This window comes from Trachemys scripta, chromosome 2 (genome assembly GCF_013100865.1).
Source record: "Trachemys scripta elegans isolate TJP31775 chromosome 2, CAS_Tse_1.0, whole genome shotgun sequence".
In the NCBI taxonomy this organism is placed as follows: domain Eukaryota; kingdom Metazoa; phylum Chordata; order Testudines; family Emydidae; genus Trachemys; species Trachemys scripta.
This window is the reverse complement of record NC_048299.1, coordinates 38,295,970-38,368,058: the sequence shown is the minus strand read 5'-3', so window position 1 is coordinate 38,368,058 and position 72,089 is coordinate 38,295,970. Positions and strand designations below refer to the sequence as shown.

General features: G+C 39.9%; 1 protein-coding gene across 2 annotated transcripts; it reads left to right on the top strand.

Annotated features, from left to right (window-relative positions):
* The first annotated feature begins 22,472 nt into the window (after nucleotides 1-22,472).
* On the top strand, nucleotides 22,473-60,792 carry SLC39A12 (solute carrier family 39 member 12). 2 transcript variants are annotated; one of them, XM_034760332.1, is made up of 13 exons: nucleotides 22,473-22,589; nucleotides 23,732-24,081; nucleotides 28,766-29,047; nucleotides 31,717-31,924; nucleotides 37,611-37,813; nucleotides 42,543-42,714; nucleotides 45,174-45,346; nucleotides 47,072-47,224; nucleotides 48,489-48,599; nucleotides 50,899-50,959; nucleotides 54,997-55,155; nucleotides 57,192-57,379; nucleotides 58,644-60,792. In XM_034760332.1, the coding sequence occupies exons 2-13, from the start codon at nucleotides 23,809-23,811 to the stop codon at nucleotides 58,770-58,772; spliced, it is 2,112 nt and encodes a 703-aa protein (XP_034616223.1). In that variant the 5' UTR covers nucleotides 22,473-22,589; nucleotides 23,732-23,808; the 3' UTR covers nucleotides 58,773-60,792. The 2 variants fall into 2 exon arrangements, with proteins under 2 accessions (XP_034616223.1, XP_034616222.1); XM_034760331.1 differs by lacking the exon at nucleotides 48,489-48,599.
* The last annotated feature ends 11,297 nt before the right edge of the window (nucleotides 60,793-72,089 follow it).

The following is a 72,089-nucleotide window of genomic DNA, read 5'->3' as shown; positions in this document are numbered from 1 at the left end:
GAGAATAGCAAGACTATTAAAGCATTTGTTTGGACGAGAGAGAGCTTCCTTAGCTGGCAGCAGCCCCAAGCAACTCCCACGATGAAGTGGGAACTTTGGAAATGTAATACTGTCTCAAGCTGTATTCCTTCTTCTCCAGTAAGCTTTGCTGTGTATAGGGAAGGGATTGTTGTGCATCTCCCCCAGCTTGTCCAAAGATTACCCATTTCCCTTGTGTGGATTTTTAAATGCAAGCGGCACCCTGTGCAAGGTCTGGGTGACATGGGGAACACTATCACAGAGGCCACTGCCCTCTTTCCAATTCATGGCACTATCAGGCCCAAAATTAGGACAACCAGGAATGAAATCAAGTATCAGAGGGGTAGCTGTGTTAGTCTGGATCTGTAAAAAGTGACAGAGTCCTGTGGCACCTTATAGACTAACAGACGTATTGGAGCATAAGTTTTCATGGGTGAATACAAAGTGGGTATTCACCCACGAAAGCTTATGCTCCAATACGCCTGTTAGTCTATAAGGTGCCACCGGACTCTGTCACTTTTTACAGGAATGAAATGTAATGATTCAATGAGCTACATATATTAAGGATGCCAGCTAAACTATACACCCAGAACATCACAAATGGAATGCACTACCTCCTGCTTAAAAATACACAAGGAGAAGATAGGTATCTGCTAGTTCTAATAACACAGAAGAGCTTATCTAGAAATATACGAAATGCTGCAGTTTCCAGGTGTCTCTTTTGTTGTTGTCATTCACCTGGGAATTCACTGCCCATGGCACCCCAGAGGTCACTTGGCACTTGATGTATGAGCTAGTCAAAAATTCAGCGAAAAGCACCAAGCTTCATTCCTTTTTGGGGTAAAATTAGGCAAAGCCACCACATTGTGCATGGTTTCAAACAAAACCATACATTCTTTCTGCAGATGCATGGGAAGAGATGGGTTTTACTTAAAATTTGCAAACAATAAGTAAACTTTAGATAAACCTGGGACCAATTTTGGATTTCAAATCCAGAAAACATGCAAGTTTTCACATGGTGTAAGACTTCTTAACAGAAAGTCCATACAGTTGTTTATAGCCTGTTTATAGGCAGGACACCAAAGAATGCCAATCACAAGCACCTTAGTAGGTCTGATTCATACCCAGTAGAGGGCAGTGGTACACATGCAAGCAGTAGTACATTACATTACATCACCACTATATCATCACACTTAACCTACAATGCAAGTTAAGTCTTTCCAGAAGATAGGTTTTGATTATTATTGCTATTATATATTATAGTATGAATATAACCCCTGCTCACAGCATATAAAATCTAAAGAATGGATATAATGGAGACAAAATGCACTTGGAGATCCAGAGAAGGATATTGATTCACAGTAGTGTTTTGTTTGGTTTTTCTTCTGATTTTACTCTCTCCTCATTTATGATATTGGATTAGGGAGGACATTTAACTTCGATTAGAGACTGTCGGCATTGCAACATGTTCAAGTGAGTTAAGATACCCGCTGAATATTCATTTAACTAAAAAGTCATTTTACCTTATAAAATAAATACATGAGAGTATTTTATCTTTCTTCTTCTATTTATCAAAACAAATACTTCCCTTTGGCAACTATTTTAATAACTGGTAGCCAAAAACATAGACAGCTTGGTTGTTAATTAAACCTCATGCATGAGTCATGGGAATGAAGGCATGACTTACATAGGTAACTACTCTAGAGAAAATAATAAATCTCCTCTAGCTGTCAGTTGTATTAGACTTTCTTTTTTTTAAATATCAAACCAGCTATAGCTAAAGAATGAGACTGTCACAAGCATTTGAACAAGTCTGATTCTACACAGCAGAGGCCAGTGGTGCCGCATATTATAGTATATGAATAATATAAAAATCTACTTTCCTTTTTTTTTAAAGATGATCAAAATAGAAAAATAAAACATAAAAATGTATCCCAAATTAGAACGTTTTCTCCCAGCTTTCACTCCAACAGTCATGGTGGTTCTCATCAAATTGGACTCCAGGTGCAAACTACTTTGTTTTAGCTTTCATTTCACAAAATCAAAATTTCATTGCTGAGGTTTTAGAGGAACCAGAACTATTCTGATTTTCACCTTAGGTTGCTGGGATGAGATTCAATTCTGGACCCCTGACATATGCGTGCGTGCGTGTGGACGCACACACACATACCCTATCTCTCTTCTCCCTTCTTAACTAACTCATTACCCAGTGAACACCTTGCCAGACTAATCCTCTCATACACCATTTTATGAAGACTCCTGAAGAGCTTTTGAAAAATCCTAATCTGAAGATTCTGTGCCAAGGTGTTTGGGAGCTATGATGTGGCAAAAATAAAAAAGCATAAAGATTGCACCAAATGAGATTTGGACTTTTTAGATGCCCATAACTTAGAAGTAGCTTGCCGAAATCACCACAGACTTGGCCAAAATGTCCTGTTCTAGTCACATTGTAAGCTTACAAATTTTGAAGTGGAAAGAACAGTACTTATGTTTGATGTGGCTTGGGTGGGAAAATAGGCTTATAATGAAGAACCAATCGCATCTTTTAACTAATGAGAAGTTATTACCTTTTCATAATCATTTAAAGTTGTCAGACGCTGGTCCTGCCAATAACACGTGTTTCTAAGAAGCACATAAGCATGTACTTAACTTTTAAGAATGTGCTTTGGTCACATTGCTTTCATACAAGTTTAAAGTTAAAGCAAGGGTTTTTGCTAGATTAGGGCCAGAGTGCTCAGCACCTTGCCGGATTTGAGCCCTTAATTTTTGGCCAATATGTTTCAGCTAAAGCAAAAGCGGAGAAGGTCATTTCTGGTTTACTGTAAAATTTGAAGCTTGTTTTAACTTTAATCAACCTTTTTTCTCTTGAAAGAGAGCCACTACGCACTTTATCTCAAAGATCGAATTTAGATTAATAGAAACATGAAGAAGAAATTACATATGTCACTCTCCATGAGAGTGTATATCTCCCTATTACATGCTGCATGCATTCTGCCTCTCAAAATGACAGAAAAATGTACACCGGCTACAAGAAAATGACTTTATCTTTTAATTCTTTCTGCAGTAAAATATCAAATGGGAATAAATCTGTAAGTGGTTTCTGTAGTTTTGATGCAGTTGGTCTGCTGTGAAATTAGTCTTGGTATGTATTACATTTGCATGTGGATCTGGAACTGGGCCTGGACTCAACTCTCTGTCCAAAGTTAATATGTCTCAGCTGTATCCCTATTTTTCAAAGATTAACATTCAATTTTTAATAAAAAAAAAAATCGGAGTCAAAAGTAATGTAACGTCCTGATACAGATTTAAAAAAAAAAGTTTAACCTCCAGATACTAAGGCAATTAATCCACTACTATGCTTTTCCTTTTAAGCTAATGGGTGCCAATTGGTTTGTCCTGCTTTGTGTGGTTATTTTCTGTTTTTCATTTGGGCTATAGGTTGCATTCAAGTGCATCTATTTGCTTTTAAAATAAAAAAGAATGGTCATTGGAATAGGCAGTGAAAGCTATTAACGTTGATGTTTATAGCACTCTAACACAGGCTTTGCAGGCCTCTGAGCACAGTGCTGACTCCCATACAAGGGGGCCCAGGGATGGCTGGTAGCGAGAGGCTAATAGAGCTACACCTCACAAATTTAATCTCCTCCCCTTTATTTCTTTAAAGCAAAAAAAACCTTTTGTTGCAGCTGCCTTTCTTTCCCTGTTCTTCCCAGCAGCACAATGGAGAGAGTAGCAGGGAGAGTGGAGGAGAGGCTGGTAGATTCTAGCCCCTTCGGTATTGCACAGAAAGTGTAGTCACAGTGAGTTCTTGGCACCATCCTTACATCAGAACCATAGAGAGCAATCTGGTAGCTGTACTGCAGATGGTGACTTCTAGGCCCAGCTCCACAAATATTCTCCTAAATACCTCTGGGACTCTGAGCCCTAGTTCCTAAGGCCCAGCTATAGAAAGAATGCGCTGATTCAACTAAGTCCATTTCTAAATTGATTTTGTTAAATTGGTACAGCTCCTTTGTGTGGATCGTCGCATGGTGGACTGGGCCCTTTAAGTGGGACTGGGTTGAGCCGCCCTGTGCCTTATTAACAGCCTCTCAGTCAGGGCCGGATTTAGGAAGTGCGGGGCCCGATTCAAATAGTTTCAATGGGATCCCAGCAGGGATGACTCACCCGGCGGCACTCCGGGTCTTCGCTCTGGGTCTTCCGCGGCACTGAAGGACCCGCCGCCGAAGTGCCGCTGAAAACCCGGAGCTGTCGGGTGAGTAAAAATTAAAAAGGCACCTAAGTTAGCATGGGGCCCTCTTAGGCGCGGGGCCCAATTTGGGGGAATCAGCCTAAAGCCGGCCCTGCTCTCAGTGGGGCCTCATAGAGCACAGCTGGTCCCTATAAGAGATAACAGGCAGCTGCAGAGAGTATAGTGATACTCAGGGAGAGACAACCAGAGGAAGTTGTGGAGAGGCTGCAGAAGAGCTGCAGTGAGTAGGAGGATCTTGACTAGGGGAAAGAGTTTAGGCTGGAAGCCAGAGCCAGAAGGCTGACAAGGCTGAGAGCCAATTTCATGGGATTAGAAAAAAAAGACACCAGCCAGGTGGGCCTGGGCCTGGAAAGGAAAATTTTCGTTTGTGTGGACTTTTGCTGGATTTTAATTTGGGATTTGAAGTTGCATTTTGAGTTTAATAAACTTAGGCCCCAAAGAAGGGTAATTTTGACCATAAAAAGCCTGTGTGGAGTTTGAGGAGAAAAGTGAAGGTGAAACTGAGGCAGGCTGCCCACAAAGCCACCCCTAGCAATGAGTGGGTGTTTGGAAGGTGGTTGGTCCTGTTACATGGACACATAAGTCAGTTTAAGAGTGGCTAATATCACTTTAGATTAAGCTAAAGTGCCAACTTCAAACTAAAGGTAGAATAAGAGTAAAGAATCAAGGAATGTAAACAGACAAAATTCTTCAGTTTCCTATTACCAATGCTAGAAGTCTGAGTAATAGACAAGGAATTTGAAAAACTCATGTATTGAAAAAATGTGATCTAAGTGGCATTACTGAAACCTGATAAGATGATTCACTTATGGGAATGTTAAAGTCACAGGATACACCCTATTTAGGAAAGATAAAGTGGTAAGAAGGGGAGTAGAAGGGCCTTCTACATTCAGAAGGACAGGAGTTGCCATGCTTATAGATCAATGAAGCAACTGATAAATCACAAAACAAGATATTGGTGGGATCTGCTATAGATGAAATCAGAAAAGGGAACAGCTTCCTAAACATATATCTATAATATGTGGGGGAAATGTGTTACCGTAGTATGGGGAATTAAAATCTATGGGCACATGCTGCTACTATTAAAACATTCCATTTAAATAGATGATAACTTTCTAACACAAAAATTATTGCAACCAACTTGGGATACATCTATATTAGCCCAAATTCTGATGGATAAAGACGAATTGATGACTGAACCAAAAATTGACAGTAGCCTACGTGCAAATGATCACGTCCTAATTTAATTTTTTATGTGCAAACAGAATACAGTCGCAACCAGTAATATATATACACCGGTGCTTTTCAAAGGACAGTTTCCCAGAGCTGAAAACAATCATGAGCAAAACTAAATGTGAGTAAAAAGTTAAACATAGCTTATGAATGACAATTTGGAATTGTTTGTTTTGTTAAATGCCCCAAACCTCCACAATTCTGCAATCACAAAAGAAGACTTGTTTGGTTAAAAATCAACCTGGGTAAGAGGGTCAGTGAAAGCAGCATTAAAAAAAATTATATATACAACATCTAAAAAGGAGGAATCGGGTAGCATTGAACACAAATCAGTAGTTATGAAATGCATAGCATGGGTAAGGGAAGCTAAATATATCAAAGCGAAAACTATGGTCAGTATGGTTACGGACAACAATAAGGAATTCTTTAAATATACCAAGAACAAAGAAATCCTAGCCATAGCATAGGTCCTGTTGTAAAAATTGAGGGCTAACAGGCCTATTTTAAAAGTATTTAGAAAAGATTTCAGAGACAGAAAGGCTAAGTTAATTTAAATAGAGAAGGTCTAATGATATCACCAAGGACTGTATTAAGATTATGACTAGTAAATAGGATTGCCAACTTTCTAATTGCAGAAAACCGAACACACTAGCCCCACCCCTTCCTTGAGGCCCCGCCCCTGCCATGCCCCTTCCCTGAGGCCCCGCCCCCTTCACTAATTCCCCCTCCCTCGGTGGCTCGCTCACTTTCACTGGGCTGGGGATAGGGGAGGGGGGGAGGGTTCTAACTGGGGGTGCAGGCTCCGGGGTGGGGCCAGAAATGAGGGGTTCAGGGTGTGGGATCCAGGCTGAGGCAGGGAGTTGGGGTGCAGGAGGGGATGAGGGCTCCAGCTGGGGGTGGAGATAAGCCACTCGAGATAAGCCAACGCCCCAACCCCCTGCCCCAGCGGTGCTGACCGGAGCCTCCAGGGTCCCTTTTTGACTGGATGTTCCAGTCGAAAACTGGACACCTGGTCACCCTACTAATAAACAGGGAAAGAAGGAGACCAGAAATTAATGGACCAAAATTGGTGCTTCAGAAACTAGGCTTTGCTGGTGAACAAACTAGAGGATGGATTATTCTGCCCAATACCCCTTTCTGGGGTCCTTAAAAAGAGACTTTGATAGGGGATTACTATCACTCCTGCAGCTGTGGTGGTCGGATATTCATTGCGATATCCAGATCTTGGCACACCAGTGGGGATGCTTGACCAGCGAGGACCCCCAGGCTGCTAGATGTGACATCATGCTCTGTCTTCCTCACCATCATGTCCCCTTTTCTATCCCCCTCTATTTTTCTCCTGTCCTATCTCTCAACCTGAGAGGCCTGACCAGACCAACCACATGATGTCCCTGACCAGCAAGGCGAACTGGCATCCAGAGCCAAACCGGTATATGTGGCAGATTTTGCCTTTTTGCACAATTCAGGTGAAGGTTGTACCTAATGACACTTAAGGTGGGAAAAGATACTGATTTTTGTACTTGGTATAACACAAAGGTATTCCTCACCACTATTGCCTCTTCATACAGATTGGGATCAGGTTGCTGGGTAAGAGGATTTTTTCCCAATGAACTTCTCATGTCAGTTATTATTTTCCCTACTGTGCTGAATATAAGAATTGCTGTGGAGGATTAAACATATGGATTTTACAAGTTTTGAAAGCACAGACAATCTTGCCTGGCCACTGGGTCAGTCATATGAGATATTTTATGCCAAAATTAATCAATTTTCATAGTGCTCTCATATTCAGGAAGTGCATCACGGATTTGATCATTGCTAAATTCAGAAAGCAGAGAATCCATTTGTTGCACACTAGTCACATCAGGAAATTGATCAATTTCACTTATATATCATGGAAAGATGCTGATAAATGACTTAGCAGAAGCCAGGTTCTTAAGTACAGGGTCTTGTAAAGGTGTTGCCTCTTTCATGTAATCCAGTGTTTTGCAAAAAAAATGGCACAGCTTCAATCAAGAACGTTTTATATGCTCCTTGTATTGCTCATGTTTTTCCTTGCTGCGTAGTTACATGTCTCAAAGCCCACAAGCACTTCAGATGTCAGTAACTGCACAGAAGAGTGTAATTTAGTCCCATAGCATTTTGACTTGCAGCTATCAAAGAGGGTTGCACAGATTTCAAAAGAATATCTTTGTATAGCGTCATCATTGCTGGGTGCAAAACGTTTGGAGGAGTAAGTAGAAATTTTTAAACATGGGCAACACTGCATTCAAAAGCTATAAATAAATACACCTTTGTCAAAGGATTCTTGAAGCTCAGATGTATTATTAGTTCCCATGGTCCAGCAGTACCTCTTTGCTCTTCCTCATCCAAGATACTGACAAAGTAGGAATTTATCCATCCCAAGTAGCCAAGGTACATTCAGTAGTTCTCTCCAAAGACATCCAGTGCGTTTTCTCATGCTTCACAATTTTCTTCACACTGGTATTGCAAAATGCCATGTACTCATTCAGTGATGCCACTCCTTTGACAGTTCTCTGAAAGTCGTAGTAAATGTCAGTGATCAAATCCTCATCTGCAGTATTTCAATGAATGTTCTGCCATTAAGTACACAGAGGTAGAGGCATCTCACTGCATAGACTCCCTGGTTTGTTGTTTGGTTGGTTTTAATTCAAGACAATATACTGTTGTGCTTACTCTGCCTGTTTGCAGCATTGTCCCCAAAGTATGTAGCACATTTATTCCAGCTAACATTGTGTTTTGATAACACATTATTAGTTGCATCAAACAATTTCTGAGATGTATTCAATAAAGAAGAAGAAATTGTATCTAAAAAGTCAGTAACTGTAAGGCCAGTTTCTGGATAGTCATATGTAACCAAGATTGGAAAATACTTCTCGATCTCATCTGAACTAGCATCCAGTGCCAAACTAAAATATTGTTCATGGCCTTCAGTCACATTCTGTATGTTTTCAAGTACTTTAGGTGTGACTGCCCCTTTATAATATGTGTTGTTTTTGTGGAGGCACACGCATAGCTCTCAGTAATTTGGAGCCTGGGAACATTTCTTTGAATAAAGGTCTAACATGATCACTGCTACCAAGAGGAATGTTATTCTCCAAAATAAATCCTGTAAATAAAACTTCAGCTTTGATTATACTATCACTCATTTTGCTCCAGCGGAGGTGGAGGGGAAGCTGCCAATGATTTTGACTGTGTCACAGCCTTGGCACAGCTTGCCTGTTTCTCCATAACAATGTGTCTTGAAATATCATTGTATCCACCATGACTAACAGAAAAATCAGCTCCACATTACAGAAATCAAATGTTTGTCCTCGCCTTGACTTTTGTAGAAAACGATGCTCATGCTGTGCTCCCCAGAGCCCTTAAACTGACGGTCTTTTCCGTTTTTTCCTTGGTGAAGCCTCAGTTGACTTATCAGTCGTTGCTCCTGTGGAGCCTTATCCAGGGCTAGATTAAGACATAGGCATGTGCCTGGGGCCTAACTTGAGCTCCAGCTGGTCTGGTTCAGATGCTGATGTAGGAGTCTCTGTATCTGGCACTGGTGTGACCACTGCTGGACTACTGTGATCACAATTCAAGAAGGATGTTGATAAATTGGCAAGGGCTCAAAGAAATCCACAAGAATGATTAAAGGATTAGAAAACATGCCTTATAGTGATAGATTCAAGGAGCTCAGTCTATTCAGCTTAACAAAGAACAGGTTAAGGGGTGACAGTCTATAATTACCTACATAGGGAGCAAATATATAATAATGATCTCTTCAGTCTAGCAAAACAAGGTATAACATGATCCAATGGCTGGAAGTTGAAGCCAGACTAATTCAGACCGGAAATAAGGCGTACATTTTTAATGGTGTGAGTAATTAACCATTTGAACAATTTAACAAATTTTGTAGTGGATCCTCCATCACTGACAATTTTGAAATCAAGATTAGATGTTTTTCTAAAGGATACATTCTAGGAATATTTGGGGAAAATTCTATGGCCTGTGTTACAAAGGAGGCCAATATCCTTTCTGAGATGGAGTGACCAGTGCAGTGCAAAGTACTCAAGATGAGGCCACACCATCAATTTATATAAAGTCACTACAGTATTATCCATATTATTCTCCATCCTATTCCCTATGCAGTCTAGCATTTTGTTTGTTCGTTTGTTTTAAATACAGCTGCCCATTGGGTCAAGGTCATCACTGAGCTATCTACAGTGATGTATAGGTCTCTTTCCTGAGTTGATATAGTTAATTTAGAACCCTGTACTCTGTATGGGTAGTTTCAGTTTTTCCCTCCATTGGGCATTACTTCACATTTATCAATACTGACTTTTATTTGTCCCCACACTTCCCTTTCACCTAGCTTCATTAGGTCCCTCGGAAGTTGGCTAACTTAAATAACTTTGTCACATCCACCACATGCTCTTCTCACTGCTAATCTGGCTTCCATTCTGGAATTTTAAATACTTTTAAGTCTTTGAACATTGTGTTTCATTCTCTACGGATAAATCATCATCTAATCTTCTATTATTCATATAGTTCCCTTTAACACTAGGCAAGTGATGATGGATAGACAACACTGCAATGGATTTTGTCAACTGGAATAAAGGAGAGCCTTTTAAGCAGTGGGATGAACTCTGTGCCCAAATGTATGCATCATCTGGATACTGGAATAATGCTTAGTATTCTCACAGTACAGGCTATATTTGGTTTAAAACAAAATTGATTACTATATACTGGATATATGATTATCAATGCCTATATAGGTATGCTATGAAATGTATGCTGTACAGTGTATATTGTGTATGTACCTATGTATTATTGATATTGTGTGTGAAGACAGAGTATATTTGACCATTATACTGTGTGTGTGTGTGTGTGTGCATGCATGTGTGTGTAAAAGCATACAAAATGTAGTATCTAAGACATTAAATGTTCTATTCTCAAACTAGGTCATCTAAGGCCAGCTTTTACCCATGTTAAACACAAAATATCCGAAGAACACATTGCAACCCTTAGGTGTTCCTTTAAGTTAAATAACTATCAGCTGCAGTTATACGGAGGACTGGAAATGTTTGGCTCACTTTCTTTTTTAAAATATTTCTGTGCATCTTTACATTAAGTGATGCTACTAGGAAACTGAGAAACCATAATACTGTGAGCAATGACATGCTTGTGGTAATTCTGACCTAATCGATACAAGAGATGAAAATCCTCCTGATTTCTTGCCCAACATCTCAACCAAAGAGGTTCAGGTACTCAGGAGAAAGAGACATCCAAACATTTGAAGTTCACAAGATCTTAGCCTCATCTCTCAAGGGAGGGCAGTGACAAGAGCAGACCATGCAAAGGTTTCTGCTTTTCAGGCTTCAGTAGTGGCCACATCAGCACCATTCACATGAGTGCTCCATTCACCCACACAGCAACAGTTTCTGACTATTATGCAACACAGAAGGCTTCATTTTAGTTTCTGAATAGGTGGAAACACCCAGACAGTGATGAAATAGGTTTATCTCCTTAATATGTATGAAAGGGGAAGGAATCCCTCTGTTCACATTTGAAATCTGCATTCAAGCAGACAGCCATCCAGTTGTCTCCCACATGTTGGGGAGTGATGCTAGTCATTGTCCAGGCTAAGCAAATTGGGAAAAAAAGTAGAAACCAGTGAAAGTCATGCATTTGAGAATACCGCCCTGAAGGTCTAATTGCTGTTGGCTTCAAATATTGGAGGACATTTAAATTAAAAATCTGCTATTTCTTGAAGAGGCAGCAGTATATAATGAGCTGGGATTGATGTTTTGTATGAAATTAACATTTATATCTTGTGTCATCTGCTTGGATTGGAATTACTTTCAGATTTGACTGATGTTGCATGTGTTTTTAGTAATTTCCATTTAAACTTGCCAGACAAACGTCAAAATATTTCTATATCTAGAAAAATAATTGTCTAAATATTATATAATTGGATTAGTTAAAAATGAAGGGGGGGTTCTCTTTGGTGTTTTGGCCCACTTTCACTGCCTATTAAGTTCAAGTTTTTGTCACATTGTTCATCTTCATTGGTTTCAGTTCATAAATGCACCTACACTCTGAACAAATGATTAATTCTGTATTTGTTGTTGTAGAGTTTTCTGTACAATGAAAATATTTATAAACTCAGTATAAATGTATTTTTTTCCTTTTGAAAGTTAATGAAGTGGAACCAACTGAGAGCCACCACAGGAGAAAGGTTGGGGTTATTTTATTCTAAATAAATTAAAGAGAAGTCTACCTAGAGTAAGTGTGATATGCATCCCTATTTGGAGGCCCAGAACACAAGCTATGCAACACCTAAGTCTTACTAAAGTCCTATTTTTGTGGCTGAGTTTCACTCTCGATGCACATATCTGAAGAATTAAGTGAGATTCAAGTGGAGTATAGGTCTCCCTTCAGGGTGACTTCCTTACATGGGTAAATTTCATCCTTCAAACAAAATCTTTTGATATTAAAATTATAAAAATCCTACAACATCTTTATGCCTCATTTGTTTCTGAATGCAGGAAATTAGATTTCATTTTTAATTAAGTTTAGTTTTATTTACATTTCATATTTCCCTTTATATGTTGCCTTATTTTAAAATGTTTCCATGGACTGGAAAAATACAAGCATACTAAACTGCTTTTATGTTAAGATGAGAGGTATTGCTTTCCATTGTCACTGTCAACATGCCTCCATGTGTCACAACTGAGTCTACCAAATTCAGGACAAACTGCTGAGAAATAGGGCAGACACACCCCGAAGCTGGTGGTTATTCTTCCATGAGATATACCAAACCAGCAACAAAAGTAAACTTCTGTCTCACCACACTGGCTAACAAGAAGACAGAAATGCAGCTTCCTTAGGTATTCCAGTCCTGGATTCAACACCTAGACACTAGATTTAAAGATGAGAAGTTATTTAAAACCAATTTCATCAAACAAAAGGGTTCTGATCCCAAAGGACCAGCCACATACCCAGGTCAATATACAACTAAGTTCTTCCCCAATAATCGTGTTGTTGCCAATCCTTTAGTATCTAAAATCTAGAGGTTTATTTATAGAAAGAGAGAGAGAGAGAGAGAGAGAGAGAGAGATGAGAGTTAAAATTGGCTAAAGGAATCAAATACATACAACAATTGCAAAGTTCTTGGATCAGGCTTGGAGCAATGATGGAATAAACTGCTGGCTTGTTAAGTCTCTGGTGGCTTCCAAATCATTGGAAGGTTCTCAGTCCCTTGGTTAGAATGCTCTCATTAGTATAAGTTCATAGTCCAGAGGTTTGAACAGGAAAGAGGCAAAATAGAGCTATTTCCAGGGCCTTTTATAGCTTCTGCCATGTGGAGGGAAATCCATTGTTTCAGACAAAACCCTCAGCACAGCTAGTGGAAAATTACAGGTAGCAAAATGGTGTTTGGAGTCCCATGGACAAGTCACATGTCCACGCATGATTTCACTTAGTCACAGTAGAAGCCATTACCTATACTCCAGATTAGGGGTCGGCACCTTTGGCACGCGGCCCAGCATTGACTGTTCGCAGGCACGGCCTCCCGCAGCTCCCAGTGGCCGCAGTTTGCCATTCCCGGGCAATGGGAGCTGCAGGAAGCAGCAGCCAGCACATCCCTGCAGTCCGCGCCACTTCCCGCAGCTCCCATTGGCCGGGAATGGCAAACTGTGGCCACTGGGAGCTGCAAGGGGCTGTGCCTGTGAACGGTCAATGTAAACAAAATGTCATGTGGCCTGCCAGCAGATTACCCTGATGGGCCGTGTGCCAAAGATTGCTGACCCATGCTCCAGATGGAACATTCACAGAAAAGTCCATTAAGTGTAGATAGGCATCCCCCATGGTCCATTGTGAGTTAAGTGTTTCCTTATGAGCCACTTAACTTGAATAGCCCCTTCAAGCTGTGCAGACTAAATACCTTGTGGGTGCTACCCAGAAGCAAATATATTAGAAATACTGGTATAGAGCCAATACTCATAACTTCAAATACAAAAATGATACATGCATGTAAACAGCATAATCATATTCAGCAAATCATAACTTTTCTATTGACACCTTACTTGATACACTTTGTATAAGATCTGTTGCAATTACATAACAGTGGTAGCAACAATGAGCTACGTGGCCATATTTTAATCAGATAACGTCACAGTCACATTCCTAAAATCTCCCATATTCTTTAGCAACTGCTTTGCACTGATTTACAGGAGGGAAAAAGCATGAAGAGGCTCCTGAACCTACTCATAGTATGATTTGGTCTGTAGATATTCTGGTCCTTTTTATTCTAGTAAGAGCTGGATTCAGTCTATTTCTTCTACAGAAAAAAAAAGGACACAGCCATCTACAAACAGATGATAGATTCTCTGGCACACTGGTAAAATATGGCTTTGTTGTTCCAGGAGGTAGAAATGCAAAGAATTCTGTGTCCAACACTGAGTGGAATGGACAGTCTGTCCTCTAGTGTGATAAAATAAGAATTGTTCCTGAGCTTGATAAAATTATGCAACTACAATACAATACAATAAATTGTATTTCATCAGTTAAAATAGTAGCTGGTTTTGTGCCTTCTGTATATTTTTTTTAAAAATTTCAGCATAAACAGTTATTCTTTTTACAGTCATACTTATGAGGGGATATTTTATGGAACATTACATTCAGTCTGTCAAGTAGAGCAAATATATAAACAAGACTTAAAAACTAAAATGTAACCCAGTAATTCTCAAACTTTTTCATATTGTGGGACCATTTCGTAAAATTAATCAACTCCTCCTTGGCTTCCTCCTCTCCCAAATCTTCCAGCAGCAGCTATAATGTTTGGCTACATGAATAAGAAATATTAGCATAATATTGTGGAGAAAAAGTGTGTGTGTGCGGGGGGGAAACCTTGCTTTAATGCAATGAGTTTGGCTGCTTGCAGTGCTTAATTTGTGCCCAGGGCTTGCCAAATTACAAATTAAGCACTGGCTGCTTGGTTACATTTCCTTCACGTATAGGTGTTGTTTCTGTCATCTCCCTGACTGTAGGACTTTGCATTTATTATTTAATCTCTATTCATTGCCTGTAGCCCTATTGCTCTAAGCTTTTCAGGTCACTGTAATTTGGTTCTGTATGCTAAGTATCCAATTTAATATTATTTACAAAGTTGATCACGGGTAAAAGCCCTTGAGAAATGTAAGTCCTGCCTTGGGCAACAACTAGCAGCACACATCACTGTATAAAGACAGACTCCTTCCTGTTGTGATAGAGGTATCTTCTTAAATCACCGATAAGTGCTTCATGAGTCAGACTTTGAGAACAAGTGCTGTAAGGCAGAGCATTATGGATATCCTCAGTTTTTATTAGAGCTGATTATTTAGTACAAAAGTGATTTATGAATGTTTTTGTGAAGTAGCATAGGCTGCACAAAGGAACTTTTGATTTGCTCTCAAACACATTATGATGGTTATCCCACAGCACTGACTTTCTGAAAATGTTGTGCACATTGCTTAAGTGGATTCCCTTTCAGGTGCGAGGGTGAATCATCGAAATATAGGGTTAACCATGGATTTTTCAAATGATATGTGATTTATTTTTCATTCAAAATACAACTCAAAGCTCTATAATGATATGCTAGATGGTATAATTTTGTATTTGGTATATTAAAACTCCCCTTTTCTGGAAATGTGCCATTAAGGTATAAATAACTTATGCTAGATAAAACATTGTTAATTAAATCAACTTTCTTTATTTGCTCATTAGAAATAAACTTGTTTGGAAACCTAAGGGAGCAGACACTTGTTTGATATTACCAATCAATCAAAACTATGGGACCAAAGTAAACCAAAACCGAGAAGGAGTATAAACTCATTTTGTACATCTATTTAACTTAAATGGCTTTGAGATGGTGCAACCAGCTGGCATGGTTGCTTAATGACCATAGTATAATATTTGGATCCCTTTCAAATAATTAACTAACTGTGCTGCCAAAGATGAGGCAATGAAGAGCATTAGAACATAATTACCCTAAAAAATGTTGTGTGAACTGAAAAATAAAAATGAGCAGCAACATCCACTTGCAAATGCATGATATGTCCCCTGCTGGTATAAAAGGCTTTTCAAATAGATATGTGTATATATATATTGTGATGAATTCATTACAGCTATAACAAAGGTAACTGAACAGTAGTCTCCACAGATAGATTGGGCCATGTTAACACTGGATTTATACCAGTTTTCACCAACATAAATCCTGATGCAAATGCTCATCAGTGGAAAGGCCATCAGAGAGGAAATTTCAGTGGCATCAATATGTCACAATGTATGTAACTGTAGATGATCTCACTATCCGTATACATGTTCAGTCCCTTTATTAGTCCCTTCTAGATTCTTGTTCCAATGATATCTTGTGGCAATGAGTTCTACAAGTTATTTTTTCTTAAAAAAAAAAGTAATTGTGCCTACCCTTTCTGGGCATGAATCTCCCAGAGCATCAGAGGCCGTGCTTACCTATGAAGGTATAATAAGGCTCTCTTCAGCAAGTTTAATGAATATGGTCTCTTGGCTTTATTTTCAGCAGGTCTTCCTCTTTGCCCTTGTTGTTTTGGAGGATATAGGTGACATCTATTCCTCTCCTCCCTTCTTGTTGTTCTGGCTGTGGGGAAATGTTAATGTTAATTACTTTGTAGTGAAGCCTGTAATAGTGGGATTTGAGAGGAAGAAAGGTCCATTCACTCTGGAAATTCGGGTCTAGTTCCCTGCTCTGTCACAGACTTACTGTTTGGCCTTGGGCAAATCATTCCTTCTCACTGTTCCTCAGTCTGAACAATGGAGATAATAATACTTCCCTTAAAAAGAAGAACAGGAGTACTTGTGGCACCTTAGAGACTAACAAATTTATTAGAGCATAAGCTTTCGTGGACTACAGCCCACTTCTTCGGATGCAACCTGTCAATACTTCCCTTCTCTTCCTTGTTTATTTAGTTTGTAAGCTGCTTGGGACAGAGACTGTTTTGTACTATCTCTGTGTACAGTTACCTAGAGCAATAGGACTTTGATCTCAGTTAGGAACAACTGTAATACAAATAAATAACAACTTGCCTATTGATGAAAAGAAACTTCACTACAAGTGCAAAGTTAGTCACCTGAAGTTCACTGCAGTAAACATATTTCTTTTCCACTTCAATATAAGTAGAGATTCCCTATACCTGGTCTGAAAAGCTCATCACCTGCTGACCAGAGGGGTAGCTCAAGAGTCCTGGACTAATACAGGGTATGCTCCAGAACCATCCATACATATGTACTTCCGATAAAATGCATGTCAATAGTATTAATTCATTTTAACTCACTGACAAACCTTAAAATATAACTAGGCTTGGTAAACTCTATGCACACAAACCAATGAAAAATATTTCAATTTATAATCATCTTAATTTACAAACAGGCACAGTAAGAAAAATGGTGTTTGAGAACTTATTGGAGTTTGATGTTAGGATATTTACTTTGTGAATTTTGACATGGGATGTTGACAATTTGTGTTTTAATGATAATAAAGCATTAACTTTTTGAATCTCCATATCTGCTACCATTAAATAATTGTCTGACATGCACACACCCTGCATAACTTCCTGCAACTGTAAATGTTTAATAAAACCTGGAAACAATGTTTACAAATAAACATTGATATTATCTGTCGAAATTATAAAAAAAATAAAACTGGAATTCTGCGGAGCCTAAGTAAAACATATTGGTAGGACTGACTAAACAGGCCAATGAAGTGAATAGCCTAGGGTGATGTTAAAGCGCTGAAATCATTTATGGGAGCACTTCCAGATTAATTTATTGAAAAAGATGTGATTTGCATTGAAACACAACTTGTATTGTGCAGAGAATGAAATCCTTTCATATTACAATACACTCCCTATGGATCTAATTACAGCAGACGTTCACACATCACACTGATAACATGGAGGAAATCTGCAGTTCCACAGGGTTCTCTCTTCATTTGATGTAATTGCTGTGATTAGTAAGGGGGCTCATTTGCGTAGTCCATCAAAATACATTATTCAGTATTTAAGGAACAAGAGTTCAATATCAATAGCAGTTTTCATCAGTAAGCTGCAAGGTTTTTTTTTTGCTAAGATGTTGCATAGATCCTCTCCCACTTTGCCATATAAATAAAATTAAGCTGTTTGCTAGGTTGGTGGCACTTACAGGAATGTTTCGGTTGTCTAAGAGCACAGTTCTATAAAGAGTTTTAATATTCCTACATTGTGCAATCATTGATCTTTTGACAACCATAAAATTGCAGAGTGCAGCTGTAAATGGCATTTAGAAATGGCTAACCTGCTTTTGTTCTGACAACAGGTGTGTAGGTGGGAGAAATCTTACTAGTTCACTTTTGCAAAAATGAGTTACAAAAAATAATTCTTTAGGAGAAGAGGGTAGCTGCAGGAGCTTGTCATGCCCCCTATCTGGTTATATTACTTTACATAACTATCCTCTCTCACATTCACTAAAAATAGAAGTTTTGATCATCTTATACAAACTCTTTGGGCCAAAAGGATGTGAGAGCAGAATTTAGCCCTTTACGCCTGAAACTGGATCTAAATTTCAAGGTTTTTGTCACATGTTTCTGTTTGTGAACATCTATTAGATTAGTAAACTCCTGCACTTTCCAGACATTTTTCCATGATACCTGTCCAACACTGACTGTATTTTTCCAAGATAGAATATCCCACCTGCCTCATTCTCAACCCTGGTCCTTACCATGGCCTTGCTACCTAGAAAGATCTCTAGCTAAGTGTGGATCAACAGAATTAGAATAATATATCATTTATTCATAACTTGTCTATCTTAGATCAGATATGATGATAACAATTCTTTATAAGAAGCGGCAAACACAACAATCTGATGCACACAGTCAACATCACATGCTGTTGAAAGTTTCTTTGATTCAGAACATCTCAGTTCTCTAACATCAAAGTATTTAATACTTAAACATTTTAAATATAAAATACTATGTACAATGGAGCAGCAATTTACCCATTACCCAGAGGCTAATGGATAAATTAGGAAACCATTTAAGAAACTAAAAGAGTTTGGAAGGCTGCAGGGTTAGCTATTACTACCAAAAAAAAAAAAGGGGGGGGGGGGAAACGTCCATTGCAGTTCTGAATTACAGAACTAATTTAAGAACAATTGTGCTAAAGTACAATCAATTAGGCAACAAAATTTCCTTCTCTAAAGTAAATTATAAACGTGACCTGTGACAAAAACAAGCGAAGTTCGGTGGGTGTTTAATGGGGGAGGAGGGGAAAGGAATGGGATGCAACGGGCTGTGATTTAAAGCCAAGTGGCTGCTTTATTACTGTTAATATGGGACTGTTTACAACTTGGATTGGCAGGGGACAAGTGGGAAAGATAATTCATCAATTAAAAATGGTATCTAACTTAAAACTTTTACAACTCTACTCGGGGAAGGGGGTAAAACATCAACTAGAAACAGTACTAGAACTTAAAACATACGTACCGCACTCCAGACGCAACTGACCAGCAGTATGGATACCGAGTACATAATAGAGATGTGGGACATAGTTTAAAAAAAAAAAAAGTACAAAAGAAGAGAAGAAACACACGACACGAGCCGGCAAAATCCGGAGGAGATCCTGGCCGATAGGGTGATCAGTCCATACGGCTAACACGCAGGCACTCCTCCCGATTTAGGTGCGGGCTTCTGGTTTTGTATGGGGACACTTAGCTCATATTGGTGTCGGATTGGTTCCTTGCTCCTTCACCTTCCAGGTTCCAGACTGGTGCCCTGTACGCAAAGCTAGGGACTGCACCCAGCACCTCTTTTTCCCCCGGCAGGCTTGTATCTTTGCACATGGTACACTTGTGACCGACAAGCAGCCAGAACTTGAACTCCGGGCTCAGGGTTGCGACAACCTGAAAGCTCTCTGCCATCCATAGCGCTATCCTACAGTAGCTACAGATTCACTAATTTATATGTGTTTGCCATAGTGCCCAGAGTCCCTATCAAATTGGATTTAAAACACACACAAGAGGTGGTTCCTGCCCATTGTTATCAGTTGGCACTTTCCAGTAGGCGTGATGTTGGTAGTGGGCCTTGATGAGGGATTTGAAGGAAGAGACAGTAGTGGTTTTAGAGTCTAGTTCACAGAGGACATTGTATGTGCACAGGGTGGGATGGTAGAAGACACAAAGAAACTGTGGGGAGAAATAAGCGATTGAGTGGCAGAGACTGGCATCAAAGCAGAAAGGGAAGCTCAGTATAATATTAATTTGATCCATAAGTGACATTGCCGCAACACTAGGGCAAAATTCATTTAATAAGCAGTATGACTTGTGATAGGAGTTGACTGTTCCTTTGAAAATCCCAGTCTCCATTGCCTATAACATTTATTATCCATTATTCTTTAACATATAGTAAATTTAATCTTAGTAGCCCAATGCAAATGTTAATATAACATATTACCAATATCTTTCTCCACATCTCCTTTCAACACCTCTCTGCTGTTATAATTTGTCAGATCTATACCTCTAAAAATACTGGTTTCTCTGAAAGAGTTAAAAAAATCACCCTTTGTGTGTATACTCTTATCTGGACAAAACACATTCTCAATTTTAGTTTTTAAAATATGTTCAGAACATCTGAGATCACTGAGATTTCTATGGACAAATTTGACACCTTTTCGATGTTTACTCTCCATGTGAGACTTTCCTAATATTACATTATGCAGGCTATTTACTTGTTAGCTTGTTATAGGATAGAATCATAGAACTGGAAGGGACCTTGAGAGGTCATCTAGTCCAGTCCCCTGCACTCAAGGCAGGACTAATTATCTAGACCATTCCTGACAGGTGTTTGCCTATCCTGCTCTTAAAAATCTCCAATGATGGAGATTCCACAGCCTCCCTAGGCAATTTAGTCCATTGCTTAATCACCCTGACAGTTAGGAAGTTTTTCCTAATGTCCAAACTAAACTTCCCTTGCTGCAATTTAAGCCCATTGCTTCTTGTCCTATCCTCAGTGGTTAAGAAAAACAATTTTTCTTCCTCCTCCTTGTAACAACCTTTTATATACTTGAAGACTGTTATCATGTCCCCTCTCAGTCTTCTCTTTTCCAGACTAAACAAACCCAATTTTTTCAATCTTCCCTCATAGGCCATGTTTTCTAGACCTTTAATCATTTTTGTTGATCTTCTTGGACTCTCTCCAATTTGTCCACATCCTTCCTGAAATGTGGTGCCCAGAATTAGACACTATACTCCAGTTGAGGCCTAATCAGAGTTGAGTAGAGCAGAAAAAATACTTCTTGTGTCTTGCTTACAACACTCCTGCTAATACATCCCAGAATGATGTTCGCTTTTTTTGCAACAGCGTTACACTGTTGACTCATATTTAGCTTGTGGTCCACTATGACTCCAAGATCCCTTTCTGCCGTACTCCTTCCTAGGCAGTCATTTCCCATTTTGTACGTGTGCAACTGATGGTTCCTTCCTAAATGGAGTATTTTCCTAAATGGAGCATCATAGTGATGATGCTGTAGGAAAGCACTGAAGGTAGAGGAAGCACTTAAAATTGTGAGTTCTTGTTTTCAGTTACTTATAAATTTCTGGAAAAAAATCTCTTTGGGTTGAAATTTCAGTTTGTTCTGAGCACACAGATGAATGTTTGTGGGTGTATGGTATAAATCTGTTCATTCATTTGTGATTTATCAAGCTTAAAATAAAATGTACTTTAATAAAAATGTCAGATATCTTTGCATTTGAATAACTAAAATTAGGTCTGTTTTTAAAATATTAAAATGTCTAGTGAGCACACAAGTATTTGTGCATGCTCTTGTTTGCCATTACTTTATCTTATTGAAGTGGTTTGTTTGTATTTTGCTTTTTTACTCAGGTTCAACTGGCCAGTTTCGCTTTTGTTTATAGTTGATTTCACTTGCAGGTTCTCAGGAACTATCACAGTGCTGTTGTTAGCTGCTTAGATCCTATAGTGATAAGCACAGTATAAGAACCAATATAGAGTAGAATAGAATTGTCTTTGTGTAGGAGAGGGTTTTCATTTAAAAACACATGCTTATCATTATTTAGGGTAACATTTCTGTTCATATTAAGTTAAATCCATCCTCCTTCTCCAAAGGTTTTGGGGACCCTACTCAGGGAGTATGACTCAATCTGCATCCCCACACAGCAGGTTTGGGAGATAGGACAAGGATGAGCTTGGTAGCTCTGCCCCTATGAAGATCCATTAGTCACTGACTTCTCCTACCCCTTTCTAGTGCAGGGACCTAGGAATGACTTGGGCTACTGAAACTGGAAGATTGCAGTTTCAGCCACAGAGCACTGTAAGAAGGCAGGGAGGGTTTCTTTTGCCTTTTTTTCCAGTTCACCATCTGCACCAAGCGCAGCTGTTCAAGTTTGGTGCAGGTGAGAGTTTTGATGCTCTTTGATTTTGTTTGTTTATTTTACCACAGACTCTGTTTGGGGCCCATTCTCCATGGAGAGAGTCCCTTTAAGAAAAAATGTGAGTTTCTACAGAGGTGCCAGAAAATATTTCTACTCTGATTTCACATTTCTGACCAGAACAAAGATTTCAGTTAAAACAGAAATTCAGGTTTTCTTCAGATGTTATAAAACTGCTTACGTATTTTAATATTGTAGAGAAAATGTTGTTTTCATGTGTATTATCTACCATAATGAATATTGTTAAGCAGATACCATACATCCTGCCATCTGCTGATGTTAATTAGGGAATGTTTACATAAAATGATAACTACCAAAATAATTAGCTAAATACACTCAATAATGTGGTGCCTAAAACCTGCCAAGAAGAACATGTACTAATTCCTATCCACCTCCATTGTTACCTTAAGAACAGCTCTCTCCATAGCAACTGAAAACTTTTCAAGGCAGCAATAAACTAATCCTCTCCAGCTTCCAGAGCACCATCAAGGAATTTTAAAAACATCGGACTTTCCAGCAGCTAAATACTTTTGGGGATTCAAAAGGCCACAAAGCTAGAGATACACAATCATTCATTTTTTTTCTGCTGAAGGTAAGAACACGGTGTTAGAAATGGTTGTGTCCCTATAACTGTGATGCTTTTAAATGCTAACCTATTTCTAAATGTTAACTTAAAGCTAAAATAAATTTTGAAACATCAAAACCTTTCAGAGTGTGCTATCCCACGCTAACTTTTATCTGAATGCATGCCAAGTTATAACTCAGCAAAAGTTTTTAGTTTACTCTACTTTAGCAATCTGTTAGCACAGCATTTTTAAAAAGGAAATCAGATCTGTATTATTTTACAGTGAAAAGAAGCAGATGTTGCGTGTGGCTATTTAACATATGTATGTATATTTCCAAAGGCCTGCTCCTCAGTAAAGGGAGAACTCTTTAGTGGAAAACTAAAGTTAAACTCCTTTACAACTGGCATGCTCCTATATCAAGATAGATTACAGTAAGGACAGATCCTAAAGTACGTTAGGAAAGATATGTCTAGGATAGTTTGGAACACTATCTTTGCATCTAGGATTATTAAAAGTGAGAACTAGTTACTTTTGAGACATTTCTACATTTTTCAAGCTGTATGAATGACATAATTACAGCAATTTTGCAGCTCTTTCCTCTGACCATAAAGCAGCATTAATTTCCTGTTAAAATGTTTTGGGTTTGTTTTTCCCCCTGCTTTAGAGCTAATGTTAATTAATTAAGATGAAAACTACTGTAAGTCATTGCTAGGCATCAGTACTACTGAACATGTATGTCAGAATTCCTGCACAATGCTTTATTTGCTCCTCATATACAAGTACATCTACTAGCCCTTGGGAATCTGTTTCCTAATGGAGTAAAAGAGAAAGCAATTATATTTGTTCCTGTACTTACTAAAGGAGATTATAATCAAATATAGTAACATAATAGGGAAATGAAAAATGTGTATTATACTCAAAACTTTTAATGTGAAGGAAGGGCAGTCCGATTTAACCACTTACCAGTAATTCTACAGAATTTTTAAGGCCACTGTCATTTTAGTTTCCTGCTGTTTCAGGCTGTAAAGTCCCTACAAACCCCCTGTTGTTCAGAAACAGCTTGTCACTGCAAATCAGCTTAGCCAACCAATTAATAAATCCTTTCAAACATATTGCAGTCACTCTAATTAAATGGTTTTTGTTTTTCTTTACCATACAAATTCCTCAGGGTTCAACTTTAAGCTGTGAACTACGAACCACCATTCAACTCTCAACACGGACACGCACTTACAGTAAGAAGAGGAAATGTGTTTTCTGACCAAGCATCCAGCTTTTTGGGTGGCATTTTCAGCTTTCATATTTGGTGTGGTCACTGCAGAAGCACAGTCTGGGAAAGAGCACAAGCAGGAAAGCGGCTACGCTCCCAGCCAAGGCTATCTGACGGAAGTTTTACGCATTCTCTCAGCTGACAACTACACTGAGCTCCACAAGAATCACTCAAGAAAACTTATCAAAATGTTATTGGAGAGAGCTGAATGTCCACAGTGGATTTATGGGATGCAGGAGGATTGTAATCTGGTTAGTGTATCAATTAATGAAGGGTACATTTAAAAGATGTGTTCAGAAATCATTTATTCGGGTGAAGCCATCCTATTGCATATCATGGGCACACACGACATTCATTCTTTCAAACAAAAATGAACTGCTACAATTATTTAATTGCTAATGATTTATATTGCTTATTTATTTTTGTAAAGAGGGCCCCCAAGTACTTCAAGTACACCTTAAAAACTTAGATCAATTTATCTTTCACTTATTGCCAGATATTTCAGATATTTATTTTCAAACTAATGTTTTCCTCTTTACTTCTTCCTACAGTTATATTGTTAGCTTGAATTTAAAACACAAAAAGAAATTTCCATTGTAGTTAGAGATGTATGGGGAGAAATAGGAATGGTTTTGTGAAACATCATCATTCTGGTTGTTATTTTGCAAAACTCAAACCCAATCCATGGTTTGTTCAGATCCATATGCCATTTCCCCCAAGCCTGCAAGGTTTTAGGGGTGGTTTTGGGAAAAAAATGTTCTGGTCAAGATAGCTCAAGAGCAGATAAAGGATTCTGCAAATCCAGACTCTGGGATTGGAAGAATTCCAGGGTATTAAAATGTTTGGAATCACAGCTCCATGCGGGGGCTCAGTCCCCTAGTAAATTCAGACTACTGACTGGGCTATTTCTTCCCACTGGTTTGACCATGGAAGGAAAAGGGGAATAGGATGCCAGATTCAGGTACGAGGGAGACTATGCTGTGGTCGAGGGCCCAGATGGAAGGAAATGTAGATTTGGAAGATGCTCCAGGTTTGGATTGGGACCCCAGAAAATTGATGGATTCTGGCTCCAATTAAGATTAATCCAGCTTGTTCTAGGTCTGGCTTATCTCTAACAGCAGGGAATTATACAGAGAGTATTGTGGCTTCATGTCAGAATCAAGAAGCAGCAGGTGGTGAAGGCTAATGATGGGGAAAGCTGACGTTTACTGTGAAAGTAAAATGCTCCCTGTATTCAACAGGACCAATGTGTTGGAGAGGAGATTTCAGTCCTCTGCCGTAGAGTACCTACTCATTTAAATAGCCATAGTAACAAATGCTGACATTTTTCATAACTGCCCCAGGGTGAATGAGCACTGGTAAATAATGTAGGGCTCCATGCTCTCCTACAGGGGTTATTCCTGCATAGAGGAGTGGAAACTTCCTGGGAATTCTTCCATCATAGGCCAAGGTTTTCCTTGTGTTTTGTGACCTATTTATAGAAAGCACAGGGATGATGGCAAAGGAAAGATTTTCTGAACCCTTCTCACAGTTTCAGCTAGGCTAGCCTGGGCAAATAGTAAGTCCATGCAGTACAGTGGCTTTTTTATAAGCTTGAAATCCTGCAAGAGCTAACAAACACCCAAAATGGAGAAAAACTCATGACAGCAATTGTTCTTGAAACATCTGCAGTCTTTAGAATCAGAAATTAGCCCTCCTGGAAATTGGCACTGGAGATAACTTCCCAAACAGTGGGGATAGGGAAGCCCCAGATCCCTCCTTCCCACCCACAAAACCAAAAAAAATGGATCAATCAGACTCACATTTCCCTTCTGAATCTGGGATCCCAGCCATCACAAACCATTGCTTTTTCAGATTATTTAATTTGCAAACAAGACTCCATCCTGCATTTAAATCATTGCCCTGAAGTTCTATACCTTTATTAGACCCTTTCTTTTTTCTTTACTAATTGACCCTCCAAATCCATGGCCATGTGCTTGATGCTCCTTAAGCAGTATCTGGCATTACTCTATCTCCCAAGTGCACAAAAAAGGCATACCTTCTTCTGTATTGATGGAATCCTTACTAATAATCATTAAAAAATAGGGAGTTCAGTAAAAAACATTCTGCTCCCATATTCAGAAAGGGACTTGTTTGTTTTAGAAAATAAGCATTCTGAAAGTAAGGTCATGCAGGTGTTTGTGACTCTAACATGTTGATAACAGCAAAATAACTAGTGATGAATCAATCTATATTCCCCTGACACCTTCTTTAAGTACTCCCAGTGGAGGATCCCACATATTCTCCAATAACGGCAACTCTTTCAGTGCACCTGCTGCCCTCCCAGTAGCAATTTCCTTTTCAAACATCTTGCTTGCCAGCACCAACAACCTTAGTGATTTGAAGTTATCCTTACTAGACCTTGAGGTGTAATTATAGAAATCTCTGAAAAGCCTCCACCCCATATAGTATGTTTGTCTTATCACGCACTGGGTAAATTTAAAAAGATAGATTGGCTTAACATGAGGCCTTTAGGGAAATGAGCTAGAAGAGTTAAATGTATTCCTCCTAGTCCAAAACAATAATACACAAAGACAGTCATGTTAATACATGTTATCAATTCTTTGTACCCTTGGGAGATAGAGTAATGCCAGATGCTGCTTAAGGAGCATCAAGTACATGGCCCTGGATTCTGAGGGTCAATTAGTAAAGGCTAGTATTGTAGATGTTGAGAGCCATATTAGACAGGAGACAGGGACCAGATCCTAATCTAATTTACTCACCAGTGTGAATGTTTAATTTGGCTATTGGCACCCACAGTGCATAACCTTTTCCAACATTCCTCTTGGTGTAGATTTAGGTTGGGAATATTTCTATTAAAATGTCTATGAAACGTCAACTCACTCACTTGCTTATAGTTGAGGGAGTATATGTAACCTGAGCTCCATAATCTGCATTTGATTCAAGTTTTTTGGGGGGTAAACATTCAAGGAATGGGTTTTGACATATATGGTGTACCAGATACACCAGTACACAATGTCTGTAGCCATAAACATAGTTTAACCCAGTAAACTAGGTTTTTTGGCTGCTTTGAATCATTGGAATGTGGCAAAATAGCTGAAGTGTGTTGGTGTGTCTTGCCTAGTGACTATGATTTAGGTGCTTTTTTCTATTTTAGAGTCATAGGTACTGGAACTAGGGGCGCTGCCGCACCCCCTGGCTTAAAGTGGTTTCCATTACATACAGGGTTTAATGGCTCTCAGTACCCCCATTATGAAAATTGTTCCAGCACCCCTATTTATAGTCCTTATGATCTGCCAGGATAGTGGAGATCAACTCAAGTGCTCAAGATATGATTGGATTTAAACAGGAGGGAGCTATTAGCATCCTTCCAATGGGACCAGCTGATATGGCCTACAAATCACAACAGGAACAGGATATTTTCAGGAAGGGGCTTTCTGTTCTGGAACTTGCTCACCCACTTACCCTAGTCTGAGAGCACTTGCTGGTTTTCTAGGCCTATCTGCTCATAAAGCCTTTTGCCTGAGATGACATTGGAAAGGGTCTGAGTGTGAGGAGAGATGGTGCCTTATTGGCATTGAGCTATTTTGTTTTTAAAATATTATACCTGCCCTTAGGGGGGGAATTCACCCCTCTGTAGAGAGCAACACAGACCCATGCATGACTTCTGTCTCTCTTGAGTCCCATTCTGACGACTTAATTGATGCAGAGGCTTTGTGCTGACCAAATGTTCTGATAGCACAATTAATAAATATAAGATACAGGGCCCAATTCTGCTCTGTTAGCCTGTAAATGTGGAGTAACTCTAGTGTTTCCTTTGACTGGGAGATGATCTAGATTACTTCTTGCAGTTCCTTCCAGCCCTACGTTTCTATGCTTTGTATGATTCTATTACTTACACTGGGACTTTTCAACCTGTGGTTCATGACCCAAAGTTGGGTCACCAGAATGTTTCAAAGGATCATGTGGCAGCTCCTGTGGCTCTGGTCCCATGGGGCTTGCTAGGCTCAGTGCCCAGCTCCAGACATTGTGACCTCTGGGGTTGCAGTGCCAATCAGGTTTATTCCAAGTGCCTCTCCATCATGATGATGGGGGAACTGACCAGGCTCAATTTGAGTAAGTGAACAAGGTCGCAATGCTACTCAGACAGATTTGGCCCAGCTGGCTCCTCATCGGGGGCTGCAGCACCACAGGATGAAACGTCTGGAGTAGGGAGCCAAGCTGACCCCAGCCAGCCCCACAGGACCTAGCCTCTTCCAGGACTTCCCACTACCACCCCACACAACCTAGGTTGCAATAGGCCATCACCCACCGCCCCACAACCCTCTGGAGCAGGACCCAACCCTGACCCTGGGCCTATTTACTGGGTCGTGACAGGCCATCAGTGTTTACAAATGGATCCTGACCAACCACTGCCTCACACTGATATAACTCAGGTCCAAATTTGGATTTTTCTGGTCTTCATTCTGCAAACCCACACAAATGCAAGTGGAAGCCTTGCAGCAGTTAAGGTAAGGTAAAGCACTAACTGTAGTCCTTTGAACTGAGGGCCAGAATTAATGCCTAGTGATGTCAATGGGGGTCTGTAAATGGACTACAACAGTCCCGAGTGGGAGTAAGTCTTAACTCCTTTGGGCATCTGCCCCCTTGCTCACAAGCAGGCACGGTTTATGAAAGGCAGCATGGAGAGTGATTTGTCAGCCATGCAGCAGCCCTCGTTACTGCAAGATTGGATTTCCATGTGCTTCCCTTGCTGTCCCTATTGCTCATCACATTTTACCGTATACACACCCCACTCTGCATCTGTGTAGCCTCAAGACCAATCTCTTCAACATAAAGTTGAATTCTCCTACTCTGTTCTCTAATCCTATTTTCAGTAGAATAATAGTGACATGTAATTTGAAACTAATTTCCATTTGTTTTAATTATTTGCAGTGCCTTGAACCAGATGCTTTATTATTAATAGCTGGTGGAGATTTTGAAGACCATCTCAGTGAAGAAGTATTCCAGAGAATTTCCCTCATTCTTCTCTATTATATTATTCATCAAAGAGACATCTGTTCTTCAGAGCTCAGTCTGAGTAACAAGGATTATAAATTTTACCTACACAGTATGCTCAGTTTAAGGCGTGATGAAGACTGCTATTATTTCTCAAGGAATGAAACTGAAGACATTTTGGCTGCAATAAGGCAACATTTTAAAACTCCTGAAAGCCAGGTAAACACATACCCCCAGCACTCCAAAACACTTACCAAAGATCTAAAGGCTAAAACCTAGTTCTGCCATCAAATTGCAGTCAAATAATATGGTCCCTAGGAGACCATACCCACTTGGGACAAATAAGAGCAGCCCCTTGGCTGATCTAACCTGCCCTGGAGCTGAAGCTGGAGAAGAGAATCAAGTTTCTGTAACCAGTTCCCTGATGGTCTTTCACTGTGCTACATCCATCAGATACTGGATGTAGCAGGGAATCTGCCAAAAGATGTGGCTGTTTCTTTGACATGCCAGATACATCTGAAGCTAATCTACCTACCATAGTCAGTTCCTCCAGCAGAAAGAGTCATCCAAAGAAGACTAAACTTACGTTAGGAATGGCAAATAATGTATTCATTATATTTAGCTGTAAAGACCCTTTTAAAATCAGGAAATCCATGGCAGGTATAACTCACCTAGTATTTATTGTTATTTATCTATGTCAGTGCCTAGGGACCAAGCAAGAATGGGGCTCCATTGTGCCAGGCACTGTACAAACACAGAATGATAGACAGTCCCTGCCCCAAAATGTTTACAATCTAAATACATCTATTATCCTTACAATGTACAGTAGCCAAAACCACTTACCAGATTTTCAAAGTTAGAGACTTGTTATAATATATATATTGACCTGCTGTGAAAAGTTCATCAGCCCTTTGGATGCTACAGGATCAGACTCTGTCCTGGTCTGATGTTGACTCTCCAATTCTTCTTTTCTTTTCCATCTCACTGCTCTTTAATTTACACCACACAGTAGTAGCAGCAATCAAGGCAAATGGAAGATTGCTAGAAGCCACTAGCTATGCAGCATAAAGCAGAAGGCCTGCAATTCCTTTCTCTTCATGTGCTTTGTGTAATCTTTTCCCGTCATAAATTATTCATTGACTAGTACAGTTGGTTCTAAATCTCACTGAAAGTGCCGATTTCCAGGAACTCAAACAGTATCTCGGCAGCTATAAAGAGGCATCGGTGGGTATTTGGCTTGTCAACATGGAGTAACAATCCATACAGCGCTTTACAGTGTTGTCTATTTGTTTATACTGGCAGTGCACTCAGTATGTCTGTTTAGAGTCTGTGATTTCATCGTTCACAGAAAGGAGAGTGGGGAGACTCTTTGTCATAGGTAGTGAAATCATTACAGCCTATATAATGCTTTGAATCACAACATCTGTGGCTAGGAGAAAGGGTAGTGATCCAGGGGAAGAAAACCATTTTGGTCAGTTTTTAAATGTTATGATTGTTTAAAACTTGTTTCCTTCTCACCATAGCAACTAATATATTCAATTTGGTAGGAAAGAAAAGTCTTCAGCTTGTATGGAGATATATTGGCAGTGAATTTGACATTAGAAATACTTGCTTTTCTTCATGGTGCACAGTGGCGTCCTGGTTCGGGATTGGGGCTCCTAGGTGCTATGATGATACAAACAAATAATAATAATAATAATTAATAATTAATAATAATACATGAATAATTAACCAGCTAGCCATTAGCCAAGGCGGGGTTACATGTGTATGTGTCTATGGCTGCTGTCTATGTAAAATGGACACGCCACTCAGAATGGTGCGCTTATGAGGCTGCAGCACATTTAAGGCAAAATGAAAAACTGGCCTTAAAGGTCTCTCATTCACAGCTGGACATGAAGACCTGAGCTTCATGCACAAATATGCTCACACATTTACAGAACTATGTCTGTGCACATCTTTACTGCAATGACACATGCAATTACTAGGATATTTTGATGGCTAAGTACACTTTTACTCATGCAACTGTGATAATTACATGTGCAGCTGAACTAAATGGACATGGAAACATAGGCACACAAGTAGACACTGGAAATCAATTTCTTAAAATTGATCTCATACATTTCTTCCTTCTTCATCTTCTTTGATTACAGTAACTTAGAGGTCCCAGGCCAAGATCAGGGCCTCACTGTGCAAGGCACCATATACATATGCTGTAAGAAACAGTCTCCGCCCCCCAAGAGACTGCAGTGTAACTAGATAAAAGAAACAAAATGTCAGAGAAAGTGAATGTTATCACCCCCATTCTACAGATGGGGAGCTGAAACACAAAGGTATTCGGGGAATTGCCCAAGGCTATACCTGAAAGCTGTGGCAGAGCTGGGAATTAAATCTAGATCTGCAGTGTTGCAGTCCAGTGCCTTAACCACAACATCCACTTCTCTTCTTCCTCTTCTGCCACTTTTTGGGATTGTACTGGCTACACTCTAGGCAGCAAAAATCTTGAAGAAAAAAATTAAGCAGAAATTGCATGAAAACAAAAATAAATAAAAATAACTTAAAGTAGCTAATTGAATGTGGTGTTTTTAACTGTTGCCTCAAGTTCCTTCCCTTCCTTCCCAAACTGGCTTCCTCCCCATTACATGACTGAAACTGATCACATGTTGGTCTCTAACCACCTCTTCATAGCATAATCTCAGGTCCTGCATTCCATTCTCATTCCCTTTGAGTCTCTTCTGCTTTTCATGCTGTTGATTATACACTCTGTCCTAACAATCTGTCCACCCTGAGCTTCTGCAATACTGTGTTCTCTTGCTTCTTTTCCTGCCTATCTGATGATTTACACTAATGTGACCAAGAACTGCTTAACTAAATTTTTATTCTGTTTGCAGTGTGTTGATGTAACCGTTCTGGAGAAAGAAGCTGCCATATTGGACAGTGCCGGTGCTGATGAAAATACACTTCCTCGCCTGGCTGCTACAATCATTACTTTGGCTCTCCAAGGAGTCTGCCTCGGGAGAGCAAGTTTACCCACCCCAGAATTCTTTATAAAATATATTTTCAGTTCTCTAAACAGCACTAATGAACTCCAAGTAACAGGTAGGGCTCTGTATTTCAGGTTTGCCTTTTGTGTCAGTACATTTTAGGTACTTCTGAAATCAGGGTTTGAATCACTATTTCATCATTTGTATTTGATAGGTAGAACTCTTCTAAATGTAAAAAGAAGGCTGGGAGACAAGCTCCTTCTTTATTTTGAAAATCATTTTGGGCACTATAAAATAAATAATAATAATCATATATAAAGTGACCTCAGTTTGCCTTCGACAGCCATTTTCTGGAGATTGTATCAGTAGATGTAGACTGGGACACGGGGAGCTTCTCAGGGCAGATGAAGTTTGTTCACCCTGTCTTGACTGGATGATTTCTGATCTTTACTCATAGCTCCTTTATGTATTATTTTTCCCTACCCACTTTCTGAAGTCACCACCCTCCAGTGAGACTGGGACATGTAAAGTCCATTTGGTATAGAAATTTCACTTCAGTTCTAAAAGATCTTTTGCCAGATGCAACTCAACTTAACTACAAATAAGTAGGCCCAAGATTTTTTTAACTGGGCCTAAAATTAAATAATCTAAACAAGTAGCCTCATTTTCAACAGTGTTTCACATCCATCTCCCATTACGTTCACTGGGGAGCTGCAGGATGCTCATCCCCTTTGAAAATCAAACCACTTATTTAAGTGCCTACCAGGGCTTTAGGAACTTAACTTTAGGCCCCCACTTTTCCTTGTTTGTGGTTCATTGACTAATGGTAGCTCTTTACAAGGATCTCAAAGTGCTTGAAAACATTAATTAATCTGTGTGATGTACCAGTGAGCTAAGTAAGAATTAATATCCCTATGATGTGTATATTGAATCACAAGGGGCCAAGCGATCCCAGGTATGGTAACACAAAAAACAAGCTGCGTGCATAAAAGAATTCAAGCATCTTGACTCTTAGACCTGTTCTCTAATTCATAGATCACACTCACTCCCATTAACCCTGGTTATGTAACAAACACTTTCCCTTAAAAAATGTCAGTGTAGAACTCATAAAATAATTGACTCATGACAATGAACAGAGCCAGTTAGAATGCAGAGAGGCACTGTGCTATTTAAGTAGCTATCAAGAGTGAAATCCAGATCGGGGCCACGGATGTCAATCACAAAACTCCTGTTGACTTCAATGGAGTCAAAATTTCAACCACAGAATCCAGAGGATATATTTAACCAGATTGGAACAATGCCAGCATATTTTAAACCAAAACTCATTGGCATCCCTCTTTTAAATATATTTACATTTCAAATATAAACTGGAGAAAAGGGCTAGAATTGGCAGCATATAGGAAAAAATGAAAATAAAGTTGATTACAGTGACAACTTTTAGAAAGAAGCTTTAGCTGACTTCAAAAGTATTTTTGCTCAAGAGAAAGGAAGTAAATAGAAATCTTAGCATACATTTTTCTTTAGGAAAAAGTTCTAAATTTCTTTTTTCAAGCACTGATGGGGACAATTGTTCTAAATAACAATTTTCAGAGTAGCAGCCATGTTAGTCTGTATCCACACAAAGAACAGGAGTACTTATGGCACCTTAGAGACTAACAAATTTATTAGAGCATAAGCTTCGGATGCATCCGAAGAAGTGGGCAGTAGCCCACGAAAGCTTATGCTCTAATAAATTTGTTAGTCTCTAAGGTGCCACAAGTACTCCTGTTCTTTTTGCTAAATAACAATGAAAGTTATAAAACAGGGGTCGGCAACCTCTGGCACGCGGCTCGCCAGGGTAAGCATCCAGGCGGGCTGGGCCAGTTTGTTTACCTGGCACATCTGCAGGTTCAGCGACCGTGGCTCCCACTGTCCGCGGTTCGCCACTCCAAGCCAATGGGGGCGGCAGGAAGCAGCGCGGGCCAAGGGATGTGCTGGCCACGGCTTCCCACCACCCCCATTGGCCTGGAGCAGCGAACCGTGGCCAGTGGGAACCACAATTGGACGTAGCAGGCAAACAAACTGGCCCGGGTTGCCAGGTTGCTTACCCTGGCGAGCCGTGTGCCAGAGGTTGCCGACCTCTGTCATAAAACCAAGTATTGCCATCATGTGGAAACATTCTTAACATCTGTTTGGTAGTGTGTAGCGGGGCAGTAACCCCGCTCCTGCCCTGAAGGGCTTAAACAGCCCTGGGAGAGGACTGTGGTAGGGGAAAACCTGGGCTGATTGGGGAAGTAGCCACAGCTGGGCCATGCCCCAATCAGGTTGCAGCTGGCCCTTATAAGAGGGCAGTGGACCAGGGAGCAGTCAGTCTCTCGCTGCTTTCAGAGAGAGATGGGTGCCTAGAGTAAGACAGGGCTGGGGAAAGGCCAGAGGGGCTAGGGAGCTCCAGGCTGGCAACTCCCCAGGCTGCAGGGCCTTGTCCAAGGCCCCATAGAGGTACTGGGTTGCAGAGAAAGGCAGGAGGTCCAAAACCCCCTTGCCTGTGATGAGTGGCTTATACTGCAGTCTGCCCCAGGGAGCAGTGGCTAGTTGGTGACTGGCAGTAGCCTACGACTGAGGCGAGGTGGGGATAGGGGGTGGAGGTTCCCCGGGGAGGGGAGAACCTAAGAGTGAGGGGTTACTGTCAGGAGCAGCACCCCAGATAGCGGGGCACTGGAGTCCAGGGAGGGATGCGGGGGCCAAGCAGCAGCGGGACACCGGCCTGCCAAGGGCACTCTGGAAGCTGGAGAGCTAATTCCCTGAGATGACCAGCAGGAGGCGCCGCCGGGGTGAGTCCCGCACCGCTACATAATTAAATACCCTATCTAAAATTAATTGGTGGGCTCAGCCCAGTTCTTAATGGACAAAGTCTCCATTTCACAAAAATCACCACAATGACCCTAATTCTGCAAGTTATTCCATGTTGGCCCATGGCATCCATCCACATACAATAATTTGCAGGATCATGGACACTATTTATCAGTACCTTGTTGATGATTTCAGCAGAGCTATCAATGATTATATGGCCACAAAGGGTGAACTGCCTTCTTATCTCTTAGAGATCGTCAAGAGGAAAACATTAATGTGGCAGTGTGGAGAAGTAACTGCTTACTGTATAGGTGACTTCATACTCTAGAGCTGTCAAAATGGGATCTTCGCATTTACTAGAGAAAAAAGTTATTTAAAAAATATTGTTAAATAAATCCTCAGTGCTGATTTTCAATAAATATTACAGCACTGGGGAAGTTCAGAAGACTGGAAGAAAGCTAATGTTGTGCCAATTTTTTAAAAGGGTAAATGGAATGACCCAGATAATTACAGGCCTGTCAGCAAGACCTGGGCAAGATAATGGCGCAGCTAATATGGGACGCAATTGATAACAAATTAAAGGAGTGTAATGTAATTAATGCATATTAGCGTAGGTTTATGAAAAATAGATTCTGTCAAACTAACTTGATATCTTTTTTGGTGAGATTACAAGTTTGGTTGATTCCTTACAGAACTCTTAGTATTTTATTTTGAGTTGGTACCACACAACATTTTTTAATAAAAAAATAAAATGTATGTTAGGCAATATTTTGATTGGACCAACTTCTGTTGGTAAGAGACAAACTTTCAAGCTTACACAGAGCTCTTCTTCAAGTCTGGGAACCCGTACTCAGAGTGTCACAGCTAAATACAAGGTGGAACAGATGGTTTAGCATAACATATTTCAAGGGACCAGTCAAGGTGAAGTGGCCCGTTAACACCCCTCCAGTCATATGGTAGAAAGAAAGGGAGGGGGGGGAAGGCAGCTCGGGGGATGGGATGGGGGCTACAAAAATAAACGAGCGTTTCCAAGCTCATCATTAGAAGCAAGCTCCCCAAAGACCCAGAGACACCACCTTAAAGCTGCAACAGACCCTGCCAGAATTACATATGCAAAATCTGTAGACATATTTCCACTGCCATGATGATCAACACCCCCATCAACACACTTTCAAGATCCATGGCACCTACACATGCCTATCATATATGGTGTACCTCATCCAGTGTGCTAAATGCCTCAATAACAACTATTTGGTCAAACCAGACAATCATATGCTCTTGAATGAACTCACATAGGAAAATAATAAAAGACAAAAACTCCATCTCACCTGTGGGTGAACACTTTTCACAAAACATTCACTCTATATCTGACCTCTCAGTCCTCAATCTCGAAGGAACTCTGCATAAAACTTCAAATGATGAGCCTGGGAGTGTTGATTCATAACTTTGCTAGCCACTAAAAATCATGGAGTGAATAGAGCCACTGGATTTATGGCTTATTACAATAGTGTATAACCCACTAACAGCCCCCCTGCCCTGCTTCCCAAGCTGCCTCCCTCTTTCCTCCATCTTGACAGATCTTCACGTTGAATGGTCCCTTGAAATATGTGGTAACTGCTTACACTAAACAATCTGTTCCACCTTGTATTAGGTGTGACACTTTGAGTACATTTCCCAGATCTGAAGAAGAGCTCCGCGTCAGCTTGACAGCTTGTTTCTCTCACCAACAGAAGTTGGTCCAATCAAAGATATTACCTCACTTACCTTGTCTTTCTAATATCCTGGGACCAACATGCCTGCAACAACAATGCATGCATAAAATTTACATGGCACACAACAAATGGATTAAAAACTGGCTAAATGATAGGTCTCAAAATGTAATTGTAAATGGGGAATCATCATCAAGCAGATGTGTTTCCAATGCGGATCCACAGGAACTGATTCTTGGCACTACACTATTTAATATTTTTATCAATGACCTGGAAGAAAACACAAAATTGTCACTGACAAAGAGTGCAAATGACACAAAAATTGAGATTGTGGTAAAAATCACTCATTCAGAGCCATCTGGATTGCTAGGTAATCTGGGCACAAGCAAACAATATGTGTTTTAATATGGCTAAATAAATGTAAATGTATATATCTGGGAACAAAGAATGTATGCCCTATTTACAGAATGGTGGACTCTATCCCGGAAGCAGTGACTCTGAAAAAGATTTGAGCTGAACACAAACTCCCAATGTGATGCTGTGGCCAAAGAGGCTAACGTGACTCTGGTATATATAAACAGGGGAATCTTGAATAGGAGCAGAGCTATTATATTATCTCTGTATTTGGCACTGATGCAACCACTACTGTAAAACTGTGTCCAGTTCTGGTACCACAATTCAAAAAGGACGTTAATTAATTGAAGAGGGTTCAGAGAAGAACTACAACAATAATTAAAGGGTTGAAAAATATGCCTCACAGTGATAGACTCAAAGAGCTCAATCTATTTATTTTAACAAAGAGAAGGTTAAGGGGTGACTTGATTGCAGTCTGAAAGTATCTACATTGGGAACAAATATTTAATAATGGGCTCTTCAATCTGGCATAGGAAAGTATAACATGATCGAATGGTTGGAAGTTGAAGCTAGATAAATTCAGACTGGAAATAAGGTGTACATTTTTGACAGTGAGAGTAATTAACCATTGGAACAATTCAGCAAGTGTCATGTTGGACGCTCCATCACTGACCATTTCGAAATCAAGATTGGGTTTTTTTTCTAAAAGATACACTCTAGGAATTTTGGAGGGAAAGTTCTATGGCCTGTGTTATACAGGAGCTCCAACTAGATGATCACAATGGTCCCTTCTGGCTTTGGAATCTATGAATAAGCTATATTTTGACATTTTGAACAATTGCTATTTCATCTTTCTCTTTAATTTGTGTTTATAATGAGGTAACAACACGTTTTCTAATAAATTCCTAGAAATAGACCAACTCCTAAGCATGCTGAGGGATGGAAAGACCTGCAACGCAAATGGACAAATGTACAGCCACAAAGAAAGACGTCATGGCATGACAATCAGAGATGTTGGATATTTAAATATTCCACTCACATCAAGACAAAAGAATGGGGAATATATAAGTGGTTATCATGAAGATAATGAAAACACTGCTGATTGGGATCAGGTTAATTTATTATTTACTATTCTTACCAACAGTTGGAATCGGATGTCAATTACAGAAGTTCAGGTTGGTTTGCAAATATATAGTACAAAGAATAAATCACTTCAACAGGTAACATTTATGAATTTTGTGAATTTCTAAAAGTCATATATATATATATATGACTGGCCTTTGTGCTTTAGACTCCAGTCAAAGCAGCCAGGACATATCTGATGACTTAGGCTTTTCTTCTTCTTCTTTGTAACCCAGACCTGAGGTATGGTTGCAGTCTTCTCCCTTTTCTCCTCTGGGGTTCCTGTGTTCACCTATAAGTCCACCGGGTGCCTCTACCCAAGGAAACCCCTCCTAGTGCAAAGAACACAGAGGGCCTGTTTGTTGGGAAAATTCCAACACCCAACTCACACAGAGCCATGTTAGTCACAGCACAATAAAATAAAATAGCTATCACAAATTCCACAATAATAAAACAGTAACTGGGGCTTTGTTAGGTATGGGTAACACAAGTGAGAGGAAAATGGAAAAGAGGAGTAGGATAATAAAAGATAAAAACAACAGTACATAAACTCTACCACCTTAACGTTTTTTGGACAATTTATTTAGGAAGTTTTAACAAGTTTATAAATCTTTGATATGTAAATATCAGAAACAAAATATCCCTCCTAACATTTACAGCCAATAAAAACCGTACTGTGCTCCCTCCTAGCACCTGCTTAGGCAAATAGTTTAGGCTCAGGCTTTTGGTGGGCAGTACAGTGCTGAAATCAGTGGCCGGCTTAAAATGCAATATCGAATTAAATAAAGTCTTCACGTCAAGGATGGTAAGATTGTTCTTGTGGCTCTCTGGTCCAGATTCAAATGTGCAGTTAGACAGACTCTTGGTAGTTTGGCCCCGACTCTCCTCAGCCTTTTGGGTTTCTGGTCTCTACAGAGATGACACTAATCAGTGTCCCAGAAATCCCAAAGTCTTTCCTTGGGAGGAATGTGGAGGGTCAAAGGGTCCTCCCGGGCTGTGTAGCTCCTTTCCCTACTACACTGTCTCCAAACAATACCAAAAGTAATATTTCCATACTGAACCCTTTGTCTCTGATTGGTTCTCACAGTGTTCCTTTTCAGTTCTGTCTCTGGCCTGGACCCCAGGCAATCTGGGAAATGGAGTCTGAGCCTCTGTAGCCATTGTTGCTGTAATACAGCTGCAAATCCCCTATAGGCTTAATGTGGTATTTCAGGAGTAGCTCTTCCAAAGGGGTTACATTTTTTAATAATACATTTTAAGATGATTCAAAGCTTGGTGGTTCTACTATCTTGAGTGGATAAAAGATGTACATTTGGCTTTCATTTAGTGTTCATTTTATGATATGAAGATGACACAATTGCCTTCGGAGTCAATGCCATCCTGACAGTTGTTTAGCTGAATGATTTTATTTTTTTATTTTGAATTCATATCCCATCAGTATAATTATTTTCATTCTGCTGGACCTCAAAGGAGAGTCATGCCAATCAGCCAAGTAGATGTTTAAATCAAATGTGGCCCCAAAATAACTTAAATGAAGGTCATAGGACAGTAGTGATGCCAGGAATACAAGGAATATAATTCCCCTGGGCAGAAAGCCAATTTACAAAACTGAGCACTTTTTAGAACTTTTTTGAACTTTTGGACTTCCAAGACTGTCCTTGAATCAAAGGCCATGCATTATTCCAGGCATGGCAGTCAAGCTGAGAGCCAAAATATTTTTGTGTAGCCTTTGAAAGGTTATAAAGATACATTTGGAGAGAAGAGATTTGCCATCCTTTTCTGATATCTAGCTTCTATTTTTCATTCCATTTTTCTTCTTACTAACTATTTACATTTTCCTTGACAGATCGTTCCTTTAGAAGAATTTGTATTTGAATGTTATTGCTAATTTTATCTTCTGTTTTCCACACGTCCCTAAGATAGCCATTGTATTCCATTAGCAACAGATGCTGTTACGTGTAAGAAATGGACTGGTTTCTTGCTTGCTTCTGCCAGTTCAGTTAAGGGCTGTAATTTAGTTTTTCAGATATTAGCTTCATATTTTGATATATAATGCCAGAAAAGTAGGTCACTGCAGTCTTTTTAAAAATCAGCTTTGTCTTCAATGATTTTTAAAGTGCATATAAAACTTAAGTAAATAGTAAGATGAACTAATAAGAGCTATAAAATGTAGTCACTTAAAACTATGTATCTCATGTCTGTCTATATGTTAATGTATGGCTTCTCGTTAAAGAAATCTATGTGAGGGGAAAGGAAAGTCATGCATCTATCTGGTGTTTCATAAGAGAAAATGTTAAGCTCTATTTATCTTTTTCTGTATTATTCCCCTCAAAGACAGTATAGATTTCTTTCATTAATAACAAAGGCCCTTATCTTTTCATCCTCATGTTAAAAGGCACAGAGAAGCCAGGGTTTATGGTAGAAGATGCAAAGGTTCTAGTCACCTACATTCATTTGGAAGGGATATAAACCCTCGTGCTTCAGGGCTTAAGACAACTTCTAATAAATGGGAGTTAATAAAAATGTCCCCATAGACAGGTTACGCCGGAACTGCCTGCTGCAAGGTTTCTTGTACCTTCCTCTAAAGCAGCTGGTGCTGATCACTGTCAGAGTCACCATACTAAACTAGATAGACCTCTGTTCACAGTGGGGCAGTTCCTGTATTCTCCTGGTGGCAGGGCCACCTATGCTCATAGAAGACAAGGATCCTCAGGACTCATTGATTGATTGATAGTCCTTTATTCACTCAAACTGTTACTAAAGTCCAAAGAGAATGTTGCCTTGGTAAGGGATGAGCAAGGACAGAAGGATTTCTCCCATTATTTGTATTACTGAAGAATAACTAGAACCTTCTTTCATTTACATGGTAATTTTCTTCCTAAAAGAAGCCAAATAGTTTTATAAGTTTAACTTATAAATTGTAATTAATAAAACTTATATATAGGGGTCATTTCATCATTAGTGATATGCAGCCACCTTTGGGGTGAAAAGAACAAGCATTTAACAATGCACAGCAATGGGGACAAGAAATGAAGAGTACCTTTACTCTCTTCAATTCAGGGTGTATATATGTAGTCAGAATATAATTTCTTGAGCTGGAATTTTGCCAAGATAATGGAATTAGCAACCATGTTCTTATGAAAAGTATCATGCGAACTTTAATAAGTACAAATGATCAGGACCTCCATTTAATATCTCATCTGACCAATGGTGCTGTTCCCCTAGCATTATACTGGGGGACTAGTTCAGTTCTTCTGCAAAATAAAGAGTGACATCAGCTAAGTAACATTTCTGCAGCATCTAATTCCCTCCCTGCCACACACATACACAAAGTACTGACTCGGGCAGCAATATGGAAATCCATGTTGTACCTGAATTGATCCTTATTACTGTCATGTAATGAATGAGGATTAGAATGCAAAATCTTTAGTCATTGTATTAAAACATGCCCCTAAAAATAAATCTTAATACCAAATCTAGATTATCTCACTAATACTTGCCGGAGGTAAAAACAACAGGGCATTTTCTAAAAGTAGTAGTAAACTCTATGCAATGCTTAGTATATCTATGTTATGATTCAACTAGTAAAACTTTATAGCTTTAATTATCTCTATGTGTTATGAAGGGCACAGATATGCAGCACAAATACAGACTTCATTGCAATATTACCGCAAACTCTGGCTGCTAACTTCCAAACTTTGTTCCAAACATGCAAGTAGAAAGCCATGATGTAATGGGTGTGGTTTAATTAGGTTGCAATTTTACTCACGTAACCTATCTGGAAGTACCCAGCTATAAATCATACAGTGGGCAGGTCATCATTCCGGCCTCACTTGTTTCTACCTATCTGGGAGAGATGCCATCAGCTCTCCCCCTTCCCAATTTGTCTCAGCCCATTGCTGGGATCCTGCTGCCCTCCCCTCATATGAGGATAAAGGGAGGCGGGGAGGGGGAAAGAGGGGACTATCTCCCTACTGTACCAGATGTTAGGAGCCCACACCCTTTTTCCAGCTTCTAAGTAAGGCTTTATAACTTCCATTAGCCCGATATGTAGGGTGACCAGACAGCAAGTGTGAAAAATCAGGACAGGGGGTGGGGGGTAATAGGAGCCTATATAAGAAAAAGACCCCAAAATCAGGACTGTCTCAATAAAATCTGGCCATCTGGTCACCCTACCTATATGTTAAGAAGTACACAGACACATAGCACACATATAGACCTCACTGCAAATATCCGGCCTGCTAACTTCCTAACTTCTACTGACTCGTAAAGGGTCAGCAGGTGCCATCTTTGAATACTCAATAGCAGCAAATGCCAGCTGCTGTTAATAGTTTTAGCACTAAAAATAGTCTTGATTGAGAAACATGCTATACACATATTTAGATATAATAATGGGCCAGACCCTCAGGTAATGCAGTGGCTTCAGTGGAAACTACACTGACTCACAGCAGCTGAGGATCTGGCCATTGAAATGTGGAAGTGAAGATGATGTATAAGGTTTTCATCAATAAACAAAAAATTCATTATCTTTTATTTTAAAAGATGTAACCAGGAAGCAGAAATGGAAAATGCGACTTTTCTTTGGATCCACTTTTCATTTTTTTTTAAAGTTCATGATTCCATGTCATTTAAAAAGTCCTGCAAATCCGCATTTAACCTGATCATCAGACTCAGTTAATGGTATCTATATTTAGTAACCACATATCCTTTCCCACATAGGCTTGCTTCTCTGCCAGTGAGCTTGTGAAGATATTTTTACAAAACAGTCCTTCGTCCATTTCTAAGGAACATTTCAAGCAAATCAGCCCAGCGATCATTCAGCAACTACTGAGCTGTTCTTGTCAGCTTACAGAATCCAAGCAAACAAAGCTGCCACCAACAACTCTGGAAAGTGAGTTATGTTGCCATTGTGCAGTATTGCATTGTGCTAATTCAGCTGAAGGGTTGCAGGAGTTTAGCTTTCTGGAGCTTTTGTATTCATTAGTAACTAAAAAACAAAACACCCAGATGTTTATACACCAAAGAATTTCATGGTGTGCATGCTACACAGTACTATACAATGAGAAGTTCAGGGATCCAGCTCCCAGTAACTATTTCACTCTCTTATCCAAAGAACTCTCATTTGGGCTGATTTTTCTTCCTTCTTAGATGCTTGTCAGAGATACAGACAGTAAGTATAATGGCTATGGTGCTATAAGAGGCCCTCCCAGTAGTAGAGACGGGAGCCTACTTTGCCCCTGTTTCTCCAGTTTTACACTGGTATAACTTTTTTGGTTTCAAGTGGGATGCTCTGGCATAAAACTGGAGTAACACAATGATGAATCAGGCCTTGATGCTGTAACATCTGTTATTTTATACCATGATATGCTGAATTAGTGGTGTTAAGATGCTCTCCAGAAAGTAAATGTGTATGAAAAGTGCAGATTTTCACTTTGTGAAATTTGAACAGCAAAAGTAAAGGTTTTTGTGAGATGTTGTTGTGAAAATAAAAAATAGCAGCTTTTCAAGATCATCTACTGTCCTGTGCCAAGCAAAAATGAGCTCCAGGCTTTGTACACCTTGGTCTGTAGAAAGAAACCAGTTAGAAAAATTTCTCAGGGCACATATCAATCCATTCAGTGCCTATGTCTATTGTATTGTGCCTTACTCACCTGGTAGCTTGCCAGATCCATTGGGGGACTAATAAATGTTCCCCATGCATCCTTCCAGCCAGTCATCTGTCTGGGATAGAGCTTTAACTCCCTGGACTACAATTGTTGGTCAAGATGGTCAAGGATGCAACCCCATGCTGTGGGTGTCCCTAAAGCTTTCATTGCCAGAAACTGGGACTGTATGGCAGGGGATACATCACTCGATAATGGCCCTGTTCTGTTCATTCCCTCGAAGCACCTGGCACTGGTTGCTGTCGGAAGACAGGATACTGGCCTAGACGGATCGCTGGTCTGACCCAGTATGGCCATTCTTAGGTTCTTAAACAGAATTAATTAGGCTGCTGCTGGGAATGGACTGAACCACAGTTCCACATTGTACATTTGTACTATCAGTGTGCATTGATTAAACAACATGGTAGATCATTGGCTGGAAGGAGGTTTGTAGACATCCCACTAGTACTCAAAGGAGACAGGAACCTACAAAGTAGCAAGAGGTACTGAGACTCCCCAAAAAGAGTTATTTATTTTCTTCAAGCCCCTGTTACTATAGTGTCTCACACTCTTTCAAGTATTCATCCTCAAAACATCTCAATGAGGTAGTGAAGTACTATTATCCACATTTTACAGCTGGGATACCAAGGCACAGAGGGGCTAACTGACTTTCTAAGGCCACACAGGAAGTCTTTCGCACAGCTGGGAATTGAACAACAGTCTTTTACAGCTCAGGCGAGCATCTGAACCACCAGATCATCCTTCCTCCTCTAATGGTGATCTCTTTGGAGTGAAAGAGACCATGTGTGAGAGATGAAGGCCTTTATGAGCACATAGGTCTCTTTTCAGGATTAAGGCCTAAATTTGAGGAGTCTCCCAAAAGAGAAGACAGGCAAATGGCCTGATGTAAGACAAAAGTAGCCTAATGACCTGAACCTAGGACTGAGAGTTTCATTCCCAGATTTTCAGTTAGTTGCTGGTTGGTCTTGGGTAAGTCACTGAGGCCTAAGTTTTCAAAAGTGTCTGCTAATGTAGGGTGCCTTAGTGTTTGGGTATTTAACTGGCGTTACCTAGGATCCGATGTTCTGAGGTGCTGAGCACTCTCCGCTCCTGGTGTGTGGAAAAAAAATTTGATGCACCCAAATTAGTGGACACTTTTGAATATTTTGTCTTTAATTTCTTTGTGTCTGTTCCCCATCATGTGACTTACCTACCTCACAAGGGTGAAGGGTGTGGTATGGATTAGTTAGTTCATGTTGTACAGCAGCTTGAAAATGTAAGCGCATACATGTGAGTAACCTCCCAATCACTCTATTGAATTAGGAAAAAGAGGTTATCACTCCTGATTGCATCCCTAAAGGAAGTGTGTCCACACCGCACAACAAATACAATTTGGAACAGTAGGCATGGTGTGTTCACAGGAGGCTGACGACCTGTCTATTAAGAGCATATTTATCTCTTTAAGGCATGAGATCCAGTGGATTGGGCTTTTTTACCTGCAGGTCCTTGGCCAATGAATGCTTTGCAGACCTTGAACCCCCTCTTCCTTCTGTTATGCTGTCTGTCCCTTATATATAGCAAGAAAATGTGGTACAACTCAAGAATTTCCTTCCTGTTTATTCACACAGTTCAGAATAAAGGGCCTCAAGTAATTAGACACTGAATTGTTAAAGCTGGACTTGGTTTTATTTTGATTCCTTTTCCGCAGAGTATGGCTACAGCACTGTTGCTGTTTTACTTATTACTATTGGATCTATGTTTGGTACAACCCTCATTTTCTTCAGTTCCTGTCAAGAAATCTATACACTCATTTTACAGCTGTTTGTGGGTTTAGCTGTTGGGACGCTCTCTGGAGATGCTCTGCTACATCTTATTCCACAGGTAACACGCCAGTTTGTATTTTCAAAATGAAGTGTTCCTATATATATAAAGAAATGCGTACCTAGTGAAGCTGCATTCCTTTGATTCTCCCACAACACTGATTGACAGGAGCTCAGATGCTCTCATCTTTTTTTAAAAATAAAGCTGTCCATGAGATCTGAGAACCAGAGGGCCAGCACTCTAGTTATACTAGGAGCTGTGTAAAATCAGAAAGATATTTCAGGTTGGGAAATAAAGAAGCAGAAGCCAAAGAATGATGAATGCTGAAGAAACTCAGGTACTGTTTTAATACATAAGTACTCAGTGATTAAAAGAAATGGCAGGGGTGGGGGGGAGTATATGATAAACAGGTAAGACAGGGCTAGCTCTAGGTTTGTGTGGGGCTCTGTGTGAAGCCAGTGGGTAAGGTCTCAGGCATGCTTTAGTAACCCACTCAACTGGGCTAGGGAACAATCAGGAGCAGACTGGTAGATAGTTGGCTTGTGGTCACTTGTCAGTGGTAGGTGCCAGCGACTTTTCTCAGCGGGTGGAGTCAGGGAGGCTGGACTGTCAGGCCTCCCTCCTCCCGTCCCGGGTTTGTTGGAATGGAGTTCTGTAGCACAGAACCCATAGAAAATACAGGGCCTTATGCAAGCTGCACACTCCACACATGCTTAAGGCAGGTCATGTAAGGAGAACTGATTCAGGAGAATGCTGTTAAATGTTTTCCCTGAGCATCAGCAGCCCCACACCCAAGTTGTTCTAAAATTCCAGGGCCTTTCAGAGACATATAGTTCTGTTGTCATGAACTGCAATAAAAACACCTCAGTGGGAGGATTTTCTTTTAAATTCAAATATATATTTTACATACATGACAGTGTAAAAGAAAAGACAAGCCTTTGATTAGTTATTCATTTGGTTTTGCTGCTTTTTCTCTGCATTGCACAACTCGAAATAAGTAACTGAAGGGTTCTAACAAAAAGGGGTTTTAACAATTTCATTTACTTGGTAAGTTGGGCAAACACATTTCTGATGCTTCTCCATCTTAAAATGTTCATTCTGGTTTAAGAGATAGTAAAAGTTCTTTGAGGTATTCCATATAACTAAAAATGGGAAAAACCATCAAAACCAGTAATATTTCAGGAACTAGAGCTGGGAGAGATTTTCAAAAGCACCAAAAGGATTTAGGAGCACTAGGTCTCATTAAAAGTCAGTAGAATTTGTGCTCCTAAATCCCATGTGTGCTTCTGAAATTCTCCCCCTCAATTTTTAATGTGCTGTGTCCAGTATGTATCTCTTTTAAAGTGACAACTTTCAAATGAAGTCAGAACACTTCCAAGGAAGGTTATTATGTTCTTTCACAGCATAGAAACTGGAGCAAAGACCATGAGCAGAAGGGTTAATTGATTATTTTCTGTATGAATTTGACTTTTGAAGATGATCCGAACAATTTTTTAAACTGTAAAAGTCTAAACAAAATATACAAAGGAAAATCCTCTTGTCAATACAATTAAATCTGCCTCTAGAAATAATATTACTTTTACCGGCAAGAGATGACAGAAGCATAATAGAGGCCATTAATAATTAATTTCATTAATCTATACTGGTTTTCCAGCACAGCAACTTAAAATACAATTAAAGTCTTGAGAGTGGTAATAAAAGGAAAGTTGAGAGATAAAGCTATTATAGCTTACTCTAGCAAAAGTTAAAACAATTTTTCCCCTTTTATTTCACCTCTTTATCTAGATTCTTGGGTTACATAAACATGAAGCTCAGGAGATGGAACACATCTATGAAGGAAAAGAATATGTTTGGAAAATGTTGGGAATGATTGGAGGAATTCATGGATTTTTTCTGATAGAAAAATGTTTCTTTCTTTTGGTATCACCAAGTGATCAGGTAGAACTTTCTTTTTACCCCTTCTAAAATCATTTTTGTTTTTGAGATTATAAACTGCACAGTAAATTTTAAAAAAGTTTTTGGAAAAATAATTATCTTGCTTACAAGTGAAATGAAGCATAAACTGCCTCCTCCCAAATTGCTCCCATCAGACTGATTTTGCTTTGTACCGTTTTGTTTTGGTGCATAGGTTTGATGTGTTTAACTGTAAAAAGGCCAGTTATTTTAATTATTGTATTCTATAAGCAGACTTCCGTGGCTGGCATGGGAAAAGGTAAAGAGCATGTCTCTCTTTGAAAGAGTAATGAGAGTTTCTTTACCTAGGCACTGTTTGAAGAGCTCAAAGACTCACATGTTATCCAGGCTTTTTAAAATGACACTTTAAAGAATTATACTTTAAAATTTACTAAATTGCTTATAATTTTCTACCCCAAAGGATTTTGAAAATTAGTATAAATGTTGAGCTCTGTAGACTCCTGCATTATATGGGTACTGTCTCCTTGTTGGCTGCTCTGCTCTCAGTAATTCTATTATTTTATCTCAGTGTGCCTTGTGTTTGAAAATGTCATTATGTACCAGATATAATGTAGTACAAAATGTGACGCTTCATTAAGTCTCTGAGCATGGGAGACTATCTTAATGCCACTTCAAATGGCATTTGCTGCTGCTGTTTTACAAAGGATGCTTAATCAGAGGCCTAATTTAGATATCTGGGTCCCAATCCTGTATTCTTCATGCACCCAAAATACCTACTACCTTTGAGGAATACAGGATTGAGCCATACAAATTATGTAAAATGAATGTAAAGTGAATATTTTGCTAACTATGATATTATGTGGGTTGGCTTTTAAGATGTTAAGAGCAAAGTTGAAATCTATTATATAAAGAATAATGAATAAAGAGAAAGGGACTTTATAATTTTTTACAAGACTTTAATAAACCCATTCGGTTGGGGGCCATCTGAACACTAAACATTAAATAATTTGTTTATCCCAGCTTGTAACTCTAAAATTCAGCTTTACAAAAAATAATTTCCTATAATACCCTCTGGTTCTCACATACTTTTCTGGTTCAGTTTGCAGTTTTCTGAGCTGAAAAGGCATTAGCAAATGTTTATCACAGCTAGCATTCTTTTCAATTGTTTTTATTCTCAAGTCAACAACTTTCATAGGTCAAATAAAAGCTAAATCTGAACATGAAACTGACAGAGGCTGCACCTGTGTTCATCTGGCTTCAGAACTAATTGCAAAGCATCTTCATCCAGCAGGGCCTTTCATTAGTTAATGGGCACTTGGGGCATTCCCATGATCTTCCAGTGGAATCTGAATTAAATGACCATTCAGGCAGAGGCAAATCTACTTCAACCATACAGTTGGTAGGTTACTGATATGAAATGATTTACTGACTTGATTTCCTTCTTTCTCTGTCTCTCAAAAAATAAACCCAATTAACTTCATAACTGAATAATATTTTTCAGTGTTTATTGATTTTTTTCCTTATTCCATGACCTCAAAAAAGAATGTATTGTCAGAAATCTGTAGATTTGTTAGACCACAGTAAGCATTTTCAGACATATTTTATTCACAAATATTTACAAAGCCAATCTATCGATATATGTCACGTTGATGCAATAAACCTCCTTATATGCCATTTCCCCAGAAGATCTTTAAAACATCTACTGTCTTCCTGGTTTTCCAATGTAAATCACATCTCTGAGGAGCCAGATCCTTCAGTCCTTATACCAGCAATACTCCCTTCAATCTTCAAGTTGGAGTAAGGATTGCAAGATAGCGTCCAAAGAGATTACAGTGTATAAATTAGTTACCAGCTGAAAACTTAAACTATATGCAGTCATTTTTCCATTAACATGAATAATATGTAAACAAAATCAGATGGGCTGAAAATAATGCTTTCCCATTAGCAATTCTGTAGGTTCCCATTAGACCTATGGAGAGTGCCCAAGCAAGATGTTCGATAGATACACACACACACACACACATACTCAACTACATAAATTGATAGGTTTTAGCATTTTGCAAGCATAGTTTGTTCTTCATATTATATGTAGTTTCAGGATATGCTAATTGTAGTCCTGTTATTTAGTCAGAGAATCTCAAACTTTCCCATATTATGGTCCACATTTAATGAAGAGATGGTTATCAACAAGAGCAATATGAGCCAGTATTGGTTCACAGAACACAGTTTGGGAACTGTTGACTGAATGCCTGTAAGCAGACCAGTGAAGATAATTTATTACATTTTGACCCATCTGGTCACTTCCTGTTTCTTCATTAAGTAATTAATCATTCCTTTTAGCTGGCAAACTGCAAGATCATCCTAAAGTTACATATTGATAATATGAACTAGTGTGGCTTGGCTTGTTTGGATGAGAGCTACCCATTTTTTTCAGGATCATATGGGTAACAATGAGAGAAAACACTGGCTGACTATGAGGAGATATTAAAAAGACTGGGACTTTTTAGCTTGGAAAAGAGATGACTAAGGGGGGAGATAGAACAGAAGTCTATAAATCATGAATGGTGTGGATAAGGAAGTCAAATCCTCTGTCTAGACAAAGGCTGACAAAGCAGAGGAGACACTATGCCACAGTGAAGGAGATATATATCACTTCTCACTAATCATTTTATCTCCGCTTTTATTGTTTTTTGGAAGGGGTCAGGATGCTCTAGCAGTGACTGTGAATTCTGATGAAATAAAATTTGCTGTACTACAATTCTGATGCAATTAATGAATTGGATACAAGGGAGTTTTCTATTTGCATCTCAAATAGGGTGACCAGATGCCGCGATTTTATAGGGACAGTCCCAATTTTTGGGTCTTTTTCCTATTTTTCACATTTGCTGTCTGGGCACCCTAATCTCAAATAGCCCTATTAGCACATTTTGAAGGATAGAAGGAGTAATGGGAAGGGAAGAAGTATGTGAGGAAGGGCTGGAAGAGGGAATAGAGTACTAAAATCAGGGACCTTTGTTACCTGATCATATGTGCACATTTTTGCTACCTACTGTCTCAATATCCAGGTGGCCAAGCATCTTAATATCTGCCTGGTTGCTATGTATTTGTTTTCATCTCCTCAAGTCTTGCAATTTCACAGAGAAACTAATAAGAATATCTTAGGCCTGGCCTACACCTAAAACTTTCTATATCACTCAGGAGTGTGAAAAATTCATTTGCTTCATGTGATGCTGTAGCATCTGTAGTGTAGACAAGCCCTTAGTTATGGACTCCAATCTTCACCAGTTTTCTTTCAAGATCCTGTAGCTGCATACACAGTCATGCAATACAACAAAACCCATTATCCCATGAGAAACTGTACCAAAATGCTGAATTATAACTTAATCATTTTTCAGCTCTGCATTTCCAGCTCAAAAGTTTGTTTCATCCCTGAAATGTATTTTTCTCAGGGCACCACAATGCTACTGAATTGTTTTTGTTTTGGTCTGAATTAGACTGTAAGCTCCTGGGGGCAAGGACAATCTCTCGTGTGTGTGGAGTTCAGTAAATAATTCTAATGATAATAATGGTATATATTGTAGATGGCAGCAGCTAACTTTTCTTTAAAAAACAGTAAATCTATTTAAGTTGTCACTGTTTAATAACAGCAGATCAAAACAACCCCTCTATGCTGATCCAATATCTTTCCTTTTAATTAGAGAAGTCCCGAAGACTCTGAGTCTGAAGTTCCTCCAGACAGCAAGGCGACAAACAGAAAGAGTAAGTATTGATACAAAGATTAAACAAGCAGCATGAAAATCTTTAAGCCTGAGATGGGATTGAAAGTGTGAAACTGGCTCAGCTCTGTGTTTTCTATGTATTACGTCACCACATCTGATTCTGCCTGGCTACATAATTAAATCTCTGCTTAAAGACCTGTTTCCAGCCAACCAGACCCATAATTGTAAAGTTCATTAATCTTATACTGTCCTTGCTTCAACGTTTGTTTACCCACCCTTGCAAACTACTTTACTGAAGCCTTTTACTTAAAGGGAAACCCTCACATATTTACCACCAAACATCTTTTTATAATTGTAGACCTTGCTTGGGCCTTTCCTTATTGCAAAGATATTGAAATTGTCATCACTTCTCATTTTCTGGCTCTCTCGCCACACTATAATTTCCCTTCTGACTCTTTCTGTCTCCTTTATGGTAATGAAATCATGGTTATTAAACTCAGTGGTGACTTGTTCCTTATATGGGACTCTGGGCTCATAATACTTCTCAATCTATCAGTAGCTTTAGACTGAACTGATATCCCATTAAATAATTTTGAAATAGTTTTTCCTTCTCTGCTCTGCTTTTCCTTATTTTAAAAAATAAGAAAAAATGGTGTGGACCTAATTCTGCTCTTGATTGCATGCATGTAACCCTGCTGAATTCAAAAGAGCAGCAGGAATGCTACTGGGAAACAGCATTTTCCCTAAAATCTAGATATTTATCTTATTCTACTCCCCTTTGTCTAGTGACAATTAATTTCAGGACATGACCCTGAATTCTTGGTAGTCTCACTGTCTTCTGCCAGCCCTTTAGTGTTATTCTTTGATATTGTGGAATTCATTTCCATTTCAGGGCATAGATCTCATTTTTGGAAAACTGGATTTCCATTGCTTGAATCTGACCTTCCCTTCAGCATACAATCTAGTCCCAGTTTCACTGTCACTATCTACTCCATCTGTCATTGGTTCAGTGCTGTTCAGTCATCACTCTCTACTAATTATCTAAAACATATTCCACACAAGGTCAAGATTATCTGCTCCAAGTACAGCATGCCTGTATTTGGGGAAATTTCCCAGTTATCTCTTTATCAGTATTCTCTGTTTGGTTTCATATTTTGGACATAACTATTAATTCTCCTCTGCATTAGAAGTTTAGGAGTAATAGTTGACTATAAGTATGTTTTGAAAAATAACTAACTTTCAAAGGTTTTGTGCTGATTTTTTTTATCATGATCCCATCTGTTAATATCAATAACCAATATTATGACTTTGTAGTTGTATTTCCTGATTCACATTAGACTAATCAGAAGTCCTATAGGCACTTAGTGTTAGCCCGGAGAACATTGAACTAGATCCCTATGCATGAGCAAATGTAAGGTTTAAGCCATTACCTTGTTAGTCAGAACTTCAGAAGTGTGATCTATAGTAGAAATGCTACCCACCAGTAGCTCTATGAAAATTAAAGAGCAAAATTCCAATCCCTGGTTTTATGCAAAGAATCAATTGAAATTTGCAAGTTAAATGCAAGGTTGTACAAAGAAGAAGAATTTGGATCCAAATACTCATTTTCTAAAAGGTAGTATAAGAAGTTTTACAGTCACAGCAGTAAAGTGCATTGATATAATTGCTAATAACATGATTTAGATTTAAAATAGAACTAAAATAAATGAGGTTAAAAGCACTCCAATGTTTTCGTGTATGTATTTACTTAAATTTCAGTCAAGTGTGTTCACATAGATTACATTTGCACAAGCTTTAAAATGCCTAGCACTTCATAAAGTTAACCTGACTCCCATTTTATATTATAGATAATAGGCTAGAATGAGTTCCAGACATTATAGTATGTTTTTTTCAACAACTGTTACTTAAATAAAACAGGCTAATAACATCTTGTACCGAGCCACAATTTCACCATCGCCAGTGCAAATCACAAACTTAATGTAGTCCAGCAATCTGTTATTTCTATATAATTCTTGTCCTGTACTATTGAGTATAAACTGCCTATAGTGTTTAGAAAGAGCTATGCAAGATGGGGACAGCCACGTCTGGCTCTGTGAGCTGGCAGGAAAATCTACCAAGCCTGCCAATATTACTGAATCCACAGAGCTTCCAGGCAACTGGAGAGGATTTTCTGAATACAGTTGTAAGACTTTATTTTCTGTGTGTTTTCTTTTATAATAGTTTTGAAGGCTTCAGTTCTAGCCAGTTTACGTAAGAAAAACATCTCTCCCATCTCCTTAAAAACAGTCTCCTCTACAAAAATGCCACTGCAGTAAAACCTCATAATAACGACATTCAGCGGGGTCTGTGGAATGCCACATTACATCTCCAGGTTGTCATGCTGTAGCTAGGTGCGGGGAGGAAAAGTCAGGAAATAGATGAGTTTATAGGGGCAAACCCTGCCACTGCCTTGACAGCTACAGAGGCAGACCTTGGCAGTGGGACAGAATCAGTAGAGTTCCACTCTATGTGCGGAGTGGAGAGGCAGTAGGCAGATTCCTTGGAGGCATGCAGGTAAGCATTGTAGTCAATTGGGTAAAATGGATGTACCAAGGGAGGTGCAGGATTTGGGGAGCCAAATATGGTTGCAAAGTCCACTCACTGTTGAGCTGGAGTAACCTCCATGGAGCAGTTCTGCAGCTGCTCTGCAGCTTGGGGAGATGGTTCCTTCCCTCATCCATCTGCTCAGCATGCAACCCAGCTACTTGGGTCAGGTGCTGGGAAGAGGATTTGCCCAACATTGCTTAACTGTATTTCAACATGCAAGCTACAAGATCACTCGTTTTCAGTGCCCCATCGCACACAAGCAATATGAGCTTCAATGCTAAAGGGAGGTCAGGGAAAAATAGTGGAAAGAAAAACAGCTATCTGTATTCATGAGTGATGTTACAGACAGCAGTGCTAGGGATGAACAAAACAGCTATTAATTGATTAGAACAAAGGTCAGAATTGAATATGATGTGACACTATATCAGTGATCATGATTTGAGGTTGATTACGTTTTGGATTCTATCTCCTGTGAAATACTATGCTTAAAGATGAGAACATGAAAACAAAATAATTTTTCCCTTATTCACTACGCTAAAAGTATCGTTTACATGAGGCCTGGCAGGGATAAGGCCATGCAGATGCACCTTCTCAGTCTGTTGATGGCCCACCTGATTGACTGAGGAAGCTAGCAGACCTGTCCTTAAGCTCAGTGGCAGTGGTAGCTCCCAGGCTGCTCAATTCACATGCCTGCAGATTCTCTGCCTCCCTGTGCTCACCTTGCTCCAAGATCTGCTTCTGCCCTGCCCATAGCCTTGACCCTGCCCTGCACCTGGCCTTGTTTCAGTCCTGTTCCCGCCTTGCACTCACCTTGGAACCAGCCTTGCTTGTGCCTTCCCTGACTCCAGGTAATCTGGTTCGGACCCTTGACTCTGATTTCTGGCTCTGACTCTGTCTTGACCTTTGACTTTGGCATTGGGAGTCTGACTATGGTTCTGATCCTGATTCCGACTCTGTCTTGAACCTTGGTTCTGGCATTTTGGACTCCTACTCTTGCTCCAACCCTTCTGCTGGACTGCCTAAGATCTAGTCTCTTGACAAGGCCAAATTCTTCTCTTACTTATAGATGTGCAACTCTCTGACCCCCAGTGTATAAACGCCTACCTTTTAAGACAGAAACTATTTGAGTTGGGAAGGGGAGGGAGAATATGAGCTTTAGCAGCCTAGGGTGAGGTTTATGAGATGCATTGAAGGTAAATTACTCAACTGGACTCAGACCAACCTTTTGTCTCAACAATCTACCTAGTAGAAAAGACCCAAAGGAAGCTACTTCCTAGTGTTTGCATCTCTGAACGATTCTATTAACTATTTTCTCATACTGAAAGTCTTTGAAACCTCTGTAATAAGAACAAATTGGGTAGGCTGTATAGTCCTCTGCTTGTCTTGGCTTTTGGCAACACAAAAACTAGTCCATTGAGGAAAAAATGTTTGTAGGAAGCCTAAAGCCTAGGAAGACATGTTTTTCTTTTTACTTTTGACTTTGTTCCCTAGGCAAAGGAATTAGTTTGTTGGCAATAATGGTTTTGGTGGGTGACAGTCTTCACAATTTTGCCGATGGCCTGGTAATAGGAGCAGCATTTTCATCCTCAACAGAAACGGGTGTTACCACGACGATTGCTATCTTATGCCATGAAATTCCCCATGAAATGGGTAAGCAAATATAAATACACATTTTTCCTAACTGGCTCAAGTAAAGGAGCTTATGGCTCGGTGTTTCTGGATTTACAGAGACATTTAAGGCTAGATCCTGCCCGGTTCTAACACAAATGCACTGAGCGGATGGGGTAAAGAGGGCGTGTAGCTCCCTTCATCCCATCCCTGACATAAGCAGTAGAACAGGAGCTCTCCCTAGTGCTTGGTTACTACTCCAAGGCACATCCCCAAGCATGCATGGTCTGTCAGCTGGTGAGGATGGGGTTGGCACAGCCAGTGCATATGCTATGGTTGTAGCACAATTTTTCCTGCATGTTATTTTTGATTAAAGAACTGCTGACATCACTCTGCTTCCTGTCCCTCACAGGATAGCTCCCTAATTGGGCACGGGATGTTCTTTCCACTACACGTTAAATTTGTTTCAGCCCAAAGGAAAGGAAAGAGTAAGTAAGGACAGCACAAGCCCTGATCTTTAAAGTCCTTTCAGAGTGCACAGCAGGAATCCCAACAATGCTGCGCTCTAGAGCAAGTGTGAATGGAGACTATGCAGGAGTACATAGGCATAATCCTCCACACAGTGGAATTGCCCTCTGTTCCCTTATTCTCGAGCACATAGGCAAAAAAAGTGGTGAGATGTGGATGCAGAATGGGCATGTCTGAGGAAATATGGGGTCAAATGAGACACTTACCAACTCCCCCCCCACACACATTGGTCTTACTCCTGCCATTAGGAGTAACCTAATGTGACCAGACAGCAGTGCTCTCAGTATTGAGGATGGGTTCCTGGCACTGCTCCTCCTGCTTATTACCTTTGACATTGCATATGTATGCGCAACACTCCACTTATGCACTGTAAAGAATCAAATCCTTAGTGAACAAAATATCTGGTACCAGTGATGACAAATAAATTAACTGTTTTTCTAGCAGATAGCTCTTTTTCAGATCTTCTTTCTATGTTTAGTTCAAAAGCTTGTGTCTTTCACCAAGAGAAGTTGGCCCAATAACTGACATTACCTCACCCAGCTTCTCTTACTAGCAGACAGGCCAGCAAGATAAGATAGCAGTTTCACTGGAGATAAACGTTCCCTTTTTCTCCATTGTTTCCTCATACTACGTCTTTTCAGAAGTTTGAGGCTATGCCTGGCGTTGCATTGACATACATATATATGGTGGTAGGTGGATCAGAATGTTGGATTTGTTTCCTTTCTTATGGATTTTCAACACAAATGTTGGTCATGTGAATAATTTACCAAAACCTGTGTGTGTAGCTGGGGATTCCTGGAAAACAGGCAGGTTTATAAAAGCAAAAAAATCTGACAAAAATATTGAATGGCTGATACTGGTATCAGACCAACTGTCCCAGTGGAGTTACACCAGTGTAAAATTGGTGTGAGATCAGAATCTGGTGCTCAGATACTTGTGCTATGTATTTGTCATGCAGTGGGTTCTTCTGCAAGAGAAGCATCCTGAGGGCTGATTCTGATCCAACTTAGACCAAGGAAGAAAATTAGGAGTAACTCCACTGAAAACTAGGGAATTACGCAAGTGTAAAACCTGTGCTGCTGAGATCAGAATCAGCCACTGTGTTTCTCTTTCTGACATAAAGACCCAAAGACCATGTTAAAGACATAATCACATGATTTCTACTGGCAAGTTCCCAATCAAGAAAGATTTAGAAACTCTGGGAAAGCATGTGACTTCACGTTTGCATGTATCCAAGTTGGAAATGTCACAGAACATTGAGAACTAGTAGAGAGCCCTCCCTGTATACTGTGTGCTATCTTTAGGAACAACTGAACAAATATGACTGGATATGTAACTTTCTGCTAGCTGCACGAATTTACAATAATTTCTACAGAAATGTAAGGGCAACCCTCCAGCATCCAATACTGTGTGTGTGTGTGTCTGTGTCAGTGTCTGTGTGTAATTCTATCTAAACTATTATCATCGATGTCTTACTGCCTGCCATGCAATCTTGAAAATGCTTTATCAGATAAATAATATCTTTTTTTCCCTCTATTTTCTCTATGCAGGTGATTTTGCTGTGCTGTTAAGTACAGGGCTCTCCACAAAAATTGCATTATTAATGAATTTTATAAGTGCCCTAACTGCCTTTATAGGGCTTTACATTGGCCTTTCAGTATCAACTGACTCCTGTGTTCAGAACTGGATTTTTACTGTCACAGCCGGAATGTTCTTGTATTTATCATTAGCAGAAATGGTGAGCACTGCAGTTTCTTCTATTACATTTTTGTTTTGAGAACAGTCATATCATAAATGAATATAAGAAAGGACTGTGAGCTCTTTGGGCAGGGATGGTTTTCTACTCTGTGTTTGTACAGTGCCTTGCACAATAAGACCCCATTTATGGTTGGTGACTAGCCACTAATGTAATAAACATGATAAATAAGAAAAAGGGAAAAATAAAGGATATAAACTGTAAGAAATGAGATGAAATTGAGGGATCTACATTTTATAGTCCAGGAAAGAGTACAGAATAGTTCCAATTCTGGTTCAAAATTTGAACTGAAGTGTTTTAAGTATTAAGATCGCGGGCTTTTGGTTTTGCTCTTTATTGAGATTCAGAACTTTAATTTGGAGCCAGAATTTTGAGATAGGGTTTTGATTTTGGCCCATCTCTCGTTTAAATATTTTTATCAAGTTTTGAAGCATATAACAACAAATAAAAAACCACGTAAATACAGTAAAATATCATGACTCTAGATTTATGTTCAGATGTTGATTTGGACCTACACATAAGAAGTTAACCAGAAGAGATTCATATGATACTGTTACATGAAAATAATAATAAAAAAGCTGAATGACATGCATCAGGCTCAGAGTCAAGTATTTTCACAGGCTATTGTCGGACATACAATTAAGATACACTATCCTCAATATTGTGATTTGAGAGGTTCTGTAGGGTGAAAAGTCAGTGTGTAAATAGCTTTTAATCTGATGCTAAACATTTGGTGCCTTTGTATCTGATCTAAACCTTATGGAGAAAAATATAAAAGGTAATAGTTAAGGGGTTATGCTTTTAATTTATGTACCCACTAAAGGTCAAGTCAATAGGAATTTTTCCAATAATTTCAGTGGGAGAAGGATTGGTCCCTATATATAGTACAGAAACAAAATAATCAAAACTGCTTTATTTCCATAAAAAAGGAACACTAATTTTACCAAGTGTTTCCTTACATGAAGTTTCTTTAAAAATATTGAGAAGTTAACACATTTTGGATCCTCATTTGGTAATTTTCTCTAATGTTAGTAAAAGATTCACGATGATAGAATTAGATCAATTGAAATATTTCACTTTGAATAGTTGTGATAACATACAGTGTGTGCTACAGATCTGCAACTATATTCAGAAACTCAGGATTTAAGTCTTTTTATATGAAGTTTGACAAGTTTTCCCATAAGACTTTTTTTTCCCAGAGATGAATATATCTGGCTTTCATTCTGGTATCTTATTCTTTTTTTAGCTTCCTGAAATGACTCACATTCAGACACGGCGACCCTGGTTGATGTTTCTCCTACAGAACCTTGGATTACTATTAGGTTGGCTTTGCCTCTTTCTTTTAGCTGTATATGAACAGAAAATTAAGATATAATGTTTCTACTGGAAATCTCTAAATATCAGTCATGAATTTGTATAGCATTATTTCCATTTTTTCATGCCCGCTATAGTCATTTATAAATTAAGTCGGTGGGATTTTTGTATCTACAGTTAAGTAGGTAACAATTTCACTTTATTAACTTATTGTTCAGATTTTGTAATTTTTTTAAAACATGAATGTTTAGATCGATGTTTTATTTGTTATTGAGTTTACCAAAACTCTTATGATCAAACTCACAGGAGCTTCTCGTTAGTTTATTGAGTCCGTTCTAATTAAATGCTTCAAGTGATCTCTGCTACCCTGATTGAAGAAAAGAATTATATACAGTAATCCAACTGAAAAGGAACATAGTTGAAGAGTTTGAAGCATAAAATCTTGTTACCTCTTAATGCCAAGAATAAATTTCTATGAAACTGAAAAGTATAGTCAAGCTGATTTACTGAGTTAAATACCACACAATCGCATTCTAATACAATGTGCATTATCTACCTTGCTGATGTACTGACAAAGTTTTGTCGTCTTGTCTTGCTGGCCCACTGTCATACAGGAAACACTGGCAAACAAGTGTTAAAACCTGTGACAGTATTAGAATACAGTTGAGCAATGTCAGAATATCCATTAGTGTCTGCATTGTATCATGTGTATGTTATGCATATTGGCATCTATGGAAGCCAATCAGATCATTAGATAATGTCATCAGTCAGAAAGTAGTTTATTCATACAAGTACAATATCCTTTTAATGAAAATCTGTTCCTACTGTCTGAAGTGTACATTGATCCAGCAACCCCTCTCTCACTCGAGTGGTTTTATGCAAGTAGCCCTTATTGACTTCAGTGGGATATTCCTCTGAGTCGACCACTCAGTTAAGTAAGGACTGCAGAATCAGGCCCTAAACACATTTTGACAATAACAGCCTGACTCTGAGGTGCTGTGTGACTTCAGTGAGGTATTTTATAATTAAACTCTGTAACTTTGGCATAAGGATTCCCTCCTGCATTTAATTTCTTTTCTGTAAACTACGTAACAGACTTGCTTTTTGATTGAAAATGCTTATTTCTCTTATTTGCTGAAGAGGGAGAGCCAGTTACTGAACAAAATTGTATTCTGTGTACAACCAAATGCACATCTTTCTTCTTTTCTCTGTCTTCGGTACTCATACGGCCTGCATTACCATAGTATTGGAGTGTCCCCCAGTCTTTCATGTATTTGTTCTAACATCTCTGAAGTAGGAAAGTACTGTTATCCTCACTTTACAGATGGGGAACCGAAATACAGGGGGACTAAGGACAAGATTTGTAAAGGTATTTTAGGCTACTAGGGATGCAGACCGGCACCAAATGGAATTTTCGAAAGCACCCATGTGCCTAACTCTCATTGATTTCAGTGGCTGTTAAGTATCTATGCACTTTTGAAAATCCTGCTGGGAATTTATCTACCTAAATATCTTTTAAAAACCTGGCCCTGAGTGACCTACACAAGTTCACACAGGAAGTCTTTGTCAGAGCAGGGAACAGCACCCAGGTGTCCTGACTCCCATGCTAGCCCTGAACCACTTGTGCTCAAGGGACATAAGATTCTGATGCTGCCTATTCTCTTACATTAACTTTGAGAGATTCTAGTTTCATTGAGAAGTTGTGACTGATGGCTCTCTGTCCCACTTCACATTTTCTAGGAGTTTGTGTTTAATTTTAGTAAGGTGAGATTTCAAAAAATGGATCTCCCAATATTTCATCTGCTAGTGATGGAGCTGAGTCACTTCATGACCTTCAACAGACAGTCAGTTCAAGCAGTTGCAGGACACCACTGGATGTAAGAAAATCTATTCTTGTGAATATTGGAAACATTTGTTATTTCAAAGAGCAGAGCTACTATTTTGAGTATGTGCATGCAAGCTGTTCAGTACCAAAGAAAGCAAAGCTACCAACTGAACAAGATTTTGCATCATGGTTTGAAGTTGAATAATGAAATGTTTTTCTACCTGTTGTCAAAAAGTTTCTGGAAAGAACAAGGTTTATATTTTTGTAGTATATTTTCCAAAATAAAATAATAATATTTGCTCAAGTATTTGTGTGTGCTAGCAAGATTTGTGCATATAAATGTGCCTGCACTTGCTTAGAAAATATACTCTTTTGACTTAAATTAAAAAAAAAAATCAAATACCCTGGTCTCACTGAACAACCAGCCATATTTACACACTCTCTACCAAACACAAAATCTGATTTGTCAGAATACTGGGTAGCCACCTGGTGTAGTCACTCAGATTCTATGACTGTGATATTTTCAGTAGATGAGCAATCCAGTCACCAATTTTCACAACTGCTGACTGTATCTCAAGCCTACAGAAGAGGATTTGGGTACCTGTAGTACCCAAGAGAGCTGATCTACCTCACCATTTCATTAAGGCTGATCTTTCAGCGACAATCTTTTTCTCACCAAAGGAGACTTCAGTGGATTTCAGGAAACACTGAAGATGAAATATTACTATGATGTAGAATGCTAAACTGTAGTTTTTAAAAAAAGGGTAAGTTTTCCTTGATCATGATTAATATTCTGCATAGATTGATAGGAATTTGCCACATAGACATCTACAATAAGTCAGTCTCATCAAAAAAAGATCACATCACATTACTCTACTCTTATCTTTTTTTGTCAAGGTGACCTCCAAGAACTGAAAAAGAAATAAGAGAGTCCTGTTTCACTCTCCATTTAAGGGAGAGTATAAAACTACTGTGGAACTGAATTCATTCTTTTGTTACACAAGGGATGGAGACTTTGTTTTGTCTGGCTCAAATTTTGCAGACCTTGCTCAAAGACAATGTTTATTGTCTTTAATGGGCTCAATACTGATGACCTTAGATAGTTCTTTCTCAATCAAAACTCCAATTGAATTCAAGGGGTCAGATTCTTCTCTCTTACTCCCACTTTAAACTGACAGAGAGTAGATTCTTCCCCCCTTGACGTCTGTCAAAACATCTATCAAGGCAAATCCCAAGGAAATAATGCAGAACGTTATCATTTGTAGTCCTTAAATCAAGACCACATAATTTTCTAAAGGATACACAATTGCTCAAACAAAAGTTATGGACTTGATGCAGAAATTACTGGATGAGGTTCTCTGGCCTGTGTTATGCAGGAGGTCAGACTAGATGATCAGAGTGATCATATCTGCCCTTAAAATTCAAGAGTCTATAAATCTACTAACTTTGTTAGCAGAAAGGGGTTAATATTTCTTTTGTTCTTCTATACATCCTCAGTTTTCAGCCATTCTTAGGATGAAACACAAGAGAGGCTCTTCCTCACATGCACGCGCGCGCGCGCACACACACACACACACACACACGGAATATCTGTTTGGTAGAATTGTTTTTCCTGAAAGTTATATGGCAGAAGAACTCATAAAAAGTAGTTCTAGTTCCAAGATCTCGAGTCTTCTAAGTGTTGGAGGGTTGACCCTGTTCGTCCGTTCTTGTTTATGTTATGCATTACTCACTGGCTTCTAAGATAAATACTACCTTCCTTACAGCCAGCTTTCTTAATGCCTTTGGAACATTTCTGGAGTCTGTCCTTAAGTGTTAAACACAACTGTCTATTCCATCACTGAACTTTGTGCCTTAAACATGAACTTGGCATCTCTCCAGTAATAGAATACTGTACCAGCATGGCCTATAATGTAAGAAACAGGGTTAATTTTGATATTGTAATCCAGCAGTAATACATACAAATAGGTTGACATAACTCAGCTTTGCCACTCATTCTTAAGAAGACTGTCATGACTTCAATAGGGTTGAGTGTTTTTAGGCCTAGGAACCAATGTGCAGCAGTTTTATTTCAAAGGGCAGGGTAGAGCTGAGAACTTTATAATAAAGATGGGATGTACTTTTGTGCAGTGTCATTAGTTTTCATTGCTTTACTGTAACCTTCTCTCATCCCTTCCTCTCATCTTAAAAAGAACCTGCTTCCTATTTTGAATGTATTCTTGTGTTATCTATAGCCAGATGCCTAAGAAAAGATTACACAATGTTTTAACCAAAACAAGAAAATGCAGTTTAGTTCAAAAGGAAAATTAATTGCCCTAGATCCTCAAAGTATTTAGGGGCCTAATTTCCATTGAAATCAGTGGTAGTTGGGAGCTGAAATGCCTTTCAGGATCTAGACCTTTGCACCTAGCTCCTGTCTTGGGGCACAAAGGAGGACAAAGGTGTAAAAAGCCTTTTCCAAGATAAGTACAGTAAGAGGTGTAGCTAAGTATCTTACATAGATAGATTTCATAAGATGTAGGGAAGTAGCCTAGATGACCTACTGTGAGACTCTTCCAGCCTTAATAATGAACTCCTCACCATAACAAATCCTGAGCGCACTCTCCAGGTGGATTCTGACACTTCAGTAAAGGCACATAGAAACCATAAATCAGATTTTATTCTCCAAAAGATCTTGGAGGAAACTACTTAATGTGCTTATTTCAAGTATTTGGCTACTAGAGAATACCTGAGACTCCTGAGTAGATCTATCCTTAGAAGCAGATGCTTGTTGATGTTGTGTGAGAAAGTGCTTGAATCTTCACTCTGGCCAAAATATTACCAGAGAGTCAGGAACATTACTATTGTGTATGCTTACTGCTCTGAAAGCAAAGGTGTGTTTTACCAAATACCAACAAGCACTGGTGTCAGTATAACATTTAGGACCTGTCTATAGGATGATTTAATACTCAGCAAGCCTGTGTGCGAAGCTAGAACACACAAGCCTGCACAGTAAGTGGCCATGTGGACCCTGCCGCTACACGTTCAAAGCTCCATAGTACATTTTGATATGGTGTTGTTTCAAACACAGTTTAAAACAGCAGTAGAACAAAGCACACTATGGAACTTTTAGTGAACAGCAGCAGGGTCCACATGGCCACTTAGGCCTTGGCTACACTTGCAGATGTACAGCGCTGTGAGTTAAACCTGACTTCGTGCAGCTGATAGGGAAAGCGCTGCAGTCTGTCCACACTGACAGCTGCCCAGCGCACTGTCGTGGCCACATTTTCAGCAATTGCAGCGTTATTGGGAGCGGTGTATTATGGGCAGCTATTCCACAGAGCACCTTTTCCCATTCTGGCGCCATGGGTTGTGGGAAGGGGACGTGGGTGCGGGGCATTCTGGGTCCTGTCCCAACGCCCCGTGATGCATCGCTTCACATCCCAGAAATCCCTTTGTTTCCGTCCACCTTTGGCACCATCTTTCAACGGTTTCTGTGCAGCGCGATCTGTCTGCAGGAAATGGAGCCCGAACTGCTGAGGCGTATGCTGACTTATCTCGCCAGCCCGTCACGTTTGGCTGTCGAACTATTCCTTAAGATCCAAAGTGACAGTGAGAGTGAGGAGTCCGACGATGCTATTGAGCCATGTAACACGTACGACACAAAATTGCTTGTAGCATTCACGGACATGCTCAGCACCATGGAACGCTGCTCGGGAAACAAGCACCAAGTGGTGGGATCACATCGTCATGGAAGTCTGGGATGACGAGCAGTGGCTGCAGAACTTTCGGATGAGAAAAGCCACTTTCATGGGACTGTGTGAGGAGCTCGCCCCCACCCTGCGGCACAAGGACACAAGATTGAGAGCTGCCCTGCCAGTGGAGAAGCAGGTGGCTATTGCAATCTGGAAGCTGGCAACTCCAGACAGCTACCGGTCGGTCGCAAACCAGTTTGGAGTGGGAAAGTTGACCGTTGGAATCGTGTTGATGCAAGTTTGCAGGGCCATTAATCGCATCCTAGTCAGAAGAACCGTGACTCTGGGTAACGTGCAGGACATAGTGGATGGCTTTGCACAAATGGGGTTCCCTAATTGTGGAGGGGTGATTGATGGGACGCACATTCCTATTCTGGCACCACCCCACCTAGGATCCGAGTACGTTAATTGGAAGGGGTATTTCTCTATGGTTCTCCAGGCGCTAGTGGATCACTGTAGGCGTTTCATTGACATTAACACAGGCTGGCCCGGAAAGGTGCATGATGCACGCATCTTTCAGAACACTTGTCTGTTCAGGAAGATGCAGGCCGGGACTTTTTTCCCAGAGTGGAAGATCATGGTAGGGGAAGTTGAAATGCCCATTGTGATCCTTGGAGATCCTGCTTACCCGTTAATGCCGTGTCTCATGTAACCCTACACAGGGAGTGTTGACAGCAGCAAGGAACGGTTCAACTACAGGCTGAGCCAGTGCCAAATGACTGTGGAGTGTGCCTTTGGCCATTTAAAGGGACGCTGGCGATCTCTGTATTGGAAGCTGGACTTGGCCGAAAACAGCATCCCCGCGATTATATCCGCGAGCTGTGCCCTCCATAATATTTGTGAAGGGAAGGGTAAAAGCTTCACTCAGGCATGGACCTCTGAGGTTCAACACCTGGAGGCTGAATATGCTCTTCTGTTTGTCCTCCATCAAGTACCGACCGCTGCGACTGGCTACCTTCCTCCTGGCTCAAGAAGAGCTCCTGGCTGCATGGCTCCAGGGATTCCGCGGTGTCTCCATCAGGCCCACCACCATCACTCTCGTTTTCCTCTTCCTCCTCCTCTCCCCCCCCCCCCGGCTCTGAAGTGTCCATGGTGGTGCTCGGAGTGGAGGTGGGGTTAACCCCAAGTATCGCATCAAGCTCTTTGTAGAATCGGCAGGTCTCAGGGGGAGCACCCAAGCGGCCATTTGCGACGCGGGCTTTGCGGTAGGCACTCCGCAGCTCCTTCACTTTAATCCTGCACTGCAGGGCATCCCAGTCATGGCCCCTTTCCATCATGTCCTTTGATACCTTCCCGAAGGTATCGTAATTCTTACGGCTGGAGTGCAGTTGGGACTGTACAGCTTCCTCACCCCAAACAATGATGAGGTCCAGCAACTCACCATTGCTCCATGCTGTGGCTCACTTGGCGCGTGGAGGCATGGTCACCTGGAAAGATTCGCTGATAGCACTCCACACCACGCTGGGCTGAGCAAACAGGAAGGGGATTTTTAAAATTCCCGGGGAATGTAAAGGGTGGGTCACATGGTTGGTTACCTGAGGCCAGGGCAGTAGAGTTTAAACCGATGACCAGAGTGGCTAGAACAGGCATTGTGGGATACTGCCGAATACTTCTGGAGGCCAGTCACAGCACATTGGGCGGCCACACTGGTGCCGAAACGCTGCAGCGGGAGCGCAATACACGCTATTCCTCTCGGGGACGTGGAGTACATGCAGCGCTGCAACCACGGAGATACAGCGCTGCAAATGCCTTGCCAGTGTGGACGGGGAGTGAGTTACAGTGCTGGGGGCGGCTTTACAGCGCTGCAACTCGCAACTGTAGCCAAGGCCTGTGTGTGTGGTAGGCTAAGGTGCTGTAGATTAACACCCTGACTTGCTGGACACTAAATAGAAATACCCAGTCTACTGTTATTTTCCTGGTGGTGCCAGTTACATACCTTGAGCTGGATTCCCCGTACGTTGCATCTTGTGTAGTCATTTACATATATGCAAACTGAATGCAGAGTGTAAAGTACTACAAAATCATTTTGCACTAACTTTGCACAAGTGGAAATGGTTTCACAAGGAGTGAGGCACTGGAGAATTAGGCCCTTTTTGTAAACTACTGGGACAATGAGTACAAGTGAAAATATATTCTAAATTGCACAGTTTTATCATTCTGTGATAGTGCAAAGGAAGTCTCATCCTACTTACAGGTAGAAAGGACAAAATCAGAGTATGCCAAGATAAGGTGTGTGACTAGCCAGAACAAAGGTGTGTCAAGGAAAAATCTTTAAGCATATTGCAATAGTACAACGGGCCACAAAGAAAATAGCAAGAATATGTAAAATAAAGCTGTCCCTCCTCATTTAATTCGTTCCCAGCAGCATACACAAAATCCACACACAACTTCTGCCAGTGCTGCTAAAAAATCTCCTGTCTGACCAAGCACCATTTCAATATTTTAATCATTATGAAACAGACCCTTTTTATAACACTTAAATGAAAGACATATATTGACAATATGATCCACATGTTCATAGCCATGTATTTTGGAAAATACATATTCATGCCTGATGTAACCATAATTTTGTATATATTATTTGTATTTAGTAATTAAAGATGGAAAAGATCTTCTAGGAGATATAGTTCTTCCCCCAGCACCTCCTAATATTACTAAATAAAACTACTTTTTAATATACCATTTTGTACTTGCAATTAGTAAGAGAGAATATGCCATCTCTCTAGACAGCAGTGTTTTACTGTCTAGCATAATGGTGTCTGGCATTATAAAAGTGAAGTGAGAAAGTACATGACTAGCCATTGTAAATTATTTACTGGTGTGTGATATTTTAACATACCATGAAAATACTTGTGTTGGATTTTAAATTACTAACTGTCCCTCTTCAATTGCAGTTCTTTCCCACAGAGCTATGTCTTTTAGAATAAGATATGGTGGGATCCTCTTAAGGTGAAATCAAGTGGGTTTTCTTTTTCTTTCTGTTGTTTTTCTAACCCCCAAAATTCACTATGTGTTGAGTTTCACTATAAGTGGGGAAAAACTATCCTGCAAAAGATCTCCTTCCACGTACTCCAGCAGTGGTGACAAGACCATTCTTCCCCACTCTTCCCCACCTTGAGTTTGCACTGACAGCTGTTGATGAGTTCGGTTAACATCTGAAAGAACAGTTCTTTGCTCCCACAGGAAAATAGTTATAGCAAGAGCAATTCCTGTTCACTTCTTGCAGGGAACACATGAAGTAAGCCCTTGTCTACACACAAAACATGCCCCAGTTTAACTAAAATTGAGTTAAAAAATTGGCACCCCTGTATTCACACCCTATACACGACTGCAATAATATTTGTTCAAAATATGCTTGTGAGGTATCATAGGAAAGCTAATAATTATTAATATAATTGTAAAATGCATGTGTTAATGTTATATGTGACGTTATTAATTCTCTTTGTATCCTGTTACTAGAACATGCTTAAGACCAGACAGCCTAGCTTAGGTAAAGGTGATAAACAGGTTTGTCCTAGACAAAGGAATGTGGGTTTACCTCAATTTACATGTTTGCAGTAAAACACAACCATCAAGCTTAACTGTAGGGGTTTAGCCTGATCCTGAACTTGAGAGTCAGAGAATAAACATGGCTCCTGCACTCCAGAGACTGAATCCCCAGGAGGCCTTCTTGACTTGTAAAACAAAGGCAATGCCTTTGGGAATATGAAGAACAGAGAGAAACTCCATCTTTATCCTTTACTTAGGGGACAAGGAAACCAGATGATTTGATCTCTGTGAGGGGTCCTGGCCAGGCGGGCCAGTAAAAATCTGGTAAGGAGACTGTGGATGAAAGAAACCATCTTGAAAAAAGACTGTATCTTGCTAGATTAAGTTTTAGACTTTTAGGGGTGTGTTTTCACTTTTATTTACTTGTAACCATCTCTACCTTTATATCTTTTCCTTGGTATCATTTAATCCATGTCTTTTGTTAATAAACTTATTTTGCTTTCATTATAAATCATCAGTGCTGCGTAAATTCAGTAAACTATGTGCTTCTAGAAAGCTAACAGGTTGGAGTGTTTTACTGTCTCTGTAAAGGCAGTGAACCTAACACTTCCTTTGTGAGTGTCCAGTGAGAGGGACTGGTCCCTGCAGTAGAACAATTCTGGGGAGAATTTTGGGCTGGAAGGGTACTAAGGTCAGCCTACAAGGAGCAACGAGGTTGGACAAAGCCAGGGTGAGGTCAACTTGTGGGCTGCTGGCAAGCTGTTTGGATCAGAGTCCTGGACCAAACCTGCACAGCCACAAGACAACCAGGGTTACAAGGCAAATGGTGACTGACCCCCTTACTAGTCTGGATGAACCCCAAAAAGTCGCAAAAGTGAGCTTGTGGAAACCTCTTTGTTGATGCTCTTAAATCAATTTAGTGTTGTGTATAAAGACAAGGCTCAATACAAGAAGCAAGGGATTCTTTCTCTCCCACTCTAGACTCTAGCTTGGCGGGAAAGGTGCTTTTCAAAAATGAATTTGCTGTTTGATTTAGGTAACATTATCAAGCATGTTAATTATGATCGTACCTAAGAGCCAGCTGAGAATGGGGCTTCGTTGTGCTAGGCCCTGTGCAAACACAGAGAAGTAGATGGTCCCTGCCCTTACAATCTAAATCGACAGGATGGACAGGGTGGGGGAAGGCGTAGAACACACAAGTAGAGTGAACAATGCTATGACAGCAAATGTCCTGTTAGTTCCATTTGGGGAGGGGATCAGCTCAGCGGGAAGAGAAGGCGGGTGAGGGGAACAGGGCAGGTGAGAAGAAGATAAGAGGGAGAAGAGACTGTGAAGAGGGAGGAGAAGGGTTGGAGGAAACAGTCAATCAACACAGAACAGTCTAACATTTTCACTGGAATGTCAAGAGGTCCCTCCTTTGGCTGTTTCTGGTCCTATTGGCTGGAGTCTCTGGCTGGCTGCTCTCTACAGTTCTCCCACAGGGTCACTTGGTGCAGGGAGTGGGGGAACCATCTCCCAGAGTCTGTGTATGGGGGTCTTCCCTACACAATTCTGGGTCCATGGGGGTGCTAGTGGGAGGGGTGTTCCCAGCTGGGCCCCATTTTATTCCCCCCCCCCCACATGCACCAATCACTGCTTTGTCTTATCAGCTACATAACCTGAAACACCCATTATACTTTGTGTGAATCCAGGTGAACACCTTTACAATTGTGTTAGCTGGCTGGGTTGCATGTAGACTCCCTCCTATATTTTTATTCCTTCCTCCCTTTGTGCTCCCCCTCATCACTTCACATCCATTATGGGCACTGCAGATTCAAAACACTAAGAATGAGGCAGCAGGCTCCCGGGTTTCTCAAGAGTGACAACAGGAAAGGAAAAAGAGGCACCATGTAGCATCACATTTGTGGTAGACTAACAAAAGTAACAGCTATAATATCCTTTTGGTATTATTTTTTTTTCATGCCACATTCCTGCATTATGCTAGTCACGTTCAGATAGGCCTGCCCCCACATTCACAGGGAGTACATTTCTGAAAAGTACATTTTAAATGGTTAATTGCACGGCAAAAGGACCCTTTACTCTTTCTGCATTCATTTATGCTACAGAAACTGCCAAATATGATGTCGGTTATTAAACTTGCCCTCCCCCATAATTCAGCTTGGTTGATGGAGTATGTTCTCCTGTGTTTAAAACCTGATGAGAAATAGAAAGGTTTTGTGATGTAAACATATTCATGTTCACTTGATTATAGAACAGCATAAGATCAAGTGCCTGTTAGACTGCTCTCTACTGCTTATTTCAATCAGACATGTTTACTTCTTAACATGTAAATGCATAAATCATGAGCCAGAGTCAATTTTTCCTCACAGTTTTTTTGCTGATGTAACTTTATTGACATCAGTGGAGTTAGTCCCAATTCACACCAGTTTAAGTGGAAGCAGAATCAGGCTCCTTCATGCCTTTACAGAGGCTCCCATCTGCCTAGGGTGTCCATTAGTTTGATCTATGCTATAAGAAATTCACTCCAGTTCTGTCACATAGCTGAGGACCAGCATTGCTTATGAAGTACTGAAGGTTCTCAGGCATCAATCTGATGAAAAACATATTGCATATTCATTTATCCCCAATGACTATTTAAAACATAAAATATAAACATCTCTGAGATTAATGTACTCAGTTTAGCAAACCTGTATCTGGTTTACATCCCTCAGTCACCACGCTGACATTTTGTTAGCTAATTCATTGAGCAACTGATTAGAAAGCAGCAGCAGAAACAAAAATCAGCACTTCACCATTTTCAGCAAAGTAGGAGCAAATTAAATTTGCCCAGTCTAACCGGATCATGTAATATCCCTCTGATAAGTATAACACTCCAGTTCTAGCTGCCTCGTGTTATTGTTTTCTGATGACAGATATGCTGGCTCAAATACTCCTGCCATAATTCATCTGTCGTAAGAGAAAAAAACAAGCTGAAAGTAAATCATATACAGCCACACCTTATTATACTGTAATGTAACTGAATCCTGGTGGGCTTCAGCTTTCAGCTTTGAGAAGGTCAAATGGAACAAAACAAATGCAGCCCCAAATAACAATAGAGACAGACTAATGTCCTTCTTAAATATTTGTGGATGCTAAGTAATGACCATTGGTGGCAACATAGCATATCTGGCATTACACTACTTCTCGATAGCACTGTCTGTTTGCTACAATAAGAATGGTACAAAAATGTACCCACCTGCTGAATCATTGTAATTGTCCAATAGTTCCACTTATACCAAGTTACAACCATAATGTATTTTAAATAAAAAAAGGGATTGATCATCATCTCCCACAGGAAATCCAGTGAGAAAGGAAGAGTTACTCACAAAATATTGTATCTTGCAATGACTTGTTCACCACATTACCCCATCGGTTATGCCTGATAGAAGGGGAAGCGGGTGGAGAGCCTCAGGTCAGAAAACAATGGGAAACCCAAACCCCATGGATGCCAGACCAGTTGCACAGAGCAGTTGTGCCCTCTAGGCACCCCTTATCCCTTGGCAACATAGCTAGCTCAAAGTTGCCTACTGTGGTTATACACTGCTACCCCTTTGGTCGATGGTTAGTGTCAAAATAGAACAGTAAATGCTGGTCCAATCAGCATTAAAATTCACTGTAAATGCATTAGACTTTTGACAAAGGGACATGAGGCACAGAGCAATCTTTCCCTGGTTCTCTTTTAGCCAACCTTGATACACACAGAGCCCCCTAAATACACAATATTCATGTAGCAGAACTGCTGCAGACTCCATGGGAGGGGTGGCACATTGCATAGGGCTATTGTTTACCCCTTCAACACAGGCCCAGCCAGCCACTTCCCAGCACATTATTGCTCCTGTTGGTATCAGAGTTGAGGAGCATTAGGACCATGTGGCCATTTACTTTTTAAATTTTAATCAAGTAAGTAAATGTTTATGTGTGTAAATCCTATAAAATCACAGTCCTGAAAAGGACATAGGAATAGAGCTGGTCAAAAAATCTGTTTAAACTGTTTTTTGATGGAAAATTGTTTTTTTGATGAACTTTTTTGCTAAAAGTGTCTGCCATGGAAAATTCTGACTTCTCATAGAAAAAACAAACACCTTAAAATATACCATTTTTGTATTCAGAAAAGGTGCATCATTCCTGCATGCTCCTCTGCGAGCTGGGCTCCCCAGCCAGACTATATTTGTCACGATGCATGGCAGCTGTAGACCACCTATCCTGCACCCTGGAGGTTCAGCAACAGGGGCTGCCATGTTGTATCATGGGAGATGTAGTCTGGCCTGGAAGAGCAGCTCATAAAGAAGAA

Excerpts from the sequence above, each read along its gene's own strand:
- SLC39A12 (XM_034760332.1), top strand. The coding sequence starts at position 23,809 with ATGTGTTTTCTGACCAAGCATCCAGCTTTTTGGGTGGCATTTTCAGCT. Across the intron at positions 47,225-48,488 it reads TGGTATCACCAAGTGATCAG|CAGGGCCTTTCATTAGTTAA; the intron begins GTAGAACTTTCT and ends ATCTTCATCCAG. Across the intron at positions 50,960-54,996 it reads CAAGGCGACAAACAGAAAGA|GCAAAGGAATTAGTTTGTTG; the intron begins GTAAGTATTGAT and ends TTTGTTCCCTAG.